The sequence below is a fragment of the Rhipicephalus sanguineus genome, chromosome 2 (genome assembly GCF_013339695.2).
Source record: "Rhipicephalus sanguineus isolate Rsan-2018 chromosome 2, BIME_Rsan_1.4, whole genome shotgun sequence".
NCBI lineage: Eukaryota > Metazoa > Arthropoda > Arachnida > Ixodida > Ixodidae > Rhipicephalus > Rhipicephalus sanguineus.
The window spans coordinates 79,485,966-79,558,054 of record NC_051177.1 but is presented as its reverse complement, the minus strand read 5'-3'; positions in this window follow the sequence as shown (position 1 = coordinate 79,558,054).

Genomic DNA, 72,089 nt, shown 5'->3' with positions numbered 1-72,089 from the left:
AAACAAAGATCATACCCGCCAATCGAAGAGAATGTGATCGGTTTGTGCGATTATGCAAACGTGCACGATCAATGAACAGTATTTTCCTTTAGTAAACAGATATGTTTCGTGGCAGTCCACTTAAGGTTTGGGCATGTGTTGCCCGGGGACACCATTTATATACCAAAGCATCGAGACGAACTTTAAATGTGGAATTATCTTAATGGATTTACATTGGTAAAGCAGGCCCACTTTTATATCATTGATTTCAATTACATATATTGCTGGCAACTGAATACATTTTTTTTTCTTCGTGAAATATTTGTCGATAGACTTTTGCTCATTAGAGCTAACTGTTCATTCATTTTACTTTTAGAGTGCAGCTCTAGGCGCCCGTTCCTGCGTTGAGTGGCGTCGCCGTCGCCGTCGGTGGCGTAACCGATTGACATGAAAAACTGAAATGAGTAAAAAAAATCCCAGCATATCCACGGAGTGAATGATGATGAGTGGGCGAAGCTGCGGAGGTTCATCGGTAAACCGTGAATCTTCCATGAATTCTGCCCCGTACATCATCACCGACGTGAGATCGGGCGCGTTTATACTAAAGGTTCGATGAGAGTTATGACGACTTGCAGCTCACTTTAATTTTACATGTACGCTGTGAATTTTCATTGTTTAATCACGCACAGGAGAAATCGCACACAAGCACTACCTTGGAGGTCAAAATCCAGTGCCTATATATACGGGGTGGTCAGTGAACGGTTGTGCAGCGCGAGCGGTCGGTTTTTTCAATCAAGACGCTGCCGCGACGCTGCCTCGCGACGCTGCCTGCGTTAGGGAGCCTACATGATCGACCCTAGCCTGCGTCGGCGCCGCTGCGCCGCGAGGCAAGATAGGGGGGGGGCGGGACCGTAGGAGAGGAGAAAGAGGGGGAAGCGTAGGAGAGGAGAGGGCGATACATATCACGTACTGTCGCAGCGCATTGTCTTTAAGGAGCCTTCATGTGTCACGCCCCCTCCGTTTCAGGGGCAGTCGTAGTGCGTAACCAGTCGTAACGCTAGTACCAGATCTTGACCTCCAAGGTGGTGCCGGTGGGAGATTTTTCCTGTGCGTTGTTGAACAATAAAAAATCACAGCATATCCACGGAGTGAATGATGATGAGTGGGCGAAGCTGCGGAGGTTCATCGGTAAACCGTGAATCTTCCGTGAATTCTGCCCAGTACATCATCACCGACGTGAGATCGGGCGCGTTTATACTAAAGGTTCGATGAGTTATGACGACTTGCAGCTCACTTTAATTTTACATGTACGCTGTGAATTTTCATTGTTTAGAAAACCATTGCTTTAGAAAACATCTGGCGTCTTTCGTTAAGCAGCTGGCGTCTTTTCGTTTTGCTTTAGAAACATCTGGCGTTCTTCCGTTTTGCTTTTACAAAACATCTGGCGTCTTTCGTTGGTTTATTTCATCAATCAACGGCGTTTTGAACAAAATTTTTATTGTTTAATCACGCACAGGAGAAATCTCACCAGGCACTACCTTGGAGGTAAGGAATGGCTGCTAATGGGAATGAGAGACAGAAGAAGTCGGCTTTTAGCTACCGCTGCGAATTTTTTATTGTTCAACAACGCACAGGAAAAATCTCCCACCGGCACCACCTTGGAGGTCAAAGCGTGAGACTGGTTACGCACTACGACTACGACTACGAGGGACGAACGGGTGCCGCCTTAAGGAGCTTCGCCCCTAAAAATTCGCAGCGTGCGCGTTAACTAAAAGCCGAATTCTTCTGTCTCTCATTCCCCATTAGCAGCCATTGGCATGTTCCAGTAGGAAACGTTAGTAGAAGTGTAAGTGTTAGCTAAAAGCCGACTTCTTCTGTCTCTCATTCCCATTAGCAGCCATTGTTTACCTCCAAGGTAGTGCCTGGTGAGATTTCCCCTGTGCGTGATTAAACAATAAAAATTTTTGTTCAAAACGCCGTTGATTGATGAAATAAACCAACGAAAGACGCCAGATGTTTTCTAAAAGCAAAACGAAAGAACGCCAGATGTTTCTAAAGCAAAACGAAAAGACGCCAGCTGCTTAACGAAAGACGCCAGATGTTTTCTAAAGCAATGGCTTTCTAAACAATGAAAATTCACAGCGTACATGTAAAATTAAAGTGAGCTGCAAGTCGTCATAACTCATCGAACCTTTAGTATAAACGCGCCAGATCTCACGTCGGTGATGATGTACTGGGCAGAATTCACGGAAGATTCACGGTTTACCGATGAACCTCCGCAGCTTCGCCCACTCATCATCATTCACTCCGTGGATGCTGTGATTTTTTTAAGACTGGTTACACACTACTACGACGGGGACGAACGGGTGCCGCTATAAGGAGCTTCGCCCCTAAAATGCCCATGATCCAATGGCATTTGAACCCTTGCCCTGTGCGTGGTAGTCGAGTATTTTACCGCAGAGCCACACTGGTGCTTCAAACTGATTTGCTAAAAAAACCTATACAGGCGTTATGTCCGCCAGAGGAGTAAATATAGCGTGGCAGAAGAGTAAAATAACAACCAGTCATCAGACAATGCTAATTGCGCAAGGAGTGTATGGTTTAATGCTTCCCATCCACTGCGAAACGCTCAGCCATAATTCTTTATAGCCATCAGCCACATGCACATAATACCTTACAGATGTGTAGCGGCGGAAATCAGCAGAAAGACGAATAATGGCGTAGTGGGTGCAGTCCTACTTCACAAAAAATCACAGCATATCCACGAAGTGAATGATGATGAAGGAGCTTGATCCAGAGGTTAAATCCGGTAAACCACGAATCCTCTGTATATCAGCTCAATCATCAGCATATAAAAAAGTGACACGAGAGTTGTTGTGGTGGGATTGTAATACGCAACGTTTATAACACAATGTTATATAACGCAATGTTATAACACAATTTTATATACACAATGTTTATAATTTCCCATCGATGCACTGTATACGTAAATTTGCATATTGATGCAGTATATTCATTTTGTTCGAGAGCTTATTTACGGATCAGATCAGCTCGGGGTAATGTTTTCCTTTTAGTATAATGGCTTCTGCTGCTTCGCGGACTCTCAGCTCAGGGTCCGCTTGTTTTTGCGGCCTCGCGGGCCCGTGCCGCCTTCGGATCCGCTTGTCGACGAGCCTGTTTAGCTACGGCATCGTGAACCCCCGCTGCTCCCGCCGGCTCGGTGCTGGTAGTGGCTTGTGCTTGTTGTCGGCGGTGGCGTCTCTCTTCGGCCTCGCGAGCTCTCACCGCAAGGTCTTGGCGGCGAGCCCGCGTTGCTGCTGCATTGCGAGCCTTCCGCATTGCTGCCTTGGGTTCTTCGGCTTCTTCTTCTCGACGTGCTCCGCCGAGAGCAGAGCACGCGCCCTTGAATTAACAGAGGGCACAGCGGCGCCTCTAGCGGGAGCAATGAGAACTAGCGTACGCGGCAGGAGGGACAAGAGTCAACCCCCCAGCAAAAATAGCAAGCTCCTAAAATTATGATCAATGGCACAGTCGATACCTTGCGGAAAGCCAAAAGTTCAAACACAATTGGCCTTGCCCCAACACGAAGCTGAGCTTAGAATTCGCATTAGGCAGTATCGTAATTGTCGGTGAATTTTTTAGAATCTTGCTCCTTATGGTCGGGGCTTGTCCATCGCCGCAGTAGCCGCTAGTTCTCATGGCTACCGCTAGCTTGGCTCAGCGCACGCTCGCGCGAAAGAGAAGTCTTCTTCCTTTTCTTCTTCGAGCGCCTTGATGATAATTTTAACACCGGCAAAACGACATATAGCATAGCCAACTGTAGCATGCGCACGCTCACGTGAAAGAGAAGTCTTCTTCCTCTTGTTCTTCGATCACCTTGATGATGATATTAACCCAGGCAAAACCACATATAGCATAGCCAACTGTAGCATGCGGCGCACGCTCCACATCCGGTGAGTGCTCTAGTGTGATAGGAGACCGCTAGAAGGCCACAACTGCGCGCTTCCTCTCTCTTTCGACAGTCGACAGTCAGCGCGCTTCGATACTAATAATATGAACGAAGACAAGGCGGCGGAGCGAAGGGCTCGCAAGGCAGCAGCAGCGAGGGCTCGCCGCAAAGACCCTGCGGTGAGAGCTCGCGAGCCCGCAGAGAGACGTCAGCGTCGTGCTGACCCCGAAATACAAGCCTGCGTAGCCGAAGCAGCGCGGAAGCGGCGGCAAGAGAACCTCAAAGATGTACGGGCGCGGGATGCAGCGGCCAAGCGCCGAAAGTGGTCGCTACCTGTAGTGGGTGGCGCCGACACGCGATTTCCTCGACCGCACGTTCGGCCACAGCTGCAAGGTCTGCGACCGCTTGTGGTTCGACAACAACCTGACCACAATCGCTACTATAACAACGTGTCTTGCCACTATATGATAGTAGAGGAATTGTACGGAGCATTCATGGTTTAACCGATTATTTCCGAGCAAGCTCCTCTAACATCATTCACTTCGTGGGTATGGTGGGGATTCTTTTTCTTTGGAATTGTATAATCATTAAAAAAATAAAAAGAAGTAATAGAACAGCCAGTGCAGATTTTTATATGATTAGTTGAAAACATCGCATGTTTGCGGAACAAGCAAACTTATCGACGGAATCCTAAACGTTAAGTATAAAAGAGATGCAGGTAATTGTTGTTAAACGTCAGTAAACTGTGCCCACGGAGGAATGACCTAACGAGAGGCGATATTTCGCAGTGGTTTTGGTTAAGCGCCACTAACGCACTTCGACTGCTCCACTTATCTATTCTGGTTACAGGCTTTGGCTATAGAGAGATGACAGCTTTTGAAGCGTGTCTTCCAATTTTCTGCTAAATTTGATCCTTGTTGCGTACATACTTCACCCAGGGCCGCGTGACACAGTTTGTGTTGTTCGTAACGTACTCATGCAGCACTTCAGCGCATTGGTGCACCTAATTGGACGAGTATTTACCTGCGAAAGTGATCACGATCAGTTCATGCATTTTGAACGTTACGTACACACTGCCGGTAACTTGCTCCAAGTTTTAAATAAAAGGAAAAGTACGTTTGACCAGACATCACATCGACACTTTCCCTCGTGTTGATTTAATAATAACTTTGTTGATTGTGCGGCTGTTTCAAGGCCCTGGATTATTGCATCAAGGAATTATACCCAGCCGAAAACAGAGCAATGCACCAACTAGCCCAACAACGAGTTCTACTAGCCCTGGATTATATTGAGCATAACTGCAGCACGGCATTCTTGTACGATTGAGTATTTTTTGCAAATTTTCTAATTAACCGTCTCAAATTAAATATCTATCGTTTTTCAGCAACAGCTAGAAAACACTCTACTTCAATGAGTGATGCGCCCATGCCACACCAGGGGAACCTCAACAAGCAGGTATAAAGCGCGGAAAATTTGGAAGCGACTAACATACAGCTATATTTATAAACCTAATAAGTAACGTACATAATAAATACTATGTGTTAGAAAAATATTGGAAGGGTTTTATAAAACAATTCTAAGGCGGCAAAGACGGTGATTCAGCAACTTTTATTTAACCCGTGTTTAGTACAAGTAAATCAAACTCAATAAGACTGCAGATCGCCCTTATTGAACCCCCCTCCCCAATTATCTGAAATACGAGCATTGGGAAATATATACCGGTCAAAGCCGACGTAAGACGTCTTTCAGTTCTTTTAGTTGCATGAATGGCTTTTTCACGAAATATACCGGTTAATCTCACGCACTAGAGCATATTTGATAAAGCAAAGATTAAAACAGAAACGTGTAATGCGTGAACTAAGATTTAAAAAGATTTTTAGGTAGTTGAGTAGCTTTCGTTATTTTCGACTACGTAGAGATAAATATAGCATAAATAGCAGTTTTACACCTTTTTTAACGGGCCTATGCGAACGCGTTTGACTATTTTATAGTGCAACCGCCACATACGCGTCAGCGCATTTACTGATCGTTTCCTCTCTCCTTTATACTCCCCTTTTCCTTCTCCCAGCGGAGGGTAGCCAACAGGGCGTGTGTCTCGTTAACATCCCTGCCTTCTCTCTCGTTTTTTTCCTACCTCCTTACAACAACAGCCGATTTTTGGGGCGTAGTTATCCACCGCTGCCAGTTTCCATCGCAGCTATTGCGCACATTAGAAATGGAACAGCAGGGTTCGAACCCAGGCTTTCTGCGTGGTAAGCAAGTGTTCAGTCACAGAGCCACGCCAGTGGTCTCAGAAAAACAGCCTATACAAACGTCATATGTGACGAGGAAACGCGTTAACAGATGTGATATATCGTGGCAGGAAAGGCACACCAGCCGGAATGCGTCAAGGGCGAGTGGTTTAATGCTTCCTATCTATTGCGAAGAGCTCGGCCATGGTTCATCCTCCTCATCATCGTCCACCACAGCAGCAACAAAGTGTGCATATACGTAAATGCGCATATTGAATTAGAAACGCCTAGTGGGTGCTTCGCTACTTCGAAAAATGTGATTATTTTTTGCGTAGTGGGTATCTCGGAACTGTACTTGCAGTAGGCGCCCTAAGAGAGTTTACGACGGCCTCATGAAGACCCCTCCTCCAGTTTACGCCGTCACTGAAGTCTTTTTTTTTTATTATGTTCTCTGACACAACATATGAACATCTTGGCCGATGTAAGGTCCATCGTCCAAGTGCAAGACCGAGTGGTTTAGCAAACGTAGATGCACTCATTATGGTTCTTGAAAAGCCCATTGTGTGGAGGAATGTCAATCAGAAAAAAAATGAATTGCGATGTCACGTGGATTACATTTTTGCTTTTATGAATCGCGGATGAAATATTTTGTTATTGTGAATAACATTATTACCGATTGATGTCCGCAGTGGTGTATCGCCTGTTTTCATGTCAGCGGTCATTTAATCGCTTGGTTATAAATAGTCAAATGGTTGTAAATGACTGTTCTTACGTAATTTCACTGTTCATTAGTGTGTTAAAGCTCGGGTGGGGTGGGTCTTTGCTTGGAATCTGTATTCAGTCAACCGTAAAACTTACGACACCACAGCAGCGCTTATCTTAGTCTTCTACCTATTTCCGTGCGGGATTTATTTCATTCAGTTTCATCAACCAACCAAACCCAGAGGTCTTTGAATTTTCAACGCATAATTTTGAAGAGCAAGGCAAGTGCCCTCCCTATGCGTCTGCAAGCTGACGCAAAGTCATCTAATGAACAAGCCAACATTCAACAACACAGAAAAAATACAATAAAAAAACAACAAAAAGACTACCCAGAGATTATTTCTCACACAAGGTTTCGTTGCCAAGATATTTAAAAAATGGGATACAGAAATATGACGACGAAGCTGTCCCTCTCGCTAAATTTCACTTTTTTTTTTAGTTTATGTGGTCACTCAATGGCATGGTTGCCCGCTACGCAGTGATAGGGAGAGGCGGCCCTTTTTTTAATAACTTTAAGACAAAGGTGTGAAGCCGTGAGGTCGAAAAGCAAAATGAGGGACGATCCCTTGCATTGAACGTGACTATGGGCTGGAAGCAAAGACAATGCCCGTCGGAGACAATGAGTGCCGGCCAAGAGCCGTGCGATGAATATTCAAGCGTGTTCCTCCTTGGGCAGCCGCCTTAACACAAAAGGTGGAAAAGGAGTCTGATCTCGCTTCATAAAGAGCTCCCAAAAATGCAGGCGAAAGATAAAACCAGAAGTGCCTCGGTCAACTTGCGTTTTAAGTGTGCTGACGCTTGAGAAGCAGAAAGTAGTAACAATAAAAATTAATGGCTAAGTCTTATTCATTTTGATGAACTCTTATGAGGAGGAAAACCTATTGTTCGTACTTTTAGGCCCCTTTATATGTCGCTTTCTTTCATTACAGGCTGAAACGTGACTGCAGTCACCGTGCATAAGTACACGATCTAAATATTTAGGAGAAGATTCTCTGATAAGACATTTCGTTTTCAAGGAGGAATCTTTGTTTGATTATTCCATAGTCAGTACCATCGTTTTAAAGTGGAGAGCTTTAACTCAAGATAAGCTAAAAATATATAGCAAGTATGAAGCTCAGGAAACGTGTACAGAGTTCGTTGGCCCACAGTTAGCAAATACGACCTCTTCCTGAAACTTCACAATGAAATGACTGATTTGAGCAATCCCTACGCCTTCGAACTCGTTTAAAAGCAGACTCATTTAAAAGCGAAACATGGCCGGCGAATGAAGTGGTGCGAAAACCCACGTGACTGACGTCACTGATGGCGTCATGGCGGAACGTCACCCTGAGAAGACATCATGACGTCACATGATGGCGTCGTCACATTGCATCATCGCTAGTTCAATGCTGGGCCGGTCCCAGAGCTAGTGCGACACAACATGAGGCGCAGAAAGCTTTACTGGGAAGGAACAATGCAATCGAATGAGAACGGCAAGGTCACTTAGTGCCTACTTTTTACACTGCGGCTCGTTATGTCACAGGAAGTGTAGTGCTCGATTGTATTACTTAAATGATTGCTAAGTCTCCTGCAGGCGTTCGCTTTCAAGTGCCACAGAGCGCCTAAGATGCTGCCGAACTTTTTCTTGCGTTAGAAGAATGCCGTGCCCTTGTATTCCCGGAGTGCATGCGGTGCTTTTCTGCAGACACTGCCAACGTCTGAGCCAGCGTGAAGCACTACGCACCGCAATGGTTGATGACTGCGAAAGCTGCACAATTGTTTTGCAGTTGTTGCGTTCAGCCCCAACCAAAACATTGATTGGTTTCCGATAAGCTCAACCTGCGGTTCTGCCTTGATATACACAGAGAGAACTCATCAAAACATAATAAGGCTGACGAAAAGCGGTTAACTTGGCAGCGATAACTCTAACAACAGCGAAACGTCATCAGTGCGAGCAAAACTATGGGCACTACCCAGTAAACCCACTTTACGATCGGTGCACTTTTGTGGCAATAAGAAATGTAGAAATTACATCTATTAATAAAAGGGTACGCAAAGAAAAAATATATAAAATTACAATGACCACTTTTTGGAGAAATTTACAAAGCAATTCATTTGTTCTAAGAAAATTCTTCATATGAATTTTGCTTTCCGAAGCTGTTGGATGTATAATATGTAACTCTGACTTCAACGTGCGCGTTATAATTACGAATCGTTCGGCCTATTTTTCTAATTTATTATCATAATGTCAAACAATTTGCTTCTTTCATCGCTCCCCCAAATCGTTTTCAAAAATGTAGCGTGTGTTCACTCTCAATATTTCTTTTCACGGCTATATGTGTTTAGGTCCTTTTGATGTTCGTTTGCTCGTCTGTTTGATTTGTCAATCACTGTGCTCTATAAGAAAATGCAAATAACGAACGAAGCACTCACTTGATGGTGGTTTCCCAGGTTTCGATCCCTGCCTAAGCTACATTTCAAGGCACCGTGGCAGCCGACGCTGTACAAACATTTACCATTATTAAAGTTATTGCGTGCATTCGCCTGATGCCGAAGCAGGAAACGGGGCTCCACTTCAATGCCGTACGGACAGCCACCGCCAACTGCAAATCTGCATCTCCATTTGCATACTTGATTATGCGCGGCCTGCGAGCCTAATGATTTCTCACATTCGCGAGAAGGACCCTTGATTGAGTTCTTTCTCTAGTTTCCACATCTCGATGAATAAAGTCTGCGTACAGGCACGAATCTACAGGACCCGCTGCGGTGAACGAAACAGCAGGGCTGAGGAGAGGCTGGCGCGGTACAAGCAAACGACACAGCAGTGCCCGGCATTCTAATGTAAAAGAACCACGAGATCGCAGCGTCACCCCTGGAAGACGCGTGTCGAGCCAAGCTTTGGTAAACGACGAGGATGTAGTCGGAAAAAACGAACAGAGTGTATAGTGTGTAATTGAATACGCCTCAGAAAAGGAAACATTGCAGTGGCGACAACTCGTGCTAAAAGAAACATTCAGACTGTAGCATTCAGGAGACACAGCGCATGCCTCGTCAGCTGCTGAATTAATCAAGGACCTCTTTATCTTCTGGAGGAAGTGGTTTGCCGGGAGGAAGCAAAAAAAAACAGCCTATTGCTCGGGGAAGACCGCACGCAGCGTTCACTTGAGGGCACATAGTGGTGCAAGGCATTTGCACTGCGAAAACGCTAAAACATTTATCGGTACGGCGTTGGGCAGGAAGCAACATTCCCTTAGTTTCCCAAGACTTTAAAAACAGTTGTTATACAATTCTGCGCATAAAACTTGCGTTTGTACACTGGGGTCGTTTTGGGCTTTACATAATTTGTAGACCTTTACAGGCCCCTCATGTATCGTGTAGGGAATATACATGTTTACTAGAATAAATATAAGCACTCTGGTTTTTAGGTGGACCGAAAGCTTTGTTGTGCTAAGGCAAGTTAACCCTTCTAGTACATGTTATATTTTAAAGTTTATTTGTGCATGCTGCCGCACAATAAGCGCTATGGCAGGAGAGTGTTCACACAGGAAAATTTGCACAGAAAAGTATTAATAATATGCGGCGTTAAAAAAGCAAGGAAAAAAAACAAGTTAATAAATACACTTGGCCACCAGAGGAAGGTGTGTTATAGATACATGTCTTAGATGGGTGATACGAAACTACGCGATTGGCACGACCTGGGAAAACCAGGTAATGAATTCCAGTCTTCAATGGCACGGGCGAAAAAGCTGAACGGGAACATGTCAGACCGTGTATAGTAAGGTATCAAGTTTAAGTTGTGATGAAGTCTCGTTGATAACTCTGGTGCGAAGATAGTATGGTTCTTATTTGAGAGTTTAACCGAAGAGCTAACGATGCAGTGCAGGAAATCTAAGAATTCAATTTGGCGACGTGCAGACCATGAAGTTAAATGTTAAATTCAATTAAGAAAGTGCAGACGGGGATGAGAAGTCGCTACAATAACGATGGAATATAAGTTCTACAGCGTGTGGCTTTAACTTGCTTTCGCCCTCTTGAAATCTACTGCACACCCTTATACGTTGAAATCACCGGTGGCTGATGCCGCAAGCATATAGTATACTAGGAAGCGGTCTCTAGCAATGCACACTCTTCGAATTGGCAGTAGGTTTCTTCCAACCGAGATTCTACCAAGCAAAGTACGCAATGCGGGCTTGGAGTCGACCTCCAAGGAACGGCAGATGAGAAATTGCTTTACAGTGAGAGCCAGACTTGCGAACGGAAGACAGATCCTGTAAAGATGGAGAGACAATTGCGCACCGACGTGGAAAAAGAATAAAGCGTTCCTTAAATTAGATCAAGTAAACTGAAAGAGAGAGAGAGGGAGATGGAGGAAAAACGGGGAGGTTAACCAAAGAGAAGTGTTCATTGGCTACCCCGTACATGGGAAGGGAAAGGGGGTGTAAAAGGATGAAAGAAAAGAATATGTGACGACACTACAAAATCATCACAATAGCACCGTCTAAGTAGGCGCCCCAACATTCTCTGTGAACAGTCACAATTTGTCTTTCAGTCCGGTTTCTAGTACAAACCGCGGCAATGCCCTCATGGCGGCTCGCGTTGCAGACCGGGTAAGCCAGTGCCCTAGAATTTTGTCTTCTGTGAGAGGGTGGTTGTATAGTTGGCCTAGTGCGGCTGAGAGGACTGCTCTTTCGGAGTGAGGGCGGGTGCACTCGCATAGAAGGTGCGTGATTGTTTCGCTGCACCCACAAAGTTCACATAATGGGCTATCAGCTATTCCAGTAATAAGCGAACAAGAATTTGAGAAGACCACATTGTGTTGCAGTAAACACTCGTGGGGTGAAGCCGTTGTTTAATTTCAGACTGTGTGATCGGGTCCTTTACCGCTGACGTTTCGCTTTTAAAAGTACCCCTGCATATGGTTTGGTGGGTGTTCTCAGAATTTGTTAATGCCACATCCTTACATTACAAATGTGCTCAGTAAACGTGGAACTGGGCAATATTTTGTCCACCGGAAACCCTGGGCTGCAGCTAACCAACAACGTACAGTCGTTGTGAAGCTCCGCTTAGTGTGGCTGTGCTTACCCTATGCTCCTTTAGGCAAATGATAACGTTAGTCTAACGCAGTGTATCTCTACCAATATTATGTAGGCGAAGCAGAATGCAAGCATATGGCGAGAGTAAAAGCGAAAAACAGTGTGCGTTTCAACAGTTTTGCCATAAATATTTAACTTCAATAAGGTACGCCAAATCTCACAGCAACCAACACTGCTCCGAATATTTTCCTCTCAACTATATCCGTATGCTTTTCTTAAAGGACGTTTGAAAACGTAACTGACATTCTAAAATTTTTACTCTTACTAATGGGTGAATAGACTGGAATGAACTTATTATAAGAATGTTCTGTTTGTTTTCGCCGGCTGAAAGAGCACTAAAAGAGCAAAGTTGAACAAAGACAAGTTCAAGGAAATCGTTCCCCGCAAATGTTTACACGCGGCGTTCTCAAAACAAACGGGGCTTTTGTTCTCAGTCTTCCGCGTGGAAGGACTAAACGAGGCAAGCTTGGGATAGGCTATGCGGGCCACAACACAGCAATACTCACATCGTTGCTCTGCTTTGCCCAACAATCGTGCAAGGAAAAAGTTGGTGTTGTACTCTTTATATACCTGCGAGCCCATAATGAAAAGACTGCTCAACGAAGGAACAGCTTGTGCAAGTCCCACGGTGAACTAAACTACGCCCACACTTGCACGGAGCGGCAGTATAGGCGTGTCCGGAGTTGTTTTGCTAACTGCTGCCTTCGCTCGTAGATCAAGAATCTCAGCGCATTCGCTTACAGAATTACGACAGCGCAGAACTCTTGCGTAGCCAAGCTGCTTCTCTCTCTTCCGGCTGTACTCCCCACACTAATGGTACTACGTAATTCTCATAATCAGGGCTGTGTGAATGAAAGCTTTTTTTCTTTCCTCAAACACAACATTGTATGAGTCCGCGGCCGCGTTCTGGGGATGTGTGGTGCCTTTACGTCGAACTCTGTTGTGTGTGTGCACGTTGATTCCGCTTAATAATGGAAGGTTCGCTAGAATAGGAGAGCGAAGGACCGGCTATCTCAAAAATATTAGAAAGTGTATATTCACCCTAGTTACAATACAGGAAAAGTATAAAATACGAAGTAACGAAAGCATACTGACCAACGTCTATGAGTAAATTATCCTATAAATATTCTTCTTGACAAAGAGTCTATTTGTTTGCTTTTCTAAGCATGCCGAGAATACATATTATATTAAAAACATGTTCAGCTTGTTCTGGCTTATGTTCTGCCTAGTTACGTTGCTTTCGGAATATAATAGGTTTTTCCAGCGTCAAGACTACCCGGGTAATACTGTAATTTTAACAGTTGAGAAGGCTCTTCGTTTCTTGAATAATAATTTCAAATGCTTTGTTCGATGCCTGGCTACACATGTGTACATACTTTTAATCTCCAACTCTCTCTTTCGGCCAATCACTTCGCGAGAACGGTAGTCGTTACCACTCCAGACAGCCATCAAATATGTTAATTTTTCGCAGTTGTACGAACGAAAGCTGTTTTATGTTGAGGATTTCCGTAATGGCGCATGTAGCAAGGGGACATAATGACCCACTTGCTGCTAAAACGCCCACACTGCAAAATGCGAACGTGAACTACATTGCAGCAGTATACTGGAGTTGCCAAAGTACACAGACCCGTACTCGCACATGCACTCGAGCATGCAACCTTGCACACATGAAAGATGTGCACGCTATTAATTTTCAGGCACGCCCCACGCTACACGCAGTGGTTCATTAACAAGTCACATTGTTGCCTTGGAAAGCATCTGTTACCGTCCACACGTTCATTACTTATGGCGTTGTGCCAAATATTACGCTGCTTTTGAAATCTGCATGTAGGAGACGTGGCGTATAAGTTACTTACTGACTCATCTATGTAGAACAGCTGAACAATTCTGCGAGCACAGCTCAACGTAGGTGCACGTTCTACGCAGGCACTTCTCTAGAGTAATCTAATAGTTCACCACCACTATTCTCTGAGATTGCGTGAAAGCGCAGCGTCTCAGATGCTCCGTTTGCAGCGGATTTCGCTAAATGTTTTTTTTTTCTACTTTCTGGACTTCGAGAACGACGTGAATGGAGAACATTTTTTTCTGGTTCATGGCACCTAATTTAGGACACGAAGCGCTTAGAGACATAGCTAATTAGTCTTAGCTCAGGACGTGCCTGTTCCCACCGTATACCGCAACTGGTGTTCTAGAACCGTCTTTCTGCGTCAACGTGCTTGCCTGTACAGTGCGAACGAAGAGCTTTTGAAAATTTTTTCAGTTAATACGGGCTACCTAAACGTATCAACGGCTCACGTATTTGGAATGCTTTTTGGTTAGTTTTGTCCGTACTGGTATAGTAGCGCTTCCGACAGCTTCATGGATTATAGCGCGAGAGAACACGGACAAAGAGGACACCAGATGGCACGTGCACTTTTGCGCTGTAAACCATGAACGTAATACAACTCGCCCAATTTTATATCCTTATTCCTTCCAACAGCGCCGCAATTCAAACATCGACAGCAGCATTGATGCCGAGCTTTTGTTTTAAGCCTTCTTTTGTCGCCCACTCCAGCTGCAGTACATTGAAATAGTTCGACGTACGAGTGAAAAAACTCGTGAGACACTTTCAGGAGATACAAGTTGTTAGCCGCTCGATACAGTTTGCGAATAAATAATGATATTTAGTGTTTTCCTGAACCAAAAAGAAGACCTTAGCCACCTGCTCCTTGTAAATGTAAGCGTTTATTTAAGTACGCTTATTTCTAGTGAAACCTACTGCGACTTTACGAAGAATGTTTCCAGTGCATTTTCAATGTCAGAAAAACCAAACTTAACAATTAGGTATTAATGTCGCGGCTTCTATCGTTCTCAACATTACAAACAAGTCACCTACCAAGTTGTCTTCACTGCTAATTTCGAGGATGCGGGCACAGTCTCGCGGTCATGGCGGCCACATTTCTGATGGGAACGAAATGCAAGAACATCCATATACTTAGACCAATGTGCAGCAGGTTAGAAAGCTCGGGTCGTCACAACATTCCTGGGCGTCCCGCTACAACGTACCTCAAGATGATGTCGTGGTTAAGGCACATAAAAATTCCAGAACTTAACGAACATGTCATTCTGCAGACCAGCGTAATCCTAGGCCTGAAGCGGCACACGGCCCCTGAGTGCTGCTCTTAGATGAAGGCTTAGGTCAAACAGTGCCACCGTATTAATGCATAAGCTAACGTGCGCAGTGCTCCATCCATTCACCAGATAACACGAACGGGGTCAATCAACTACGCATGCATTCTGGACGGCTGTTGACAGAGGTATTCTGGTGGGTAATGAGATGGTCGCGGTGCTTTGTTGTGCTCAACGCGAGCTCTCAAACTTCTCTAAACGCTACCAGTTTTTATGAATTGTACAAGTTCTCAGGCTGCGTCAACATATTTGCACTGGTTAAGTTTTAACTTTTAAGTTTAAGTTTTAAGCTTTCAGCCCGTCCTCCTTAGCAGGGCATGGTGAAACATGCTTGTTTCATAAGTGCCTGACCCTCAGTTGACGCGCACTGTTTACTAGTCTAGATGAAGGCTTCTGCGATCTCCACCCAACACAAACTAGTTTGAATATGTAAGTGACGTTTAATCCTGATGTTTCAAAAGGGTTCGTCAAATTCAAAGCAGCCGTTAGATGTGGCCTGCAGAGACTTTAACGAGATGAGCGGAGCGCCTAGTTTGTGAGCAGTCAAGCGCTACCCGATAGGTCTTCTGGTTTTACGTTAACATATAGCTAACTCTGTCCAAGTTAATCATGAATCTTCGAGACTGCTGCCTTTCGTTGAGGCTGTTTAAAAACAAGAAGCCACCCGATACCAATGGAATTAAGTGAAAGCAAACTTAGAGAAATCATATTGGTTTAGTCGATTCCGTTTTTTGCTTTTCATAGTGGCGCCATTCTTGTGTTTATAAACGTTTCTGGAGATCATGTACAGGTGGAAACGTTTGGTCAACAGGACAATATTTGCACACATTCCGCATCGACTTAGTTAGATTTGATTTATTGACTAGCTTACCGAACACACTTTATAGAGTACTCGGTTCCCTATTCTCTCGACACATGACTCGATCCCTTATATTAGCTGCATCTCGGTTGATATAGTCAAAAATGGTGTCCACGACCAAGAGCTTGTCAGTGCTGTTTAGTAAAATAATTAAATTCTACTTGCTTTTCGTTTCAGAGGTTGCCGAAATATGAAGTGAAGTTTTACCATAATTTCAAGCGGCCAAGCTGCATCTTTCGACGACAGGATAGTCTCTATTAGCAATTCTTCTCACCCTACGTTTAGGTCGCAACTATACCACTGCATATTTAAGCTAGGACCGCTTGGTCACAATCATAGTATTTTTTTTCCCGCTAGTTGAAGGCAACTTTCCCAGAAGAGCGTAGAATCGGAGACTACGTACACGCGGCTCAAGCGCGGGTCATTTTTGAACATCGAGCGACAGGTCACGAGAAAAAAAAACGCGAGAGGAGGCACCTAATAGCTGTCTGGGAAAGGCTCGAGGTAATCTCATGCATGCGAACGCACTTCCCACACCAGTCAGCACCAAATTTTCTCGTCGTCGACAAGCCTCCTCTTCGTGCGTGATGAAACACATACGCAGTTTAATTTACTTCCTCGCAACAGAGACCGCTCTTTCCAGCGGTCTTTGTTTACAGTCCTACCGTCTTTCTTGTGAGCCTGCGTAAACATGTGGAAAGCTGGTCAGTGCTGCAGAGCTGGAAACTATAAAGAATTTAACTCACCCAGCATAAAAAAAGCTGCAAGGGAATTCTGCTGAGCCGGAAGATATTGTGTGCAGTGCCACATTGTTTACATTCACCCTTCGTTTCTTTTTTTTTTCTTTTTTTAGGAACGGCTGCTGCGCAGGCTGGGATGTGGCAACATCACATCAGCTCTCAGAGCGGTAGTTGTGCAAACGGCTAGGTGACCCCATACGTGAAACTACCATGCCTTGCCGTCAAAAACAAGAATTGCGGTTTAAGCGTTTAGAAACCCCTCATATATGTAGTTGTAATCGGTATGCGATAGAAGCAGTGTAGTAGTTCTCGATCGCAAACATTCGAAGCAGGTACAGGTCCCTGACACACGTTTTGCTGCATGTATAAGGATGTTCAAGAGTTCTATGACGACGGAAGACAAGGACGAACGGTGCTGTTGTCTGTCCTAATCAATCGGCGTCTTTTTCCACTGTTCCCCTCATAAGTCTGTAAGGAAGACACGCACACAGACACACGCACGCACGCACCCACATACACACACGCACGCACTTACACACAGGAAAATCAGAGTATAAAAGCTGGAGTGTACGCGAAGTTCGTATTTCCCAATAGAAAGCAACGGTCTTGACTCTCTAGTGAAATAATTTAGTACATGGAGAACGGTTACTGTTGGGTTGTGGCAGCCCGTGCACGGTGTTCTGTGCTGTTCTTTTTAACTGGCTTCCTGTGGAGAGGTTGAGGTTTTTATTACCTCGGCCACTCCATTTCTATAGGTTCTGCAGTCATTAGCGTTCGTTAAAAAATCAAAATTGCGTTTTTATAGGTGTCTGTACGACAGGTTAGGCCATTATCTGCATTCACAAAACAAGTATGACGAACATGTGTTCTTATAAAGGTACTGCAGCAGTACGTATTCTCACGCTTCCTGTTACTTTGCTAACCTTCTTTGAAAGCAAAACGGTCTCCCAAAAAAATATAACAACAAGAAAAAAAAAGACAGTGCTCGGTAGCAAAACTTGCCGTTCTGCTCTTTATTCGTCTTATAGTGTCGAAGCGAATAAGTGAGGTCCCTGACGAGGCTGTTTTCGTTTCTTCACAAACAGGCACATGTTCCGAGAAAGCATAAATCCTTAAAACCGAGAAGGCAAAAAAACCTACAGAAAACAACAAGAAAGAGTATTTCGACAAAACTTTCGGCGGACGTGGTAAGTATATAGTTCGCACCAACGCAATATTTTTCGGTGTTCCCGGTGCCATAATGCGGAGATCACGAATGACGGCAAGGCATGGAAAATCTGGCGCTGCTTGTAGACGACGTTGACCGTCCATCATTTTGACAGGATGCGCTGCAAGGCCTCCGTGGTGTCGTGGGCGAAGCTTTATAAATGCCGCTGACATGCTTAGGCGAGTGGCGAATGAAGCGACAAAGACCGCTACAAGAAAGGTGCTTCAATATTTGTAAAAGAAACAAGGACTCATAAGTATTGTGTATATACAAAAACAGCCCGGCCATGATTCCCTACATTACGAATAATAATAAAGTCACAGTTTCGCCGCAAGGGCGAAGCAATGGATGCGATAGCAAGAAAAGCGGCCCCCCGGCAGCAACTACCGCGCGAGCAGATAGCGGAAGGGCAAGGTTCTTCCTGCGCAAATATTAAAAGAAGCGAGCGAACTGGCCGACGACTTTTAAATGCGCCCGGTGCGCTCCTCGCGCCATCTCGCTGGTAATGAAAGAACGCTTATTAGCGCCTGCCGTCTCTGAGTCCTGCCAGCGGTAAAGGGTGTGTATATAACGCTCGCCGTTAGGTACCTGGAGGATCTGTTTCTTTGTGCCGTAATGGTTAGCGCCACGCGCTGCGGAGCGAGAGGTTGCTGGTTCGATTCCGCGCTTCGGAAGAAATTTTTCTAAATTATTTTTCTATGAGATATATATATATATATATATATATATATATATATATATATATATATTCTTATATGGTGCCTCACGGCGGCGCCAGAAAGCAGCCGAGACTGTCCATATAATTACTATCGCAATAAAATCTTATTACCTCAGCGAATCTGTAACGGCTAGTTTCTGGCGGATTGCGCCCACGGACAAAACGACGAGCAGAAAACCCATTTTCATGTTCACATTTGTGGAAGGGCTCTGCATCATTTTCTGTCCTTGCTTTTGACAATATTTAGTTTCTCATGTTTATTCGCACAACGTTACCATAGGTTCACAAACGCGTAACTTAAGTGTTAGCATGGAGCCATAGCCGAACCCATAACCTTCATATTGGGTCCCGCCCGGTCCGCGTTGAACATTGTAACCGCCGAGGGAAGTGACCTATAAATAGAACGCCATTATTTCGTAAATCACGATCGATTAACGAGAAACTTCTGTCGCAAATGTTGCAGCGACGGTTATTATTAACAAAAATCACATGTATAATGTTTCTTGTACCCGAATGTCACAAAGATAACCAACGTGGCCGACGAAAGAGTAAGATCGATTAAGGGTATTTTTTTAACGAGCTGTATCCAAACCCTGAACTTGTACAAGCAAATTCAAGCGTTCAATAAATTCACATACTATACTGGTGGAACGGGAAAACTTACCTTTGGTGACCAGTTGGAAACAAGCTGCCTGCGGCTTGGCTTGCCAAGCAGACGCATTAGCAATCCCAACATATTAATCTTCCTTATCATCCGGGTCATCACAGAGAGGCTTATACAGTAGACGGTACGTTCGAAAATGTGGGAAGGGGTTTGCAAGTTACTTTGAAGTGTCAACTTTGACATTTTTCAATCAAATATCTATTGCCGTAGAAATCTCGTTCATGCAGCAAAAAGGAAAAGAAGAAACACCCAACTCAATAAATACAATTTCGGCTGCTGTCTAAAAGATGTCGGGTTCGATCCTTGCCGCGGCGATCGCATTTAGATGGAGGCGAAATGCTAGGGACCCATGTACTTAGATTAGGGCGCAGGTTGAAGATTTCCGGAGCCCTCCACTACGGTGTGCGTCGTAGTCATATCGTGGCTTTGGCACGCAAAATAATAAGCATAGCTTACAAAGTACGCGCCCTTCTTGTTCCGCTGGTTACGAAGGTTAATGCGAGGGTCAGGTTAACCTAAGTTTGGTGCGTAAACAACGCACAGCACCTTGTTCAAGAAAGCCGACGTGTGCCACGCCACAAGAAAGCGACAATTCGATTCAGTGTTTTTTTTTTTAATGCAAGCCAAGTTGTTTAGTCCTTGTGCATCGATGGTGGCAGCTGCAATTGGGTCGATAAGGCATTGTTTTCTGATCCGGAAAGCAGCCATCATGTGCGGCCGCGATAAGGTGAATTGACCTGTGAGCGTCGATTGCGTTGTCGCGCGTCGCCACCGAGCTCAGGATGTCTCTAACAGAGATGATAATGGGAGCACATTCGAGGCAAAAGCTCAGACTGCCCACGCTACGCCACGGGGCATCGTGCAGCACATCCTAATGAAGCATAAGCCAGCGGTGTACGGATTGTCGAGTCACCGAGGTTAACGCCCGTAGTTTAATCACGTTTACTATACAGGATTTGCTATACTTAGAGCAGTGGTTGGCAAACAGTTTCCAGTCTCACCGGAATCACAAAAGAGATTGTTAACTGTATCGGTTGAAGCGCGAGTTTGGCCCTATACTGCGGTATTTTTAAGTGATATTTCGCACGTAGTCAACAAATAAACACTCTAAAATTTATTTCAAACAATAATATGTAAGGATTCTCGTCAGTTATAGCTTATCTGCTAGCCAAGCTGTCGCCAAGTATTGCGCCAGTTACACAAACCCGCGTATCTGAAACGAATTAAATATTGCAACATTATTATGCGTGCGTGCCTATACCTAGTGCGCATCGACATGTTTATGACCTCTCTTGCTCCGTTATGAAACCCTCCAGCCACGCGTCGCATGATATAAAAAAAAAAGAACAGAAAAATGTTTGCAAGGTGACATATCTCAGATGGAACGACCGCCACAAAGAATGGCGGGTTCATAGTTTCTGTTCTAAGCAGCCACTTTATATGCAATGCTGTATGTAGCATTACGCGACTAATATTCCCCTTCATATCACGCAGCTCTGCAATGTCCTTTTGATGTTGCTTTTCTGAAACACGTGGGAAAGCGTATAGAAACAGAAAATTACTTTTCAGATCACAAATTTTGCCGAAGTTGAAGTGTTGTTTTTAGGTGGGTTACTGCTAAAATGCCCGTTTTTAAGCGGGGAACAGTTAGGGGTGCCATTGTAAATATTCGGTGGGTGTGATACGCGGAAAAGCAATCACAATGCTCTAGAAAAGAAATATTAGAACAGTGTTCGAGGGATCCATTTCAATCGCGCAATGTGCCTCCATAATGACGGCCTTAGCAAAGGGGCGTGCTATCGATGAACTCCCATACAATATATTGCTCCACGCTCGCCTGGCTTACGTTCCCACTGTCATGTGCTATAGTCTGTGAACAGCGCAAGTTTGCTGAAGAGCATGTTTAGGCGAACGGCTGCAATCTTTAGGTGGTGATTACGATAATCGCTGAAGGCAACACAAGACAACGTTAGCTGCCGACCAATGAGCTGTCGTTGCCTGGGAGTGACTTTCCAATCTGGCGGCTTGCCATCACTCGCATTAACAAATCTAAAGCATGGGGCATTACGCAACTTGGTTGCGAGCTAATCGCTGACTCCACGGTCACTGTTACTGGCAGCTTGCACGATCCTAAAATGATAAAATTATGGGTTTCATCACGTCATAATAACTGTGTCGATATAGCACGCCGTGTGAGCGGTATAATGACGATGTTACGTAACACATCGGCGCCGCCACCTTGGCTTGTTAAACGGGTGTTTTATTATTTGTGCATATCGCGACGTGAATTAATAAGATCATGAAACGTCGGATGCACCACCCCAACCGTTTTCACGCGCATGCGTCTACCGTAGCCTTGTTCGTCTATTGTTTAAAGTACAAAACAGCAAGGCAACAGTCCATATGCGGCACCAAAACCCGTGCGTAAAATAGTCTATATAATGTATCCGTTTACTAAAATACTTAAATTTTAAATGGTTTACTCGCAGTACTGCGAGCGGCGCTTTGATTTTGTTGTATGATCATTTTCAGCTCACACGAGCCATCGTAGTTCCGCGCAATCGTGCATTGCGTAAATGGCGTTGGAATTTAAGCAACACACGATCGCCTGAACCCTCAACTGCTCTCTTTATTGTTGCGACACCTCAACGGTGGACTGTAGTGACGCGCTTATTACTAGAAGTGGTGCCTTACGGTATAAATCATTCTCGCACAAGTTAATATATGGACAGCTGAAACAGAATATATTCAATTTTTGCTGCAGTGAAGCCCTTTTCCGCCTCTCACACCATTGTGCGTCACTGGGAATAGACCTTCTAGATGCAATAAGGTCTCCTTGGCTACCACTATAAATACTCTGATCTGGCCATGTATATCTAGTCTCGATACGTACAACGAACGCACAAAAAACAATTTTCCATTGCCCAGATTGCAGAGAACTCTGTTGTTCACTCTCGCACATGCTATGGCAATGTCCCGCGTTACCTCAGGGACATCTCACCAGTGAGTCCGACCGAGAAGAGGCACTCAGGAGCTCCGCGCTCAACCAGCAACTCAAGGCAGTCCAGAGGGCCCAAGAACTGGCGGAACGCCATCACGTTCCCGCCCCGACACGGGCGTCACCTACGGTAGCGGCTGCTAGGGTGTCCCCCCTGGATCCCCCGGCGGCCTAAACTCCTCAGGACCGATGAAGAAAAGTTGTTGACTGACTGACTGAAGAGTCATCATTTATAAGGAAGTCGAACGGGGATATCTACTCTCGGCTTCGCAGCAGTTGAGATAAGTGTCACCGAAGATGCTTGACAATAGCGTGAAGGAGTACTGCCGTCGCGAGGCTGTCACAATATTCACACCAATGCGCGACTCGCAAGTAGAGAGTCGCGCATAACACCAGCACAAGCATGGGCGGAAGCCCAAATTATGTTTTAAAAAAACCCGGTAGCAAATGTTTCCCTCTTTAAGGAGGTCCACTCCGTTTCGTTTCAAAATCGCCAGCATTACTACTCGGGCATGTTTTCCTTATCCCACCAATATGACACATTGAGAACGTGATGTATAACCAAAACGTTCGATCAACATAACACAAAGAATAAGTAATACTTACTGTGAACGTATTACAGTTATACTATTTCAAGGAATGGATATCTTGCATTACGATACAGCAGAAGTGACCTGCGCGAAAGAGAAGCACTACTAAACAATGAAAGTGTGTTGAAGGAACACAGGAAGAGGAGGAATAAACGTTTATTGCACGAAATGGCATCGCGGTGCTAGTCCCGCCTCTACCCTAGGTGGGGGGGGGGGGGGTCTCCTCATTCTAGGAACCCTCTGGCCTTCGCTGCCTCCTTGGCTCCGGCGACGAGACGTCGTTGTTGGTCCAGATCCTCTGAGACGAGCTTGGCCTCTCACGTTTCGAGAAGGTCTTTGCCTTCTTGGCTGGCGTTAAAGGCATTCGATGAAGGCGATGTGTCTGTGTGTATATTGCACGGGCACGCGATGATCAGGTGAGCCAAGGTGTCAGATACGCCGCAAATTGGTCAGAGGTATTCGTGTAACGTTGGGTATTAGTGTACTGTGGGTATTTTGGATTTTTTAAAGTACGTGACAGGGGTGATACAGTTGTTATTTAAGTTTAGTTGACGCGCTAATTAGCGTATTATGATTCATCGATTGGCTCGAATGAGCTGCGTGTTACTGCAGTAGTTGAATGATTATTTCTCGGTGGTAGAGAAACGTGGTTGTGTTTGAGAACAGGAAAATTGAGTAAAGAATTGTTATTATTATTTGGTTTGGATACACAATAAGCACGAAGACAGAAGAAATAGGTAGAGAACAGGCTAACAACTGCCACCTAAAGAGGCACAACACCTGCCTGGTCCTTCGGGAAGGTGGAAACATAGAGGAATGGCAAATAGGAGTAGAGAAAAAGGAAAGAAAAGAGGAAAGAAAAACAAATAACACAGACGCGGACTTGTAAACTTGTTGTACTAAGTTACAATCGCACATAGTTTTGGCGTTGTTTTATTGTGCCTAAAATTCAACACTTCATCCCTGTGCGGATTATAAGTATCTCAAAGCAAGTATATAAGCAATAGAGATGAAGAAAATATATAAAAAGAACCATGCAAGAATAAGAGCGACGATGTATCCGTGATTGTCCTGCAGTATGGCTTTTATTAACCCGACGTGAAACACGCCACCATGTTTGATCTCCTTTCCTGTAAGTTCTTTGAAAGACTCAAATTGAAAGTCATTGGAGTTTCGAGTGTCCGGTATGTCGAAATTGTATCCGTTGGAGAACAGATTCATGCGAATTTCTTTCGTTTTTCTTTTTTCGACGCAAATGTGGCAATGGCGTCTAGTTAGTGCCCTAATTGAGGACCACAAATTGGGGACCTTCGTAGGGTGTTATCTCGATCAACAAGCCCTAATTAGTTTGAGCTGCGCAGTGCCGTTCGTGTCTATTGCTTTCATTACACATTTTACAGCTCTTTTAACGTTTCAGCACACCCTGTCTGCTCTCATTACTTGTGACAAGAACGCCATTGCACCCATCGGCACCGGACTAATTGCTTTAGCGCAATAATGCGGAAGGACAGGCGAGACGTCTCTCCAAATTAGAACCGCCTCTAGTCTGCGGCTTAATATGTTCTCGCTTTTTAGCAGATCACTAAAAGTTTGCGAAAAGTGCAGACTTCAACCGCTCAGTAGCTGTTTCGTATATCTGGGTAATTAAGATAATTTCATTGAAGTACTGGCTTTGTTTCGTCGCCTCATTTGTTCTCCGTGAAGTGTATACAGTAAATTGTGTCGGGTGTAGGCTCAATTGCATCTTTCTAGAATGCAGCACATATCCAACATACGGCCACTCATAAATACGTTACATTTTCTACAAAAAATAATCATATAGAAATGTCGTCGATGCGAGTTCTGCTTGAAACTAACACTGGTCAGTTATTCTAATGTTTGCTCGTTTACGGAAGAAACGATTATGAATAGCTGATCGGGTTGCAGTGCTTGGTGGTGCTTGGTACAATATGAAATGTATGGCGGCGATTGAATCTAAAGAGACTGTAAATATGTGCTCTGACAATAGATCAGGCGGAAAACACATAGGCGGGATACTTTTCTGAGGGTTAATAGCGGCGAAAGGTGTCCAGAAGCAGTTTTCTTAGTAAAACTGGTAGTTATTTGGTAGTTATTTTGAATAAATCGGGCTGAGCAATTTTTTTTTTGGGACTTATCGTTCCACGCACTTCCATGATCACATAACATAACCTTCTTCGAAAAACCTGGGACTGCGCCGCTGATTGGTTCAGTAGCTTTGAGGCTGCAATCGCAAAGCCGAAGAATTGGTGAGCAAGCGCCTTCACCGAATCAGTCGTTTTTGACCAAAGGGACCATCGCATTGCGACCACATTGCTCGCGTGACCTTCCTCAGTTGCCGCCGTTAACGCCCCGTTATTAAATCTGCCAAGCGTCATTCCTGTGCGAAAGCGCAGAGTTCTCGCGTTCTGCGCCGCGCTCTGTGACATTCCCCAAGTATTCTCAGAAGAGCGTACGAGGAACACGACTTCAACGCTTAACGCTGCTACCGCTTTCGTTCATGATAATATAACTCACTGATTGACACGCAGACAACATATGCAAGCTACAGGTCCCAGAAGATAAATGTTGCGTCTTTGTAACATTGCTTATTTACCGAAGTGAACCTTGTCTTATTGCGCATATATGGCAATGGAGTATCTTGTGCTTCTGTAAAGCACCAACATCTCCTACATGCATTTAATTAAAAGAGTACGGCTCGCATGACTGCATACAAAAACCAGATTAGTAAAGCGGGAGCAAGCTCCATTGAGCATATTTTGTGGTTACGTTGGCTGAACAAAGCGTTTCTCCTTTTAATATAAGCTTCCAAAATGACAGTACCCATATGCTCTTTTGCGTGATTTCAGTATCGCTCGTTTCTTAAAAGTGTACCCGAGCATTTTAATATGTGAGTGACTTAGAAAGAATTGCCATTTTGCGACAATTACTTTGCACTTCTAGAAGTAAAGACTAAGTGTCTTTCAAGGCTTTGTAAAAAATTACGGCACTTGGCAACAGCTTCTGTGATTCTTACTGAAAAACCTGAATGGCTCAGGTTCGGGTAGTACATGCATAAATTCGGTCTCTATTTCAATATATACTACTCCTGTAGATGTGTCCTGTGATTGGCTTTGTTATGTGTGAATTTATGCAGCTAGAACACAGCCAACGTTTTCCCCAACATTCATACCAACAGGCGTTGGCATGGGCATTGGCCCGGTGGTATGTCTCAATGGCACGCTTTCGAACGCATCATTTCTTTCTTAAAGTCAAATTTTCTTTGGCTTTACTCCTGCGTATGAATCAGCTCCGCTATTCGTCACAGGTCAATTATTTTATTTTAATATTTTTGGTCGTGCATCTTAGTGAATCATGTTTCTGCAATAAAATAATTTATCATAAACATCAGCTAGTTCCCAATTATAGATAGCCCCTGTAGATAGCCTTGTAGATAGCCTTGTAGATAGCCTTGTAGATAGACCATTGAAATTCATTGCTCTTCAATTTTTCGATGTTTCTCGTCTGTGTAATGTGGCCAGGAAGCATAGAATTATCGTTTTGACAAAAATTTCTAACGCAATCTGCGTCGGACCTCCAACCCTCTGCCCTAACACCATGTGAGAATTAATGGAAAATAGAGTGACAAGAAAACAAATATACAAAAATGTTGTCGTTATCCTTTACCGCATATCTACGCCTCGGTTTTCTTGTCATCCTCTATTGCTGTTCAACGATTGTGTCACCGCAAGAAGACGCGAGAAAAGGAGCAACAGGCTAAGTCTTGTTTCGATGTCGGGGATCTCGCAAACCTTCCACTGCCGGAAGAATGGCAAGTGGTTCACCAGAGGGAAATGCTAAAGGCTCTTTGTTTTCCTAGTAGCCCTCACTGGGAAGTACGTACAGGGACAATGTGTAGCGCGCGGCAGAGTCTATTCGTGCGGTAATTGCAGGAGCTGACTGAATATTTACGCAGCAAACGTGACGTAGACCATCCACCTTTCGACAAGATGACGCGAGAATGGAGGCGCTACTTAGTTTATTCTGGTGTCCACAAAGCATTCGCTGTTCTTTCGTGTGCTGAAAACTATCTAAAGCAGCAATGGCGTTTTTTTTTATTATTGCAAGGTGGGATAAGGCTCGATAAGGCCACACAAAAAGCTGAACGTACCTTTTGTCTGTAGATCATTGCCACAGAATTTTTTCAAACAGAATCGCGTATTCCTTGAAAAGCAATCGCCGTTAGGCCACGCCAGTCGCATTTCGCCTCCAACGAAATGCGACTGGCATGGCCAGGATCAAACCCGCGCCTTTTGGGTCAGCAGCCAAGCACCGTGACCACGGCACCACTAGTGGCTAAATAGCAGAGCATTGTCATCTTTGCTGCTATATATATATATTCGTTTTTGGTCCACCTCGCCCTTGCTTCTTTTTCGCCGCACTGAAGCAGGGCTGGGCAGCATCGCGATACAAGAGTATCGCGATAGTATTTCAGAGATACTTTTGAGTATCTGTATATCTCTATCGAGATACATTTGAAAAATGTATTTGTATCTCAGTAGTGAAATACATTTACGATGTATCGCCTGTATCGCGATACTATGCAGGACACGGGTATTTTGTTACATTGTTTTTTTTGTGTGTGTCGGAAATGAGTTGAGGCGTGTTTCAAATGGGGGAATGACGTTTTTTTTTATTGTGCCAAGACAAGCAAAGGCGCGCCGCCGGTCGCCGACAGATAGGGCGGCGATGGTTTCCCCTCAAGCACAGAATGGTCCATGTGGTAAAGCGCGCGACAACGCAGACGGCAGAATCGCGGGGGCAGTGTTGTCGGCCTCTGCCGACGAAAGTCGCTGTCTCTCAAGGTCAGTGCAGCACGCCTAATTTTTTTCGTGTGGCAAGCCATTACTTCGCGACCCCCCGCACGGATACCGCCCTGGAACAGGCTTTTGCAATGCTTCGCGGGCGTTCAGTTCTCAAAGCGGCGACACTTTCGAAAGCAATTCCCGTCGTCGCGGCGGAAGTGACTAGAAGATGGCTATCTTTGACGCGCTTTCAGCTACCTCTCCAATGTCAGGGTGCGTTCCTAATTGATGACATGCGTGAAACGGTCTTTTGTGGTAGCAGGCTCCCCCACCGCCGGAGCCGACTTCGCCTGTTGCGGCTTTCTAAAATGGGTGCTGGTAGCGTCGGTGGTGGTGACAGCTTCATCGAAGCCGACAGGGTCAGACGGCTGAGGATTCCGAAGGTGGCGACCGACTTCGGATTCTGAACAGTCAGAACAACCTAAGTGAGGGCGGAAGTGTTTCGCTATCTAGATGACCCGAGAAGAGATATCGCCACGCTGCAGGGCAATCCGGCTATGAAGGCGGTATTTATTCACTATAACACGAATGTGTGCTCGCCTTCAGCGGTAGACACACTTTTTTTTTCGTGAGTCTTGTGCCGAGGCTGAACCGACGCTGTTAGAAGACAGCCTATTTGAGAAGCATACACAGCAACCTTCTTAGCAAAGCAGATCTTTAAAATAAATGTGTGCTTTTTCTCAATTCACTGAGGTTCATTAGTGCACTAGAAGAGATTCATTAGTGATTCGAGTGATTTGCTTAAAGTGAGCTATGTCTAGTATAGCTTAGTTTGTTCGCAAAGTATGTCGATTTCGGTGTCCAATCTTTGTTACTGTTGCTGTGAAATAGTGTATTTTTATTGCAATTGATACTTGTAATTATGTAATTATTGCTAATTATGTACTTTGTCCGCCCCCTTCCTCTGCAATGTCTTAGCGGCGCTGAGGGTATTGTAATAATTAAATAAATGTGCTGTAACTTTAATTACAACATCATGCTGCACTAATAAGTGTCTTTGCGTAGTATGAGCATCCTTGAAATAAAAAAAGTATGCCAGCATCTGTATCGCTGTAACTGTATTCCGGAATACTTTTTTTGTCTTATTGCAAAAGTATCTCCTCAATATCCCGCTACGTTAAAGGCAAATGTATCTCAGTATCTGTATTTTAGGCTTCCAGTTCATGTATTTCGTTATCTGTATTCCGGAATACTTTTCTGAGTATCTCTGCCCAGCCCTGCAGTGAAGAACCTTTTCGGCCATTGTTGCTTTCGTGCTGTGCGTCGAATTTACCGACTTGGTGCACTTTCCAAAGTCTCTCTGCGAAACCAGTTTTCCTCTTCGCCTCTCAGACTATAAGAAACAAAATTCATATTGACAACTTCTCTCTTTCCACTCGACTCGTATTAGCAAAAAAGTATATTCAGCTTCAATGAGACAGCTTCACTTATATAGACTACTACTTAACATACGGTAGACCGTCATACAAAAACGTTTGCTTCCTTGCTTATCTTATAAACTTCTCATCAACGCGCGCTCATACTCTCAGTAGTGGTAAACAAACGAACAAGAAAAAAATTGGCCGCGTATCTGCGTGCTTCGCTGCAAATGTCGTCTAAAGACGATAGAAGAGGCGCTGCGTGAGATATGGACGTCATCTGGCAATACGTCGGGAAACACGAGTGCTGTGTTGCGGGCTAATACTGCAGGCGCAGCGGCAGGCGTAGACCGGCGGTGACCAACGCGACCGGTGGGGACGCCGGCCAGCCCGAACACGCTGTTTGGCGCGATGCGCCGAAGGAGAAGAAACGTCCGCACTCAACGAGTACTCTCCACACACTATTTTATTTACACGTCGCCTGGGTAAAACAGCAATGCCAGAGCGGCGCCCCCTGTCATTCGTACAATGCAATACTGAACCGAAACCGAAACACAACATGAGCTTGTGCAGAGGGCACGGAGGAAGACAAGTTTCAGCGCAGTCGCATTTTCAGCGCACCTTAAGAAACTAGGGTTGTAACATTGTAGGGCGAGTAGGGCCAGAAGGACCGTCACGACGAAAACCTGCCTCCTCAGTCGTACTCGCCTGGAACGTTGGTGTGGCTTCGCGTTCCCTCCTCCACTTCTGGCCTTTCCACAAAGCTACTGCCTAAATACGAAAGCCCCTACCGCGTCCTACGTCAAGCATCCCCAGTTAACTATATGATCGAGCCTGTTCAATCATCTACGGGCCGCCGTCGTCGCGGCCGCGAGACTGTTCACGTCGATCGACTGAAGCCGCATTATGACCCACCAGCTGTACCTGTTCCTTAGGTCGCCAGGATGGCTCCTTTTCCGCGGGGGAGTGATTTGTAACATGGTACGGCGCAGACAAGAACGCCTGCGAAAGAAGAAGACGAAGACGGTGGCTGTTGGCGCTCGCGCTTGCTCGGCTTGGAGCGCTGATCGCTTCAGCTGTGGCAATCTTTTAATAAACGCGTTACTGTCTCAACGTTAAACGCATACCATCAAGGTCTTTAAAATTGCGTATCTATGTATTTTCTGTTAAAGGAACACACCGCCTAATGCTTACCTAGTGATGTTGCGCCTCAGATATGCGTAATGTTTGCTTTTTGATGAACAATGTACACAAGTATGAACCTAGTCAGCCGTTCACGATGGCTGGCCCTTGGGCAAGTGGTTCAACTTTGGCCGAGTGGTTGAATCGAGGGACGTGCCGACAAACAGAAAGACAGACAGAAGGACAGACAGAAAGACAGACCAAAATTTCTGCGTTTAAGTTCCCCAAGAAAGACTATCGTCTTTAAAAGCGCCCGTTAGCAATCCCTGAAGGTATACCTAGCAGCCAGAGTGATTATTCTAGGTTTATCCTCGTCACCGTCTTTCGTAAAAGCATCCTGCCTTCCCCATAAAAATTAGGCTTGGTATTTCTTTGCTTTTCGCGGCACTCGTTCGGACGTTACCAGCAACGCATGTACAGGAAAAGTGCTCAGCGTAACTCGTGGAAATCCTGGCGTGCTCTACTGCACATTGAGATTTACGAGCCGTCCGTCGCGGGCGTGTTGGCCCGTAAAGGAGACGCGAGCTCGCTCATCGCGTGGCGATATGAGCGTCTGGGGAACCATCACACGGACGCTATTCCAACGACAAGCTCGGAAACGCTACGTTCCGCTTCTCTGTTCCCGAAATGACTAGCGAGCGACGCACGCCGACGAAGTGGCGGTAAACCTCAGAAGTCATTGCTCCGTAGCACGTTGCGGTGTCTGCGCTTCCAAACAGTTCAACCTGCCTCCGAAGCAAGCGCTTAACGCCGCTGCGCAACAGAACTCTACGGAACATATATAAGACGATATGACTGATCCGTCTGTATGCAGCTTGGGAACAAAAAGAACAATATCTTTATGTTCGAATCAACAGCTCTTTCTTGCGTGTTTATATATCGATGGTGGTGGGCAGGCGGCTGTCGTAAGATAACTACTTGAGCTAACGAGCCAAATTATGTTGCATGACAAGAAAGAAACAACGTTGCTTTCGGGGAACTTATGAACGACCAGCCTACTGAAATGCTGCGTATGTCATTCCAATAATACCATATGTTTCCATTCGGAATCCATGTTTTCCGTATGTTTTCTGTATATTTCTATGTGAATATTGCGGAACATATGAAAACATTGGTATTATTAAAGCAGTGTTCCTTCTTATCACTTGGAGTGGCCTTCTCAAATGCCTATTCGTTTATTATTGGAATGGCTGAGAGCCCGTCATGTGAAGTCTGCGGGTTCAGCGAAACAGTCGCACACTTTCTCTGTGAGTGCACCCGCTTCAACTCCGAAAGAGCGGCCCTCTCAGCACCATTAGGCCAGCTGGACAACCGCCCTCTCACGGAGAACGAAATCGTAGTGCCCTGGCCTACCCGGTCTTCAGCACGAGCCGCTCTGAGGGCGTTGTTGCGGTTTCCGCAAGCAACCGGACTCAATGTCAAACTGTGACTGTTGGCACAAAATGTTGCTGTGTAGTACATGGAGTACGGTCATGACTTTGCTTTTAAATGCGGAGCATTTCTTAGTCGCACCTGCGGCGTCGGCGGCGCTTTCCACACCCCCATTGCGCATACTCGGCTCGTCTCGTGCCGCAGCAAGCCTCTCCTCTCCCTCCCTCCCTCTCCTCCTCCCTCCCTTCCTCCTCTCCCTCGAACGCGGGCGGTGTGTAAATAAGCGGCGGAGCGCGCGTTCCGAATTCAGTCAAGGGCGTCTTTACTTGGCTTTCGCTTGACTTGTCGCTTTGCTTGACTCGAGTAGATGCGATGGAAGCAACAGTACCTTCAATCAGCGTCCCACCACTCGTTGAAGGCAGCGTCACCCCACCCTCACCGTCGTCGGCGTCAACAACAGGAAGCAACGCAGAAGACAAGGCTGCGAAGAGACGAGCATACGACGCTGAACGCAAGCGTTTGAAGCGAGCTGCGGACCCGGAATTTCGTGCACGCTGGAGCCGTTCAAGTCGTACTTGGTGTGCGCATCGTGTAACAATTAAGCATTCCCAAACCATACCCAATTACGCAACATTCACGTGATACCCCCACCACTCTGCGACGCATTTACTCGAGGTCCCCCCGTGGGAAGATGTGGGCGACTTTTTTGTTGATGTTGTATTTTGTCGCGTGCTGTAGTCATATCTTGTGTTCTTCTTCTTCTTCTTTTTTTAACACGAAAGTGTTTTATGCTGGGGTCCACCAAGACTTCAGTGACGTAATTCCGTCACGGAAATGACGTCGAAAAATTTACACGATCCAGATGGCAAAGAAAAAAAGTTCCGCCAACGGGCATCGAACCCACGACCGCTCGGTCCGCAACAACAGATGCCGGGCACGACGCTATCCATTGCGCCACGGCCACAGACTCTAAAGGTTTTACAAAAGCGCCTTTTATATCTACCACTCTGCCGGTCGGCGGGGTGGTGTTGCCTTCTGGGAGCGGTAAAGTAATTCGTCATTACTGTGACCTCCGCGATTAGCACCTGCAAGGCGTTAGATGTCCGTCCCATTCGGCGCGTTTTCAATAGAAGTTCAATTTTGTCAATGCCTTAACACACCACGAGGTGGCGACCTTAGCCCTAGCGTCGTAAAAGCGTCGGCCTCGCTCACAGTATCACACTAATCCAAACCAAAAAATTGGCCGCGTATCTGCGTGCTCCGCTGCAAATGTCGTCTGAAGACAATAGAAGAGGCGCTGCGGGAGATATGGACACCATCTGACAATACGTCAGGAAACATAAGTGCCGTGTTGCAGGCTGGTAGTCCCGGCGCAGCAGCAGGCGAAGACCGGCGGTGACCAACACGACCGGCGGGGACGCCAGCTAGCCCGAACACGCGGTTTGGCGCGAAGCGCTGAAGCAGAAGAAACGTCCGCACTCAACGAGTACTCTCCACAGACTCTTTTATTTACACGTCGCCTGGGTAAAACAGGAATGCCAGAGCGGCGTCCCATGGCATTCGTACAGTGCAATACAGAACCGAAACCGAAACACAAGACTGAGCTCGTGCAGAGTGCACGGAGGAAGGCAAGTTTCAGCGCAGTCGCATTTTCAGCGCAGCTTAAGAAACTAGGGTCTTTAGAACTACGTATGTATGCATTTTCTATTAAAGAAACACACTACCTAATACTTACCTAGTGATGTTGCGCCTCAGATATGCGTAATGTTGGTTTTTTGATCGACAATGTACACAAGTATGAACCTAGTCAGCCGTTCATGATGGCTGGCCCTTGCGCAAGTGGTTCAACTTTGGCCGAGTAGCTGAATCGAGTGACGTGCCGACAAACAGAAAGACAGACAGACAGACCAAAATTTCTCCGTTCAAGTATCCCAAGGAAGACTATCGTCTTTAAAATAGCTCTGCGACGCGCGCCTGCCTCACCTGGCTGTAACACCGCGTTCCCCGCTCACGCGCTCGCCCCGAGAAAATTCGCGGCCGGGCTACCGGGGTGGCACGACGCGCTTTGTGTTTCCCTCTAGTCCGGCCGTAGTGTTCAATCACATTTTGACATGCCGCGGGATGGCGACCAAGTTCTGCGTCCAATATGCAACGCTCTCCTGGCTATCACCCTTCGTTCTCTGATAACGCTTTCACCGTTAACTACTACAGCTACCACAAGGGTTTGTTTAATCATTTGACATGGACGTTAGTCGTGGGGATGGAGATGTACCACCAATCATCAAAGTGGGTGCATCCACGTTAAACGGTGCTATAGATGCAAGACGTCAGTATACATTGTGCCAAACTCTCTTATATCAATACACAGTAAACACTCAGTTACTTTTGTAAGGGCACGCTTTACTTTCATGTTATTCCCATTCCTATGACGGAGTGATCAACCATCTTTTTATTCTTTTACATCCCATTTCCCCTTCCCACGTGCAGGGTAGCAAACCGGAGAATTCTTCTGGTTAACCTCCCTGTCTTTCCTTTCTCTCTCGCTCAATGTGATCTCCAAACTGTAAGCAACCTAAAATTATTTAATGTCTCTCCGCTTGAGTGTCGAACTTCGATGTGTTGTGTTGTGTGCGTTATACTTGGGCTAGTATACTTGAGAACTCAGCAAGAACAATCGGAGCCATTGCGTTTTTTCTCAGTTTTCTTTTTCGCTTTTAATTATCTTCACAACCAACGGCGCACCACTATTTGCTAGGTTCAACCCATGTATTAGGGGTGAAGCTCCTCTTAGTCTAACCTTGTCACGTCTCCGTTGTCTGGCGTAACCACCTTTGCAAACTGCCCACTACTTCGTCTTTGCAAACATCCCACTACGACCCATCACCGATCCTTTGCAAACTGCCCACTACTTCGTCTTTGGAAACATCCCACTACGATCCATCACCGATCCATTACTTCACCGACTTAAAGCCGTTATAATGAAGGGGGAACGGAAGCCACCTTTGCAAACTGCCCCCTACTTTCGTCTTCGCAAACATACCACTACGACCCATCACCTGATCCATCACTTCACCGACCATAAAGCCGTTATAATGAAAAGGGGACGGAAGCCACGTCTAGTTACCAATTACGATTAATTTCTTGTATAAATATATACAGTGTTTGTCACGTCTTTGATGATGTACTGGGCTATCGCTTTGATTACTGCTGGGCGAAACCACTGAAGATTTCACCGTGTAACCATGATTGCTTCAGGATCTTCGCCCAAGCTCTTCATCATTCACCCGTGGATATGCTGTGAATTTTTCTTTCCGACTGCTATTTTTGACTAATGACGCAACTTCGATTACCGGAACCTGTAGGCCATCAAGACGGCTTCGCCACACAAAGGCCAATTATGCAGTGAAGCGCGCTTTACAAAGCGATACAAATAAAGATTTTAAGCAAGGAGGTTATCTATCTTGCGTTTCAAATATCCAGATGTTACATATGGGTTACACTTTGGCGACATAATTTAAACTGTCGTTTGCGGTGGTGGTTAGAAGAATTCATGTGGAAGCACCCCATTCACTCGCTTCTTGATGCGACTAGCATCAAACCTACTCTCTCCTTCTATAGCTAAACAATTTCTCAGGCTCAGGTCACTAGATAGTTTATGGCCTACTTCAGGGGTCATAGGCGTACGCAGGTCTCCTCATTAGGGGGGGCGAAGGTTCATCGCAGCGCCCCCCACCCTAAAAAGTCCATCTATGGGGCAGATTTTGCGCCCCCCCCCCCTCTTAGGTGACTAGAAGGGTCAATGTACGGGGCAGATTTTGCGCCCCCCCCCCTCTTAGATGATTAGGGGGGGGGGGGCGGCCGCCCCCCTCTGCCCCCCCCCTCTGCGCACGCCTATGTCAGGGGTCTCACGCTCACCACAGCTAGCGCGCCGCAGTCACGAAATTTTGTCCCACAACGGCCGAAGAGGGGGGGGGGGGAAGAGAGAGTTTGAACAAAATGTCCCCTAACGTTGCTATTGGAAAGGAGGCCTTTTCCATATCTCATATATGGGTGACTTCAGGTTTCGAAAAACTTATCGAAACTGATCTCCACAATGACTAAAATCTGGACGCCGATTCTGCAAAATCGAGTCTTCATTCCACGCTGATGTTTCAACTCATAGTGACCCCATGAGGTGCCTCAGGGAAAAAAATGCTTGAGGCCAGTCTCATCTCTGTAGCTTACCCGAACAAAGTGCTGCTACTTGCAATAGGCGAGCAAATACTATTTAGCAAAGTCACTAAACATTATTCCTTGTGAAGCCACGGGCCGCAAGCGAAAGGTCCGCGGGCCGCGTGTTTGAGACCCTGGCCTTCTGGTTACTGCGTGGGCTGCTCTGTGGGAGGAACTAGATTCTAAATCAGCAACGGCACCAACTTGAATCACGTAACGTGTGTTACTTTCTATGTGCCGATCGTATATTAACAAACACCAGACAAATTCGAAGGTGTGTTGGCAGTTCCTTACATCTATCGTGGAGAAAATCGCAGGAGTGTACACGATCATGCAGGCCGATCTAGCGAGTAGCATTTATTTCGCACACTAGAAAATAAATAGGGAAAGAGTAACACTCAGTGCTTAGATAAGATATCAAGTCTGTATTTTATGCACAGGAACTCGGCATAATAAACATCACTCCACCTAGCGTTCCATGCAGCGTTTCCCCATTGTGAAAGGATCTGCTTCGGAAGATGTCACCGCTCTTGTCATGATACACAGAACACCTCTTGAATATCTAAGCAACCGTATGGCCTCTAGCGAGAAATGGTGATGCAAAACGACTATTGTTCTAGCTATACATGCACGTCGCCCCGACAGCCACAGATTGGAGATAGCGTCACGTAGAATATGTATCTTGTTCTGTCCCTATGAAGAAACAGGAGAGCTGTCATATACCATGTCGTTCGCTCAACATACTGCCAAGAGAATCTCGCCAGTGAATTCTTCACCTCAGACATAGGGACGGCTTGCATTTCTTCACGAAGAAACTGCATGACCCAAGTTGTTAGCTGCCTACTGTCTAGCGGGAAATGATAGAATAAGTATTTGTCAGATTCTCTGCTGCCTGTTTTATAAGCACCCGCTGCATAACGAAAGCCAAAGATCTATGCCGCACTCTTGTGGACAATACAGGTTCGAGCAGCGGAACTCAAATAACGAGGGACTCTCGTAGACCGTTGAAAAAGGACTATCAAACATGTGTTCTTAAAATGTGACCAATACATTGCCTTCGGTTCGTTCATAAGAACAACGTCTTTTATGCAAATGTTCACGTTAGTGGCACCGGCTGGGAGCGCGCGTTATACAGAAAATAAGAGCTAGTGTAAATCAACGTTGTCGGTTTTTGGCAGGTATATGACAGACATTGAAGGACTTGCTTGTATTGTGACTCTTCCTTTCGCTGGGCCAAGTTCCCCAATAATGAACTCAATTTTCACCGGCTCGACTAATTTCCTTCTTCGTCGTCACAACCACGCGACGTGCGTGACGTGAAAATATGCACAAATGATACAAGCCTGACTTTTGTTACTTAAATTCGCAGGGCAAAAATACCTGCCTATATATATCCATGAAAAAGTTGCTTTAAGCGACAGCATATCAGGATAGACATTTTTGCGTTTTATATAAAAACCACATTACGTTGTTTCCGTATCAGTGCTTGATTGTTGCTGATCCGTAAGGAAAATGCAAATCACTGTGTTATCTGTCTACACTTCCGACGTACAGTGGGGCACGCCGTAAAACATTTGAGCAAGAAGAAGCTCAACAAAAACGAGAAGAACGACAACAACAACAAAAGACCGGCATGTCTCGTATACGCGAAAGAAACATATGAACCTTGCACAAAAAGAAAGAAAGAGATGTTTTTAAAAAAATTCTTATGAAATTTCGGGGCCTATAAGCCCTTTTTCATCTCATTTTGGCGCCTGAACACGATTACACTGATTCCTTGCATGTCTAATTTATTTCGTTGATTCATTTTATTCGTGTTATACATTTATCCGTCATTTGATTGACGGGGATAAAACCGGAGAAAGACGCCGCATTGATTTTGCGGATAGAATAAAAAAAGCAAGAGATAGGGGATTGAATATGAAAGAAATTAAAAAGAAACGCGAAGAAAAAGAAAAGACGTTAGAGGAAGAAAAGTGATGGGCAAAAGTTGGAATTTAAATCCGATGGATAGTAGGAAGGACGGAGAGGGATGAAAATGAGAATTCAGAACTGAACTTCGAAATGCGGCGAGCTAAGCTGAAGTATAGGGTGGTTCCTGGCCCGATGCAAACGGAAACGAAAAATTAACACGAAGCACATGAGATCTTTGAAAAACGGAACGTCTCTTCCTGCAATGCAAGGAAAATTGTGATTGCGATTCGTCTGAAGAGAAAAAAAAGAGAGAGAAACAGAAATTAAATTGGTTGCTCGTCGACCTTCTTAAGATTTGAAGGCTCGCAGCTTTCCTTTGTTATTTTACTAGTAATATTTTTTGGTCGCGTCGCAGTTCTCCTGTTCCAACATAAGCTAATTCAAGCGATACCTCGCCGGTTTGTTTGACGATGTTTAAAAGTTACAAGACTTCTAGCCAATAATAAAAAATCATTAGCGTTGTCTATGGCGTGCAAGAAAACAAAAATATCGAAGAAGCTTTTAGTGAGAGTCTTCAGAAACGCAGCTTAGGCTTAACTTTACTATATGAAATCCTTCTTTAACATTATTCCTGTTTTATCTCTCATGTGTCTCGTGGCTTTTTCATAACGCAAAAGACATCGGGTCCACTGAGAGAGCGCGAGAGAGATAGAGAGAGCTGAAGAGAACCTGGAAGACGCAGATGGAAGAAGAGAACTCTCCTTGTAAAGTTTCAGTGGAGAACAGAGAAGCGGCAGAATATAGTGTCCGAACGAAACAGAAGTGCCGAGCAAAACCATTGACTTTCCGTGCACCTGCTCAAAATAAACATTCTCGGCGTAGCATCATAATTAATGGCAGTCAAAGATAAACGCAGTTTCGCAAAATCTTTTTCGCAGGAATAGTAATTGCCTTGAAAGTAATGCAGCATTGGTTATGACCATATCAAGTTCCAATTAATCTAGGTCGACCGGTCCGGCGGCCTTTTTCCCGTTTTATGAAATAGCGACTCTAAAAGATGAAGGGAAGCCATGACCTGAACAGCTAAGTCATTACCCTTTTGCTTATTGCATTGCTACGGCATGCCGTATGTGTGTGCATTTTGGTCGTTTTCGCAGCGTGAGATTTATAATAAAAACAGATGTTTCAGTTTTAGTCAATCTGCGAAAATTAATTATCTGTGCAGAACTCATTTCTTAAGGCAGTATTGTCTGCCCTGTATCTCTCGCACACAGCCACTATTAGCTCCGTTTTCTGTGGAATGCTCCCTAGCTGAATACTGTCTTGAATTGAGTGCTCTCTTCCACTTCAAATTTTTGCGTTATACGTACGTGCAAACGAATTGGCTTCTTCAGCACCATGAAGATTCATTCACGTAAACTTCCATATTTACAGCGCGAGACGACATCACAGAGAAAAAGGCACGCAAGCACATGTGCACAGAGCGCTGACTGAAAATTGAATTTTTTAAAGAAACCAGCAAGCGGTTTATACCCACTGGAAACCAGAAAAAACGCACAAGAAACAAGCGTCAAATTTCACAATCGAGGTACATGGTTTCTTTTTGGGACAATGCTACTGAGAGTGCCTCACTATTGGCACTGCTACTGAAGGTACCAATCAAGTACCTTGATTGTGAAATTTGACCCATGTTTGTTTTCTGTCAGCACTAATGCTCCGTCCGCGCACGTTTCTTAACATCGTGGTTTAGCGCTAAAAAAAAGACAGACAAATGTGAGAGATAGGACAGGCGCTCACATGTGTCTGTCTTTTTTTTAGCGCTAAACCACGATGTTAAGTACTCACCAACTCGCCCAACAACAAGTTCTTATTAAGCACGTTTCTTGTACGTTTTTTCTGGTCTCCAGTTGGTATAAAACGTTTGCTAGTTTCAATAAAATTTCATTTGTCAGTCAGCGCTCTATGTGTCTTGTGTGCCTTTTTTTCTATGGTGTCGTCTCGCGCTCTAAATATGGAAGCAAAAACACACTCACTAAACATACTGTTTTGTGGAACTTCACATCAACTGTGTGAAAGTTGTTTCTATTTTGCGCGTGTCGTTTAGTATGTGGCATGTGAAATACAATAAAACATAATTATGTCACTTAAAACCGCGTAGTAGTGCGCGTCCTTCTATTTCTTCCCGTTGTCATGCCTATATTTCTCAAGTTTCACACAGCATGTGTTTTTTGTTGCCTGTGAAGTCAGGTCACGGTATCGAATCCGGGCCGCGTCGGCCGCGTTTCGATGAACACAAAATGCTTCAGACCCGTGTGCTTAGATTTAGGCGCACGTTAAAGAACCCCAGGTGGCCGAAATCTCCGGAGCCTCCCACTGCGGCTTCTCGTAGAATCATAGCGTGGTTTTGGGTCGTAGAACACGCCAAATTATTATATTACTGCGCCAGTGAAGTTCTTAATTTTTTATTGTTTTCGGCGTAGGCAAACAGAGCGATAAAGTGAGCATTCAAAAAACAGGTCACACATTTTTGCTATCTTACACTGGGACAGGGGGGACGGGTTGGTGGGAGGCTGTTTATGAATGCATGGAGTGTGCAAAATGCTGACTGGTCAAAAGAAGAAGACGCCAATGAAAGAACCAGAGGTGCAGCTCTGCCACGATACTAGAATTTCAGAAGGCAGGAAACTATACAGAAGAAACCTTCGCGCAAACATTTGCAGGCGGCGAAGAACGCAAGCAACGTCAGGCTATAGTACGCCTGCACAACAACGACCAAGAGTTCTCACTCTGAGCTCACGGACATAAAAAAGAGAAGGCAATTATGGCGCCAAGAAGGAACGAAACAAGCAACAACAAGGATAGAGGTTGCCAGAAAAGCGAATCAATAAACATTTCGTCCTCAGCAACGCAAACAGAAAATGAGGCGCGAAGGAACACAGAAACAACGGACTCCATCCTCTCTGCGTACGCAGCTGTCTCAGACAGCTGGGAACTGGAAAAGATTTTCGTTTTGCTGTTGCTTCTCGGATTAGCGCTTCAGATTCGGAACTTTCCTCTGTTTTTCTTTCAGCGAGGTGAAGGAGATCGGCTCGAGCTGAACTCCTGACTTGCTCCGTATCGCTCCCATTATCTTTTGTGCGTGAACATATCTGTAAGACGACTGCACAGATGTTGCTTCTTTTCCGCGTCACGACCATAAGTTTCCCTCATAACGAGGTAGGTGGTGTGAGCTTGTTACTGTTCCGGAGCAACAAATGATACTTGGCCAGGTATGTTCTTACCTGGAGGTTCTTCCGGTATGCGGCAGGTGTTTTCGAAGGTTGACGTCCAAAGTGGGCATCATCTACTTTATAACAAACACTTCGTTCAGAGTTCCTCCAGGCTAACCTGCATTACTTGCTTCTGTCTTTCATTTGCTCATACGAAAAATGCGATTGAAAAGGTTTACTAAAGTTATGTTTGGATAAAGCTGAGGCTACTTTATGGGGAAACAATACAAGTATCCGAAATCGAGCGAAATATTAGAGAAGCAGGTCATTTCTCTCCTGAGTCATCGAATCATTGATTCATAGAGAGTATCGCTAGAGAGAAGTTCGGAAACTTATATCTTTGGTTTTATTTCATTTGTTTTCTTCATTCTTTTCGTATTGAAATAAAAGTAAATGAAGGAGTTCCCGCTATTTTGTAGCGGTGGCTATCTGTTTTCACCTAATTAATATTATAAGTAAAAATCTATTAAAGAAAAAAAGAATATTTCATGGATTTGGTGAGCTTAAAATACTTCTTTATAAAATAATCAATCTCACATTTATTTTTACAAGTAAGAAATCAGAAGACAAACAAAAACACATGTTAAAGGTGGTTTAAGCTGAAGGGCGCACGTAGGTAACTTTCTTTATCTGAAGCTATTGCACTTAATATGTGCAGCTATTATATGTGCCTCATATCTAGTTAATCCTGTATTCTGCATAATTAGTTCATCGCTTTCAAGGCACAATAAATGGCGAGTTTATTGAGTAGTTTTTAATCCTGCTAAAGGAAGAAGCCGTCTATAGATACTCAATGCTCCTGCTTGGAGAAACTACGTGGAAAATAATAGTCTCTTTGTGTGAACAGCTGTGCACTTATTTTATGAAAAAAAAACATGGCTGATCCCTCCGTCATAGGAATCGGTGTAGCACGAAAGTGAAACGTGTCTACACAGAATTAGTGCTCATTGTGTAGTGATATATGAGAGCTTGTACAATGTCTATTACTCTTTGGCAGCTATAGCGCCGTATGGCTGGATGCACCCATGCTGACGCCTAGTTCGTAGAGGTTCATAGCCTGAGCCGCAAACGCGTGCGTACCGCTGGCCTCTGTATCGCACCGCCAAGGCACGAAATTCGCCCGTCCAAATCATGTCCCTTCTGCAGCGCATGTCCTTTCTGTAACGCGTATTGCAGCAGTTTTGTTAGTCGGTGCTCTCGCAATCGAAGTAGTCGGCGGCGAAATCGCGTTGGTGCATTAGGAAGCTGCACTACTCCAACGAGCCGGCGCACGCTGACACGAAGCGAAAGGCAAAGAACGTAACTGCGTGTAGGGTGCCTCGGCGACGCCAGCTCGGCCAGTGTCTCTCGCTGACATCGAGACGCTTTAACAATGACCTCCGATATCGTGCGGAATCTCGGAGTAAGAGCTAGTAAGTGTCGATTGTGACACATTACTTCTTTTCGCCTCTCACAGACGGCGGCACCGCACCGGCCCGCCTAGAGTTACTGTATATGCTACCTTTAGGTAGCAGAGTTGCGCAGTAGGTCCGGCTAGCAACCACAGCTATACGGTGAAGTCGCACTTCGTTTTTGCAGGCGACATGCCTACCGTGTCGCCGATTAACATGTCAGGCGTGTCGAAGACCGGCGATAAACATCGGCTGTCGATGACAATTGTTAATTCAGTTCGCTGCCGCGGCGGCCTCGAGAAATACAAAAATTAGCCCGAGCGTCAGCTTCTCCGCAATGCATGGTTGCTAGCGGCGTTTGGAAGACAGATGCGCAACTCTGCTACCTAAAGGTAGCATATACAGTAACTCTAGGCCCGCCTATCTACACCGCCAACAGAGAGCACCGTGCGAGAGAGAATGTGTGAAAGATATAAGGCGCGTTCGTGAAGAGTCCAGTTCGTGAAGAGTCCAGCACCTGCAGAGATAGCTTAGTTGGTTTCGCGTCGGGCGCTTACCGTCGCGGCCGCAACATCGTGGGTTCGATTCCCAGCCGCGGGTCTTGGTTTTTTTTTTCTCACCCGTTGGCATCCATTTTATGAACGTCTTATCCAGTAACGGAAGTACTTGGTGGACCCCGGCATAAAACACTTTCGTGTTAAAAAGGCAATGTCGTGAAGGCTACATTCCAGATCGGAATGTGCCAATCAGATTACTCCTTAGCGTGTTACCTATTAGCGCGCTTCATATGTGCGTATCAAAACAAAATTATACAAAATGAATGGTCGCTCTGTGCAAACGCAGCAGGATTGAACACTTAAGCTGATTAACCGGATGCAGTCATTGTGGAATAAATAACAAATAAGAAATGTCCCAACTTAGTTATTTACTTGTTAAATAACATTTTCTGGCGCCTAAATAATATCGAGTAGCTTAAGGCCTAAGGCTTCCAGTCTTTCATGCTATCCACATTGAAGCCAAGCTTCTTATTCAGGCTATTGAGAGTTGTCACCAGCATAGGTCGGCAAACTCACTCATGAGTCGACTCACACTCAGACCATAGGGCCGTGAGTCTGAGTCTGATTTAGTCCGGGTGAGTAATATGTTGGTGAGCGAAAGTCCGAGTGAGTCCAGTTGAGGAAAATATTCGTGAGTCTGAGTCCAAGTGAGCCCTAAGCACAAAATATATTTCTGGAGTGAGTCTGAGTGAACTCCACGTTCTATTGCCGACCTATGGTCCTATCTACTAAACTTCGGCATTACTATCAGTCATGTATCGGATTACGTTTATACTCAAGTCTACTCGCACAGATCTCAACGCCCGAGCGTTAATGCGCCACTTCAATATTTATTGATCAGAGACGTGAGTTAGGGGGGTGGGGGGGGGGCGGTTGCCATGACGTCCCCCCGCAAACTCTTTCACGGGAAGTTTTAATAGGAATATCTCGTGTGAGCTGCGTATTTCATAAAATGTTCTTTCTGGATTGAAACCACTGATAACAAGTATTTGAAGGCACAAGATCAAAAGGCGTATCGTAGAGCACCGATTATGTGAGGTATTGGCATTAAATAGTATTGATACCATGATCGAAAACGCTAGTTTTACGCTAATGGACTCATGAGTCGACTCACTCAGGCTCACTCAGGCTCAGGTAAAGCCGTGTGTCTGAGTGAGTCCGACAAAGTAATACGTTGGTGAGTATGAGTCCGAGTGAGTCCGGTTGCAAAAAAGTTTACTGAATCTGAGTCCGAGTGAGTCCCGCTGAGGAAAATTTTGGTGAGTCTCAGTCTGAGTGAGTTATCAGAGCAAAATATATTTCCTGAGGGAGTCTGAGTGAGCTCCAATTTTTTTGCCGACCTATGGCCACTAGTACAAGTAGTTTACGCTGCAACTGACCTAAAGGCACGATAATGACAAAGGTTGCAGTACACAAGGTTGTCGGCATAGCAGTCTCGTTGCCTAATCGTAACGGCTCCATGCGTAGATCGTTTCAGTTCTCCAAACAATAAACAAATATATTTTGTGACTTTATTTATTTATTTATTTATTTATTTATTTATTTATTTATTTATTTATTTATGAGAAGAAAGAGTAGGGGTGTACATTGTCACGGGCGCAAGGCCTAAAGGAAAAAGCATGTCTCAGAAACGCTGCAGCTCCTGATGATAAGAAACCTTAAGGTCCGTGGCCTATTATTCTTTCATGCACTAAACTTGTTTACTAGATGCTGCTTCCGAATCTCGCTTTCTTCCTCATTATCGTTTCGCTTATGACCATTGTACAGTATCAGCCCGACATGCAGTGTCAGAGAACACGAATAAGCTGCGACACATACAGGCAGAATCCTTGAATTCCTCCCCTTGAATTAAGTTAACAAAGGTCAAAAGTGCAACTATGGTGTCTTTATGATAACGGCAGCACTTATCTAAAGATAACGATAGCGACGCTGATCTAAGACGACTGTTATTTCGCTGATATACATGACAGTGAAAGGCTCCCTTAATGGCAGGAACGGTCTGAATTTTCGCAGCACTTGATAGCATATGGCTGTAAGGGCAGAGATCACACGCATGGCGAAAAATAAGACATAACAAAGAAGAATTAAGAAGTGTCTGATTGAGAGAAGTGCCTGTAAGGAAAGTTAAAAGTGCTTTCGACGCGTAAGACGCTCAGACAGCCTCGTGGGTCAAGCACGTGTGGTGTCTGCGTGATAGCTCTTTCATGAATATGCAGCGCAGACATTAGGGCTGCGCTTTGTAATGTAAATTTTCTTCTGGAAGAGCAGGTTAGGTAATGGCTTGGGGCAATTAAGTTACAGTTTTCAGCAGCTCGGGGTATATCGCAATACCTACTGTACTGTTATAGACGCAGGAGGTGGTTGCCGTGCGTGTAATTATCAAGGGCTCGAATAAAACGCAAGGACTGCTCTGCCATGACAGGGCAGGCTTATCGCTGCATTTAGTGAGCACCGATGAAGACACGGCGTCCCTGCAGGTCTTTCTGAACGCCGATGAAAACAAGAGTCAGCAAGAAGAAAATGGGGGCAGCTGCGCACTAGTAATGCAAAGACTAAAGAAGCAGAGTAGCTGGTGGCGTTGCCCTCCTCACTTCCCGCCTCCTCAGCCTCATTTCCTTTCCACGCCCCTTGCTATGCTACACGATTTGTAGCTATGCTTGCTATCTTTTTTTATCCGTCTCTTTTTTTTCTGTATGTTTCTTTCTATCTCTTTCTCTCTTTGTCTATGTCTTTCTCTGTTTTTTAGGAGCTGGATCGACAGGTTCTTAAGCTGGGGCGAAGTCCCCCGCCGTAACCTTAGTTCCACAGGCGACCGCTACAGGCGCAGCTCGCGCGAAAGAGAAGTCTTCGAAGGAAAGAGAAACACAGAAAGAGAGAGAAAGAGGTAGAAAAAGGTAGAAACATCAAGAGAGAACTATAGAGAAATAAAGGAAAGAAAGAAAAACAAGAAAGAGAAGTGGAGATGAAAAGAGCGAGAAAGAGAAATAAATACAAAGGAAGAAATAGAAATAAAAAGATGCAAAACAGAGATACAAGGAACAAAGGGAAAAATAAAGAATGAGTAGAAAGAATGAAAAATGCCCCCACCTCCCCGAAGGGAATCGTGAGGAAATGTGAATGCATTTCTTACGCCGAGAGAGTGTACCGTTGCCGTCAGACATTCGCCTTCACCGATTTCTGCCATCGCCTTGAGAGGCGCCCAGCCAGCCAACGGTCGAGAGTGAGGCGCGAGCGGACGGGAGAGTGGGGCGCAGGGAGGAGAGAGAGCGAACGGCGAGAGAAGGAGCGGCGAAGCACTGCACCTACCCTCTCCTACACACTCTCGCACCACATGCTCCGGTTGCTAGGGGTGAGGATAAGCGCGCGCGCCCGCAGCTGTTGCTATGGGAGAGGGCGCCGCGGACAACGCCGGATGCCTCACATAGCCCGACTAAGAAATGCATTCGCATTTAAAAAAACTCCGGCAGATCCCACGCACTGTGGGAATCGATGTAATGCGAAGCAGCCACCAAAGAGCTGCATACATCGCCTTGCTTGTCTTTGAGCCAAATGAAATCATTCATGTCATGGCATCCACTCCACCATATATCACATGTTTGCCATGCACGCATGCATGCATAATCTAGTATACACCATGCCAATGAAACGCATATTCTGGTGTATACAGTACATGACCTGTCGTTTATGTTCGTCACGCACTCGTATCATGCCATACCAATTTTGGTATATATCCAGTTAACAAAACGGCCGGAAGCGCACCATGACAGTGGCATGTAAATCATGCCGTACATGACATGCATAACATGATTCGCATGTTAAGACCTCTCATTTATGTTCGTCATACAGTCACATCGCGCAATACCAATATTGGTGTATATCAAACGAGCGAAAGGGCCGCGAATGCACCATGAGCGTGGCAAGTATATCATGACACACATGACATGCATGTCGTGGTTTTCATCTTACCAACTGTTATTCATGTTATTCATAGAGTCATATCGCGCAATACCAATTTTGGTGTATATCAATCTAGCGAAACGACCACGAGTGCGCCATGAGCATGGCCTGTAAATCATGTCGTACATGACATACATATCATGATTTTCATGTTACCACCTTTCATTTACGCTCGTCGTACAGTCGCGTAGCGCAATACCAAATTTGGTGTATATAAAGCTAGCGAAACGGCTGCGAATGTACCATGAGCGTGGCATGTAAATCATGACATGCATGTCATGGTTTTCATGTTAGCAACTGTTATTCATGTTCTTCATACAGTCCCTTCGAGCAGTACTACTTTTGGTGTATATCAATCTAGCGAAATGGCCGCGAGTGCTTCATGAGCGTGGCATGTAAATCATGTCGTACATGACATGCATGTCATGATTTTCATGTTACCACGTGTCAGTTATGTTCGTCATACAGAAATGTCCCGGCATACCAGTTTTCGTATATCCTTCATTTAAACGGCCGCGAGCGCCCCGAGACCATGTCATGTAAATCATGCTGCACATGGCATGCGCGTCATAATTTTCATGTTGGGACCTGTCATTATGTTCGTCATGTACTCTTGTCACGCCGTACCAATTTTGGTATATATGAAATTAACGGAACGGCCACAAGAGCCCAAAGGCCGTGGAATGTAAATCATGCTGTTCATGACATGCATGTCATGCTTTTCATGATATGACCTGTCATTTATGTTCGCAATAAGGCCATGTTATGACACACCAATTTTGGTATACGTCCGATTAACGAAACGGCCAGGAGAGCACAAAGTCGTAGGCGGATAGATAGATAGATAGATAGATAGATAGATAGATAGATAGATAGATAGATAGATAGATAGATAGATAGATAGATAGATAGATAGATAGATAGATAGATAGATAGATAGATAGATAGATAGATAGATAGATAGATAGATAGATAGATAGATAGATAGATAGATAGATAGATAGATAGATAGATAGATAGATAGATAGATAGATAGATAGATAGATACGCTCAAAGTCGCAGAAGTTCGCTAAGAAATGCTTCGCATTTAAAATGGCGAAGCTTGCACTAAGTCGCGCAAGGTTTGAAACAGCGAAACTCGGCGATTTTGAAGTGTAATGTTGTTGCTTCTAGGTTGTTGCTAGGCTTCAGCTAGGTTAGTCACGACGCGGATGTCCAAAGTCCAAAACCGAACGTTCGCACCTCTCATAGATCTACGGGCACTTTGTCGCTCGGCGTAGGGCTTCCATCTCTCCGGGCTCTTCCCGTAGCCGCCGTTGCCTTTCCCGTTCCCTAGTAGGCCGCCCCAGCTACGCTCTTCTTTCAGGCTTGGGACGACTAGTGCGAAGCTGCCATACTAGGGAACGGGAAAGGCAACGGCGGCTGCGAGAGCACCCGTTCCTGCATTGAGCGTCGTCGCCGTTGGCGTTGTCGCCGTCCGCGTAAACGATAGAGCGAACGAGGACGAAAGAGAATGAACGCGGAGTCTGTCGATATCACGAGCCACTGACCTTTAACCTCGCTTCCTTCCTCCGTCACGCGCCCTGGCTCTTCGGTCGGAGCTCGTGAGTATGCAGGACTGTCACGTGCACGGCAGGTGGCTTCGCTTGTCCTGACGGGGCTGTCGGCGTTTCGCTTGGTTCGTGACGCCTGCAATGTACAGAGTGGTGTGCGTAGCACTCGAGCGCTGGCAGTTTCTGTGGCAATATGTAACGAATGTTATATTTCTACAACTGCGGATAGCCAAAGCGTCAAACACTGTTGCCCCAACACAAAGCTGCGCTCGGAATTCGCATTATGGATTATCATAATCGTCGGTGAAAATTTTTATTTAACTACAACAATTGCCATTCATGCCCAATGTGCGGTTTTCTCCAGTGATGCGAGAAGCTATTCAAGTTTTATTATGGTAATTGAATCCTTTTCGCGCATGTAGTCAACACAAGCAATATAACTTCCCCAAATTTGAGGCTACCTTCTTTTGCGAAATTATGCAGTGACAACAACGACGACTATATCGCAAAACAAGTCGTCAAAGTTCCTGGTTCTCGAAAAACTCTCATGGTCCCTAATGCCTTCACCTAAACTACTCGAAAGCGCAAGCAGTCTTCTTTTTATTTTTAATCGATGTACTGATCCTCCTCAGCCCCCTTCAAAAACTTTCTGCAGCTAACGTGGTTTCGCACTGACTCCAGACAGACAGACAGACAGACAGACAGACAGACAGACAGACAGACAGACAGACAGACAGACAGACAGACAGACAGACAGACAGACAGACAGACTGACTGACTGACTGACTGACTGACTGACTGACTGACTGACTGACTGACTGACTGACTGACTGACTGACTGACTGACTGACTGACTGACTGACTGACTGACTGACTGACTGACTGACTGACTGACTGACTGACTGACTGACTGACTGACTGACTGACTGACTGACTGACTGACTGACTGACTGACTGACTGACTGACTGACTGACTGGCTGACTGACTGGCTGACTGACTGGCTGACTGACTGGCTGACTGACTGGCTGACTGACTGACTGACTGACTGACTGACTGACTGACTGGCTGGCTGGCTGGCTGGCTGGCTGGCTGGCTGGCTGGCTGACTGGCTGAGAGGTATCGCAAGCTTTCAGTCGCTCACCTCGTTTTGGACTGCCTCCGTGATCGGCCGACCTTTGATCAAGCGACGATGCCATGTGGTGACGTCATCATGCGGCGTCACGTTATTTGACGTCATAGTAACGTCACGGTGACGTCATATCGTGACGTCATCAAGTGATGATTTTTTGCTACACTCGTCTTCACGACGCCTCCAACTCCAACTGTCAATCTTCGCGTTTGATGAGTCACCTAAGGCTTTTACCTTAATAACTTCGAATCTGCTTATAAGGAGGTCAGACCTTTCCACGCGGCATCGGGTATGAACCGCATGAGAGCATACAATTCAGCTTTGTTGTCTCCCCCCTTACAACGGTGGCAGTAGATCTCCGTACTCAACAATCTCGAAGTGTGCTCCGTGCTGCCCTAATGCACACGTCGCCGCTATGGAGATTTGCTTCGGCGCAATGACGCACAGCGAGCATGAGCGCTGCTACAATTGTTATTGCCAGTTTCGTGGAGGGCCGCGCTATTCTGACGGTAGCAGTACGCCGCCAGCCACGGCGTGCACTGGCCTTTCGAAAGTACGACGCTCTACGTGACCAGAGGTTCACATTACGTGCGTGACCGCTGAGATTGCTTCCAACGTTCGGGAGCGTACGGCGTGCGTGTTGGAAGACGTTGAAGCTCACGACCTATTGTGTTACTACCTCGCTGTCTTTTAATCATTGGCCACGAAGTAATTGGTTCGATGGAACTGACGGTGGAAAAATAATTCTATAGAGTAAAGAGGCCAATCTGGCTGTCGACTGATAACGCTATGTTTCTTCGCGGCCTTGCGAAAAGCAGCTGATGCGTTTTGCAAGGCTACGCACCCATTGTACAAGCGCGTAATGCATCAAAACTTAAGAAGTGTTTTTGTTTTGCTGTTTGACAAGCCCGGGACGGGCGTGCCTGATGTTGCAGTCAAGGTTTAGGCCACTGGGCTTGCGAGCAACTGCACTCGTTTTTCGAACGTAAGTGATTTTCAAATGGAAAGGTAGAGAGGTCTGTATACGTTATAGTTTGCTCTGGCCTGCTATACTTACTTTGGTGAAGAAAGATATGAAGAAAGAAAGTGAGATGAATGACGATGATAAGTTAAGGAGGTGCGTATATACAGGACCCCGGAATCACGCTGATTCCCTAGCCAGACGTGCTCAAGAAAGCCTCTTGCATATAAGGTATACACTCAGGCGATGTTCCATGACTATTTTTTCTTATTGAAGTGTAACGCTTGGGAAACTGTGACCAGCACTTCTATATTCCGCTAATAAGAAACAGTGAAGTATTTTTTCCAAGGTATTCAATAAAGCGACTAATTTCATTTGCGCTCGCCGCGCTGCGCACATCTTATGTTTCACAGAACGCAGCAGATGCAAAGCTAATGAATAATTTCATAAAGCAAAGAAGGCTGATTCGTGTGAGATTATTCTTTTTATAAGATGAATCAGCCAATGTTGCTCATCTGGAGCGCAGTTCAAAAAGCTTTGGTTCGGTTTTTATTCAATTGGCCGACTGCCTTCGTTGATAATTTCTTTAATGCATTAATAGCGTCGAAGACCTAAGGCACTGCAATTAGCGACAATCTGCAGTTGGAAGTACCTTTAGCTTAAGAATGACCTTTTTCGTTATACGGCTGCAGATTAAGAGCAAGAGCGAAGTGAGTGCATTTCACTTTGTATCGAGGCTGAACACAGCTACATTAGCGCTGACTAGACCTGGAGCAAGTCGAAGTTCGTATTACAGACAAACAAAAGCGGCGCCGTGCAAACTAAAAATTAAGTCATCACATAAGCTCAGCTCTGCCTTCATTAATAAGGCATCAGTGTGTAGGCTCTGCGAACGTATATTTTAGCTACTGCGCATAATCAGCTCCCTCAGGGCGCGTTCGTAAATTGACGAACTTGAAAAAATAAACAGAAGCGCATGTTCACAAAGTGCTCAAGATGAGGCAAGCTATGGATAAAATGGTACATTTTATAGAGATTATTCTTTCCAACAACTATCCGGCATTTGTCGACTGTGCTTTCAAAAAGTCCAGGTGTGTATTAGGATTAGAGCTACATTTTTAACAAAATGTTGGGCCGACGTATCGCTTGAAACAAATGGTGGCTTTCTGCATTCATTACAAGAACAAGTGAAAAGAGAAAGTGAAAACAAAAGGTCAGCAGAAAAATGCAGCGCTATTCATGACTCGTGTGAATTCACGCGTGCACGTTTCAACTGTCTGTAGCTACTCGCACAAAAACACAAATGTCCTAACTCGTGCGGTGTCACTCTTGGAATTGTCGTCAAGTTTCATAAAAGATCAACCCAATTGTTTTTGTGGCACAGGTTTAGAATACAGGAGATAGAAGACACTACAAGACCGAAGAAGAGCCAAAGCGAACTAGCCAACAGGTGTGTGCAGGAATACACTATTTTAAACTGTAATAAACACATACATACATACATACATACATACATACATACATACATACATACATACATACATACATACATACATACATACATACATACATACATACATACATACATACATACATACATACATACATACATACATACATACATACATACATACATACATACATACGCACCCACGGACACAAATTATGCTCATCTCAAACATATTTGAAATCACGTAGCGCTGCATTGCCTCCGAGATCGGCCCACATGTGAACGATCAACGATGTCTACTGGTGACGTCCTCGTGAACGTTAAATTGACGTCTAGATGACGTCACAATTGGTGGCAAATCTGTGGTGCCATAGTGTGACATCATCGTTCGCACGGAGAAGTTCGCGTGTCTTATTAGACGGAGCCGTGCGAGAGTGCGAGACCTTATGAGACCTTACGAGACATTCGAAAGCTCTTAAGGCCTTGTGGACGGGAATGCCAACAAAGACACTTAGGCTTTCGCCTTACAAATACATGTGCGGAACGCCTAATGCCGACAATTCGCAAATAGCCCAGTGTGAGCTCAAGCTCTGCCGCCGATTGCAAAGGCACACGGTTCTGTGATCTGTGATCTGTAAAACTAGGTGCCCACACGTAATCACGAGAAAACAGTCTTTTTGTCTTGTGTATCCTGAGGGTAGTAAACAGTAAATAACCTTGCCTATTTACTGTTACATACGACGGGAACATTATTTTCCCTCGCACGGACGTATAAATCCGGCTCTGAGTAAAGGAAAGAGCGGAGAGTGATCGTTGCCCGGCTCAAGAAGGATTACACGACGACGTCTTGCGCAAACTGTCGCACGATCCGAACCATGCAACAGCAATTTCTCGTGCCTGCTCGCGCGTGGGACGTTGAAAGGCCGGTTACACCTAAGTACTTGGGAAAGAACGCGATTCTCGCGTTGTGCTGGATGGCGAAACTGGCACGTCAAACGATCGTGTGTCCGAAAGATAGCTGATGACATCGAGCGCCGGTTGCGTAACGTGCCGGCATCAGCGTCAACGAAATATGCGCTGTACATGCAATCGCTGTACATGATAGTCGAAGGCTGTATGATCTTCCATTTATTATAATATCGTTATTTGTAGCATTGCGTAAATGTATTACTATCTGGACTGAGGTGAATTTCTTAGGATGAAAAGAAGGCACGTATAAGGCACGCTTCAACTTTCACATGGAAAGTGCGAAACACCTGCCTACCTTAGCAAGAAACCAACGGAGACCTGGAAAACAATGTTGACAAGAACTAGAAGAAAGTGGTAACAGGCAACAAGCTGACATATGGGAGAACATTAGGCGGATAAATTTCAACCACTAAGTCACGGCGGTAGCAAACGAAAGGGGCTGAAATATTTGAACACTTATTAAAAGATCTCGACGCTGACTCACCTAAACTTACTGCTAATTCGTTCTTCGAAATGTGGGACCGTTTATTGAAACTCTAACCTGTTAGCCAACCGTATTCAAATGTTTGGTGTTCGAGGCTGAGGTCGTTTTTACTTTTCTTTTATGCGTGGTAAAAAAAGTAAGAGTTTCAAAGAACACTCATTCGTCAACATCCTTTACTTATTTCAATAAATATTTGTAAAAGCAATTCACAACGTCAACTAGTTGGAGGGATGTGCAGGTGAGCTGTTTCGTGCTCTACACATCGGTATCATTTCTAATGCCTTATCCTCAGCATCAGTGATTGTGATTTTGCCCATATCCGAGAATTTTATGGTAGTAAGTCTAAGAAACTAAAATACATTTTCTAAGAAAATACTTACTAGAAATTGTATCTTATTCCTGGCGCGAAATGCTAACGATGATCTTCTTTCATGAAACCTTTCATGAGAAAAAGTAAAAATGAATATTTCGTTCCCTTTCTCCATCAGGGCCATCCGGTGCTGACGTCACAGCCGGTGCTGCATTGTACTACAGAAACCGAAATACAGCACTACTATCTATATTGCTCAATAAGGCTGCATAAGGAGAAACCCTTGCACACCGTCTTTCAGATCTTGCTCGGGCTATCCAACAAGTCAATGCTTGCTCAAAACAAGCCAACTAACAATTTGATAACTTATCTTAAGCATATACTTTGGCTCATTCCAAAAACGTGAAAAAAAGGTTCAAACGGGAAAACAGGTTTAACAGAACATACCGCTCTGTTCTACTTGTTGACCAGCTGATGTAGCCATTACTGGTAAGGCTTCAGCTATAGGTCCGTCATTGTTAATGCTGCATCAACTACAGTAGTAGCGTTCCTCATGAAGTTTACAGTCTTTCCCTCTTTCCCTGTCTCTCTCGACCTAGGGCCTGAACTCACTGGCGAACTCGGTAGGAAATAACAAAAAAAGAACATCCTGAAAAAGAAAGCATGAATCGCAATGCTACACGGAACTCAGCGAGCGTAGATCGCACAGCACGGGCGCGTCGACCGCGATTTAAACGGCGACAGAAAGAGCTCTTTTGAAAGTATAATGTAATCAAACCGAGCTTGAAGGATCCGCAGGGTCACAAAGGCGAAATGCGGTTTATAAGGGCGAGCTTCAAGATACAAGAAATATTAAGAACACCGACGACTATGCGCGGCAGGCGACTTTACAGTGGAAAGAGCAGCCCAAGAAACATACGAGAAGTAAGCGAAAAGCTAAATGAATTTATTTATACATGTAGTAGCATAGAAATAAATAAACTCGACACCCTATAATTTATTCCGCACAGATGTGAATAACGTTTCCTTTTCGGACTAACACTCTGACGATGAATGTATTCAAACGCACGCGAATGCTTTGTCTCTGAACACAATAGAAATACGGGAGTTCTGCAAATAGGATCCCTCTTAGCGGGGATATATATAACGCGGATATACTTGATCTCGGTTAATGTCATTAACTTTTTTTAGTTTTTATTTTCTTCTTACTTCTTGCTGCGAGTAGAGAAAGTTGCTTTTGGATACCGTGGGGAAATCACTCACGCATACAGGAAAATATGTCTTTACATTTATTTTTTAACTATTAGATTCATGCGGGCGCTTCTGAAGATGCTTGTTGACCATCATGATTATAAAAAAAGGTTATCAATTCAAAATTATTTGCACACGGATCTACTAGCACACAGCTGTTTCAGACGCTTTGGCATCGCTTCGAGACAAGGTCTCGGAACCACGTCCGCGGTGGGTGCCCAGGCCCACTAAAAAGACGCCGGACTCAAATCTCATTGATTTGAGAATAAAGTTTCCGTTCCTTCCATCAGCATGACTTTGTTGAGTAGCAATTAACTTGTTCATCAGTTACCTGAAAATGTTAAAACAGTGAAAGACGACTCGAAGTTGAAAGCCATCTTTTTTCTTCTTTTCAATCGATGCATTGACTCTGCCCCGCCACCCTTCGAAAGCTTTGTAGTTTTCTACTACCTGCAGGATCGGAGGCAATGGAAGCTTCTGCATCTCACCTGGTTTTGCGCTGCCTCCGTGATCGGCCAACCGATCACGGAGGCAGTGGAAAGCGACAATGTCATGTGATGACGTCATCATGTGACGTCGCGTTATGTGGCATCACAAAGTTTTGCAATCTGTGACGTCTAGATGACGTCATATGGTGACAACATCACGTGATGATGATTTTTTGCATCGCTCGTGTTGACGCCGCCGACGCGGGACGCCGATGGTCAATTTTCGAGTTTGATCAGGCATCTAAGGCTTTCGCCTTAAAAGTTCGGCAGCATGTTACACTTTCCGCAACGCTTGAAGGCGAAAGCCTTCTGCACGCTTGGTAATGCATTAAGTTACACCATCGGGGACCAGACTTCCTGCAAGACATCATGAGGCGCAGTCTGAGGGACACGCACTAACTTACTTTGCCGTTTTCTTGAAAAAATCTCTGAACAAGGTGTCTTGCGTGAGCCAACATTTCGACAAGTATTCTTGTCTTCTTCAATGCAGCAACTGCTGCCTTGATGAAGAGAAGGCCACATGCTGAAACGTTACATAAGTGACTCCAGTGACACCCTTTGTGCAATGAACGCAGGAATGGGAATTTTAAGAACTTGGTCTTTTTTTTATTAGACACAACTTTAATGAGAACTAACAGACAATCAAGCCCATAGAAAAGTGTAGGGGATGTTACTTGTAGTAATTGTGATAAAATGTGAAGAAATTAACGTAGACGAAAAGATAACTTGCCACCGGCAGGGACCGAACTTGCAACCTTCGAATAACGCGTCCGATGCTCTACCAGTTGAGCTACGGCGGCGGTCATCGTCATCCTCCCGTCAATTTTATCGGGTATATATGTACAGTGCCACCTGGGAGTGTTAATCAGCGCCGCTCCTAGCCGTGACGGTGAGTGTGGAACACTTCCTGCCTACTGGCGTCATGTGCAAGGATTTGCAAGAATTTTTAGTATCTCTTAAAGCCTCCATCTTCTCCATAAATTCTGCCTTAGTTGAATTTTTTGACGATTTCAGTAAGTTGAATTGTCACCCTCCCCACTTTTGACCAGGTGAGGATAGTAAGTGATGACGCCCTCATATGACGTCACGTTACGGTGTAACAACGACGCGTTCCCTCTCTCCACGCCTCTCACTCGCAAAATGTCACGTGGCTTCCCGTGCGACGTTTCTCGACTGTCATGTTTTTCAAAAGGTCACCAAGCAACGAGGTAGGTAAAGCTTTCGCCTTAAAATCTGGCAGGCTAGATCTTCAGATAAGATTATCGATGGGCGACGACTGCAATCACTGCTATCATTGGACAGCAAGTGCTGTTTGTCTTCTATGCTGGGCACAAGTTCACCCAATTAACTGATACATTCTTATGCGGCACCTTCGCTACATTATTCCCCGTCAAAACCTGAAAGGCACAAACAACGTTTGTGCCTTTCAGTGCTAACACCTTGCACAGAGACACAAGGAAAATAGATTAAATTGTTTGGACTATTAGCTCTAAATGCTTGTGATTACTGTCGTGTGCTGCCAGAAATTTTCGCGCTGTCTTCGCATTGGCATTGTTGTACGTCGATTCGAAACAGTGCTCCAAATCACTCATGTATGTCGTGTAAAGAAAATTCTTCAGCTATAACTGATTGTCTGCGATGAAGCGCTCATGAAAGAAGGAATTCAAGAGTCAGGGTTTGTGCAGTCGCGCTCAATATGACTTGCAACACGGGAGTGCGTTTCCTCACTACTTCAAAGATTGTGCATGGCTTCAAGGTGCCCTCATTTCCACAACTAATTGCTATTCTCTCACTTGGGGATGATTCTAAATGAGAAAATATTTGTTTAGCTGAGAAAATGAGGGCTAGTTGAAGCCATGCGCAATCTTTGAAGTAGTGAGACCACGCGCTCTCGTGTTGCAAGTCATTATGAGCGCGACTGTACATACAAAAAAAAAACAAGCAGAAAGCCAGTTAAAAATGCCTGAACGCTCTGTGGAATATCTGTCACTATGTTTAGCGTTGCATAAGGGTAAGTCGATAATTTCTATAGTGACTCCGTAAACGTATACGTTTAAGTTTGAAATAACGTTATGATTATTTCAGCCTGCGAAATCTGTTTAAATGCGAGAAGAAATCGAATATAGAAACAAAACCAGTGTTGCATGAGGACTCCTGCCCAAGAAAAATGACAACAAATCACTGTAACTACTTTTAACAAGACTCTTTGTTGGCCTTAGTTGGTACTTGCTTAGTGACATCTTTTAGCCGCGATAGAGCACATACACAAAGCAAAGAAACACACAACGACGGGACGGGCGGCGAGAGATAGCCTTTGTACTGTAAGTACAAAGGCCATCTCTCATTGAGGACTGCACATCGCGACTTCAAGCACGACAAAAAGAAAAAAAGAAAAAAGAACTAAATGAGACTGGAAAATGGATTAGTATTTAGTATTTCCTAGCCGAATGAAATGATTTACGCTGAACGCCTTCCGGCATCGCTTAAATGGACCATACGCTCTAAACACCGCGTATGCCTCGAGGCAAGCAGAGAAACGCGAATCTATGAAAGAGCAGACCGAATGGTTCATTGCGAAACTCGAAGCTTCCGGTGCGCGTAAAAATCTTTTTTTTTTTTTCCGCAAAGCGGCTCGAACTCGCCCCAAGTGTAGATCTGCTGTTGCCATGTTACGCTCATTGTATTTAGGTTTCGTAACCGACTTTTTTTTAAGCATTGGGAATGTTCCAGGATGGGAGTTGCCGAAGGAGGACCATCGGCAAAATAAATTAAAAAGAGCTATCTGAAAGCTCTTTTGTTGATAAGTTGACATTCAAAAATAAGACATTCAAGTCTTGACCAGACGAAAAGAGGCATCAATATTTAAAAAAGGACATGGAAGCATAACGTTATATGGCGAAAAATAAAACATGTGGCGCGTCGTATAGAAAAAAAGTACTTTCGTTTGCAAAACTAGCACATATAGAGAAGGGTGAAAATAAAGACGATTACTTGCTTTTAACTGCTTTTGTCGCCATCGTTATTTTGCTGTTACGGTCTGGCCGTTCGAATAAGCAGCGCAGCTAAAGGGTGAAAACAAATGCAATAAAGATACACGCCGCTTTCTTCCCTGCGTGGTACTTTATGCCTCAGGAACCTGATTTATTTTATAAAATAATAATTGAACGACGACAGTGTAGATGTGCTCGGGTTCTCCGGTGGGTAGGAAGCTGTGAAGAATTGACTTTACGCTTCTGCTCTTTTTTTTTTTTACATGGCCACTTCAAGGCAGCCAGTAAAAGAGCATTGAACGACGTGTTTTTTGCGGCACAGGATATGATAGTAAATTTCAGAAGCAGGTTTTTCTTTCTATTATTGCTACCTTGTTTCGTAAATCCCAGTAGACATCTTCTATGTCTTTCACAGTGCATTGCGTCGAGCTTATTTTTTAGAGTGGACGTTCACACTTACCTAAAACTGGACAATTAATGTAGATTAGGAGCTCGATCTGCACACGCAAGTCTTATTGCCGCGCGTTTTGCTAGGGTTTTTATTTACCAGGAACAAAAATTCTGCTGTCTGCTTACAACCCCGGTAATGGTGCTACCCATATAGCTGTCTTCACGGCTTGAAGGTATTTGTTTTTGTAACAATTCAGCAGTATATAGTATTTCAGGTGCCTGGAGAGATATAGCGGCAGCCTGAGCGCACAAGGCAGCTTAGACGGGATTATATGGCTATAATTCGATAAATCTTGGCAAACTGCCTAGTTTCCTCTCGAGGTGGGGGTATCTTGTTTTCACGAAAACTTGAGCGCGACTGCTGGAGCATTGTAAAAATGGTTTGTATTGCATTTAACGTGACTACGGGGCTCTGTTTTACGTGAGTCGTAGAATATCGTTACTATTATCGCGTTGCTGTGGGCATCAGAAGCATTTTTCAAATTAATTCATTTTTTTTTATTCACACGAAATAAAGATGAACAAGCGTTTACTTACTAACAGGTATAGTTTCCGAACATAGTGCCGCTCACGACATGTTTCCGTTGTTCTTGCCAGGCGCCCTCGAATGCCAAGCGCCTTCAAATATTCACAAGCATTTTATTGTCTTCAAAAACATTGCATTCATGCCAATATTTCAAACCGTACTAAGAGACACAATTCAGTTGTTTCACGGGGAAATGAAAAGTGTGAAAGGGCGCTGCCATGGTGAAAGTTAATGCAACCTTGCATAATTCGGCGCACTCTTCACGCGGACAATTTGGAGATGCGAGTACCAACCGCGCGCGTTACAGATGCAGTGTGTGTATGTGTGTGTGCGCGCGCGCGCGTGTGTGTGTGTGTGTGTGTGTGTGTGTGTGTGTGTGTGTGTGTGTGTGTGTGTGTGTGTGTGGTGTGTGTGTGTGTGTGTGTGTGTGTGTGTGTGTGTGTGTGTGTGTGTGTGTGTGTGTGTGTGTGTGTGTGTGTGTGTGTGTGTGTGTGTGTTTCATTCATAGCGTACAACGTCGTTGAAGCTATCGTGTACCAAAGGAGCTCGGTGATGAAAATACATAACACCACGTGTTTCGTGGTCAGCTTTCGTGGTTTCAATTGTTTGTGCGGGCAGTGCACGAGCCTGTGTGGTAGAATCCGCAAACGGAAAGCCCGAAAACAGAAAAAAAAACGCAACGAAATACGATAACATATACTGCATGGCAAAGATTTTCTTAAGGCTGCAAATCGTTTTCACTTATTACTGGACCTAAAGAAAAAAAGACAAAATTTTAGCATTTGTTGATGCCAATCCTGAAATTCCCGTTGCAAACTTGCAGCCACTACAATAAGTCTTGCTAGCCTATGCAGCGTTGTACGCTAAAAACAAAAGTTACGAGGAGGAAATGAAGACTATAGTTTTGCTGCAGATACGTACTGGGCTGCACATAGTGCTCTACGGACACTCAGTCTGACCCCAATTACGCCTTAACAAAAAGCCTGCCAAATGAAGAAAGGAACGCTTCTTTCGTGATGCACAGTCAGCTTTCCCAGATACGCAGCCTGCTCGTAACGATTGCAAGAATGCTTGCGTAGGCGCGTCACGAACGACCATTACGTAGTTTTGCTCGGAAAACTACGGAGAACTAACAAGTGAAGTACATAGATGCACTGCAGGCTGCGGCGCACTCATTATCAAGAAGCATTCGAATACTCTCAGGAAACTGCAAGCAGCAGCGTTAAGTACATTCCTCCTCTATTTTCACGAACTACACTTGATCCTATATGAGAAATTCTGGCTTCTTTGGGAACTGTAATGCGACATTATGACGTTTTTATTACCTCGAAACAAGCTTGTTGCGTTAACGCGAATGGCATATAACTCAATAGGCTACCACTTTCGGCCATTCGACAAATGCGTCTATAGCTCGCACACATTTGTGGTGGCCGCCTACGGGTGCGTTTGGTGATATCCTTAGAAATAGCCTCAGGCTGGAACGACTGCCCTTTAGTGAACGTTCATTTAGGCATCCGTATAATGTAATGGACGAATAAGAGTCATTAAAGCGCGTATGCTGCGCACTCTAGTTGCTTGGAAGCGCCTGATGTGCTGGCTGGGAACGCATTAAAACTCGGCGTAGAAATTCGGCGAAGCGGTGTGGTCAATGACCTACCCAGACATTCTGGGTTGCGGCAGCCCGACAACAAAGCTCGTTGCAAAGACGGTTCAGCCTATTCTGAAAATGGTGCCGCTTCATTCTTTATTTTAACCGAAACGGCGACGATTCTGTATGGCGTGCTCGCGAGAGGCTCTACAAAATGTGCGCGTAACATGCGCTTGGAAAAGACGTCGTGATTACCAACAAAATCGCAAAAAAATTAAAAATGCGTTAGTTGAAATGGTGTTGAATGAATATAATTTGTTATAGCTGCTGTGAACATTATTTTAGTAAAATATTTTGCTCTTCATAATGCGTAAGCTCCAAGGCGGGAGAGTATTGCGTGGTTTACGAAACCTCGAACACACTCCTAATGAAAAAATCGCTGTCTCCCTATTTCTGCCTTCCTTGATGTCTGTATATGTATAGTGAACGAGATAATCTTGAAGAACTAATCGAGGGGCCGAATAATGGTTATTCAGAGTTAAATAGCGGCGACAGATGAGAACAACGGAAAACATAGGGAAATATATCCTAAATTTAAAATTTTGAAGCTAGTTTCAGCTAAACATAAGTGAAAATAGACGAAACAACTTGCCGCCAGTCAGACTCTAATCAGGGACCCCTACGTTACGCGTACGCTTCATTGTCACTTGTGCTACGGCAGCCGTGGCTCCTCCATTCACTCATTGTATACTCATGCATTTACATAATAACGCTGAGAGTGTTAGACAACTTGACTTGCGTCGTGCAAGGCGGCAGATGAAAAATATTTTTTATCATATTTGCTTCACGGAGTGACGACGAGAGAAAGAAAGAGAGAGGGGGTTGATAAAAAGCGACAAGTTGTTCTGCGATTGAAGCGTCAGTATACAACCGGGCTTCACTAAAATATAGAGGTGCCGATGCACAAATACTTAAGCGCCATAAAGGAAATGCACTTGAGCAAACAAATAATGTTTTACTGACAGGTCCTAATGCATTAGGAGCGGAGATGCCAGTTGTGAATACCATCATCCGATTGTAGTATACTGTAGATGATGCATGGTGGACAGATAAGGTATACTTACGCCGTTGTTGATGACTCGTGGAACAAAGTTGGGGAAACAAATATGCACGTTCAGAAGTAATATATAACTATGTATACATAAAATGAAACATTTTGAGCTAAAATAAATAGTTAGCATACAGAAACTAAAAACTCACAGGGTCCTTTATGAATTTGCTTAAGACGATTCGAAGGCAAAAGCCATTTTATTCTTCTGAGTCGATGTCATGATCCTGTCCCGCCACCCATCGAAAGCTTTCTGCACCTAACATGATCTTGCACTGCCGATCGCAGGTACCTCACCTGGTTTTGCATTGACTCCGTGATCGGACCACCAATCGCGGATGCTGTGCAAAAATACGATGTCAAGAGATGAAGTCATCACATGACGTAACGTCACGTCACATCACAGTGACTTCATGATGATGCCATAATGATGTCAAAAATTGTGGCGATCTATGACGTCATCACGTGATGGTGATTTTTTGCATCCCTCGTGCCCGACGCCGCGGGACGCCGACGCCGACGGTCCAATTTCGCATTTCATGGGGCATCTAAGGTTTTTGCTTTAATAATAGTAAAGCATCAACATAGACATTAAACACAAGTCTTCGCCATCACCATCACCGTTGTAGAAAAGAGTATAAATAAACGCAGCCAGCGAGAAAAGGCAAAGAAGAAGAAGTAGCGAACACGTTCGATGATGGCGACGCGCTGGCTCCTGGCTCAGTTTTTCCGTTGCTGCTAATGTCGTAGCATCTACAACCGCGACACTCCGAATAAAGTGGAAATGCAAAAACACCGCCACGTGCTCGTTTCAGTAGGAAGAATCGTTGGGTCCAACTGAAAAGTGAATTGTAAGATCTTAAGTATAGATAGTCGCCCCATGCTGGAAAGGTTTCTTCTGTAGGTTCCTGTAAGAGATGCATACTTATAGGCTCCCCAAGCATCGCTTAGTGGCGCTGCTGCTCTTGACAGGCAGCGCCATCTCTGGCATAAAAAATACAAACTGGGTGCGTATAAAACCTGCTGCGCGAACGCGGCTAGAGAATCGCACAAAGTCAGAAGGTGGTTACTTCAAGGTTGCAATTGCAAAGCATGTATTAAGTGCCAGTTATATTTAGTGGCTTAAATATCACTCTAATGAAGTGACAAAAACGAAGCAAACCTGCAGAACGATGTCAAAGCTTGCTGAAAATGCACAGACGTCCGTTCCGGCGTGATAAAGGAGCCTTCCCGACGCGTGAATTGCAGGCGCCGAACTTCTGACAATGTGCCGAGTTCAACTGAATTCAACCAACTGCGCAACGCTTGGTATAACGCGAGTGTGAACGTTCAACAACGACGGGTAGGCCTCACGTATACGGGGAATCAAAACACAATGTTGTTTCACCTACAACCGTAACAAGACTTTCACAATGCGAGAAGACAGCGAGTGATCATTACTGTAGTCGCTGCGTGCATGCGCCGAGTTACGTACTGATTCATGTAGTCGAAACGAATGAACGCGATGAACTCAGACAGCCAAAATAGTAGGCGAGACAGCGCTATCAGCTATCCACGCTTGCCGCCTGTATTTCTCGTGCGACATGCCCGAGAACCGATACAGTTTCACACGTGAATCGCATGCCTTGGTGTTGTCTGCACTGTTGTGGCAGGCCGCGACACAGCAATACTTCGGACCTCGCTTACGCTTCCGCGGGGTCGCTTTGCCAACGTGGAAATGCAGCTTCGCATTGCAAGCTTCTCTGTTCAGCGTGCCAAGCTGTCGGGACGGCGCCCCAGTTCCCCGCACCGACTGAGAACGCGCGCGCGCGCGTGTTCCCGCTGCCGACAAACAGGCTGAGCCGGCCGCGCATGCACCCAGTTGTACCAGAGCTTCTCTCCACAGCCGCAGCGCAGCGCTGTCGTCGCGCCGGAAACTTGAGCTGGGGTTCCCTATTCAGCTCTGGCCGATTAGATACGCCGTCTGTTTGTGCCCTTTCTAACCAACAAGAAACATAGGAGAGGGAAAATTGGGGGGCGGGGGGTTGAGGAAAAGCGAGAGGAATTGGGGCAACTCAATGCTGTTCGTGTATAATAAATGTAGCAGAGTTGATCTTAGTAACACGTTGTGTGGATATGAGAAGCATTGAAACTCAGTTCTGCGGAATCCCGCAAGGTGGTGGAAGGCTTAAGAAAGGGGAAAATAGACAACCACCCATTCGTAGCAAGAAGCCACAAGAACGATGTCAATTTGTCCCGGACCAGGACGAATTTTTCGGCGACTATGAGGCTTTATTTCTGAGAAATCCGCATAGATTTCCTCGTGGCTTCGTGCCACAAACGGGTGGTTGTCTATTTTCCCCTTTCATATGAGAAGCAGCGCAAGATAAAATAAAATAGTAGAACGCAGAACTTTATCAGTTCCTGCTAAAGGAGCAGTGAAGCATGTCCGCTCGCACATTATTTACAGTATCTTGCTTTCCTCTGAGATCCTTCGAAAGTACGAAGGACTTGCCAGGCTCCAACTGAAGGCTTGGGACAACGAACCCCATCTTACACTGTTACCGGAAAAGAGGAAGTCACAGAATGGTTTCTGCTGTTTACGCCAATCCCGAGAGAGCTTCTTTTGTCAGTCGGTGTACGCGTCTTAGTGTGCTTAATCTGCCGGCTGAAATAACACGGCCCCTCTGCTGTGCCGTCTTCATGTCGTTACGTTATGCTTATCTTCGTTGTCCGATTTATCTGAATGGTTTGTGTCTTTCCGGTCTCTTGATCCCGAACTTTGGTTTGGTTGGGGCTTCACTTCTAGCGAACACTAGATGTGGCTTCATCTCGCAGTATTGTACTGGAACTCTTTTGTCTTCAAAGAAAATATACCTGTCGTTAATACTTAGAGCACTTGAGTAACCCCAACAGTATCTTCTTCCTGTGTTATCTTATCTTCCATACGCCCTCCCCCTCCCCTCTTTTCTTTCTGTTTCATAATGTATATGGTTGCGGATCATGAGTGTAAGTTTTATGTTTTTTAGTTAACCCACTTGCAGTTCTTTTATCCTTCTCGTCTTTTTTTAATATTTTCTTTCTCGCACTGTCCCGCCCGTTTTCCAATGCAATAGTGCGGTTTTTCTCGGCCTTTACAATATGCCATGGTAGCTTTTCACATATAGTCCAATAAGATTTCATTCTGCACAGAGAGAGAGAAAGGTTAAGTGAAAGGCAGGGACGTTAACCAGAAGAAAGTTTTCGGTTTTCTACGCTGCACTGGGGAAGGGGCAAGGGGATAGAAAGGTAAGGAAGGAAAAGAAAGTGTAGAAAATAACGAAAAGAAAACAAGAAAAACGCACACACACTCAAGCACGGGAGCATCATAGTCGTTTAGCGAGGTACGTTGAGCGGAGAAACTTAAGCAGCGCCTTCTTCGCTTTCTGGTTGGAAGCTAGAACGTTCCGGCATTCCAAAATTGATTGTTCAGAAAGCGGCTGGTCATCGAGGCATGCTGGCGTTGCTGAGAGCTGTTCTCTCTGGGAGCTATAGTGAGGACAATGACACAGGACGTGCGCAATGGTTTCCTCGCTGCCACAGTGAGCGTAATAGTTGAACGATGTCTAAGACCCGCAACGCCGCAGTTTTTCTCGTTTCTTTCTCTCGCTATAGCATAAAATTTTTCTTCGTGCATGAACAAGCTGGTTAACAGAGCATACTGTAATTATTGAGATGCCATGAAATTGACACCTAAAAATGTCGCACTGAAGCTTCATTCACACCAGCATGTCTCCGAGGTCGCGCGGTCAAGTTCATCGCAAAGCGAGTGGCGGCGTATAGTTCTCAATGCTTCCTTGGAGGAAAAGTGACTGTTTTTGGTCAGTGACTCGATGGTCCAATTATCAGTCAGCTGGCTGCCGTCGCCTGTGGACCATGTATATGCGCAGAACAAGACGACCTTTCGTTTTACGAGATTACGACCATAGGGTTGCGTGTTCCATTAGATCTAGGGGCGACAGTTTTACCACAGCCGAAAAAAAAGTCCTTAAGAAAACAAGCTTCGCAATAGATGCAAAAATCAAAACGAAACGATGACATGCTTCGCACAGCGACCTGTCTTTGGATCCCGGCTTTCCCTGCGGAGAGGTGGGAAGTAAACAGTTCTTGGAAGAAAACATTAGGGCTCTCGGTCGCCGCTATCGTTGAAAACCTGTAAAGCCGTAACCCTGTAGTGTATGCAATGACGAGACAGGGGCGACTAAGTCTTGATGAGGCAGATTTGGCGCCCTCCTTAGATGATAGAGAGAAAGCGGGGAGGGGAGGCAGCCGCCCCTCACCCTCTCCCTCCTTGTGCGCATGCGTGTGGTCATGCCATTGCGATCAGAATATGGCCAGCCGCGAGGCGTATCAGTGGTGTGACGGAATGGTTAGGCTAACGTACGTGAACTCGTAGTCGTCTCAAGTCACTTCTTTGTCGTCAGCAACAATCCGTTGCGCAGCCTGTGCCCGTCACCAGCGTGATTTTTTTTCGAATTTGGTTGCCGTGAAGGCCTTAAAAGTTAACTTGCAAAAATAAGCCGCTACATCTTTTTGGCGTGGGATGATGCCAAAAATTCTGTCCTCCTAGAGTGAAGTCCCGACGTGCTTGAAATTTGGCCGCATACTTTGTAATTATTTGTTTCTTACAATGTTTAATTATATACAGTTTCCACAACAAAGCACTTTTCACAAATGCTGCGCTCAAGCTTGTTATAATTTCAACCTGCAGTCTCCACTTGCCAGTTAACGTGGTTCTTTTATAGCCTCCTTGCAAAGCGAACACCTCAAGTACGGAGTACGGATGCAACAGAATGCACGTGAGTTCCATTTTAAAATTTCAATACTTGATTTGTTTGCATTTGCGAGGCTCCTTCTATTTATATTATGCATTAAAAGGAATTATCTGTAACCCCAAGAACAATGCTCCTGTCAGTAATCTATTTACATAGTAGCTAGGGGATATTTCAGCACCGCTAAGGTCACTCTTTCGAGCGTTTCCGCTACAACGTTCCACAATTCTATATAAGGGCGCAGTCGTATATGGAAAACGGAATACGTTGCATCGAAGCTACATGTATATTCAAGCAATCAAACACACTCCTTTGCAGGGCACGTGGCTTAAGGCTAGGGCAGTTCGTCAACGCATGCTGTGGTCGTTTCGACATGGCAGAATTCAGGTTTAACGTATGGTTGATGCTATGCCAGCGATACCCGAAATCAGGCATTTCGCACTCAGGCCTGGGAGATCGTCCCTGAAGCCTAGATCACCTCGTCACCGTTTCGGCAGAACGCGCACACACCAACTCCCGTATCTCGTGATAGGGCACTGTGGTAGCACCTATGTGACTTTCGACTCATCCATCAAGTTCGAGAAGCTTGTACACGAAGGATTCAGAGGCGCCAGTTTAGTTATCAAACTTGAATTTGTCTCAGTGGGTACTGTGGTGTTTAATCGAGGATAATTTATTTATTTGGTTTCAATACATAGAAAACACGAAGACACAGAGGAAACAGGGAGGGAACAGGCTGACAACTGCCACCTAATGGGGCACAAGGCTTACCTGCTCATTTGGGAAATGGGAAACATAGAGGAAAGGAAGATAGGTAGGAAAGAAAAAACAAATAACACAGACGTAAACACAAATAACTGGTCACATGGAAAAATGTCTATAAGAGCGTGGCCAAATCGGTATTTTTTAAGAAAGTAACTAGGTTTAATGGGCCTGGTCACGCCGAGCGGCACAACCTCCTGGGAACAGGCAGTCATCAAGGTTTGTACACTTAAGACCAATAAGTCCATATTCTTTGATGAGGATAACAAACAAAGGTGATTGACCCACATGGCGTAATGTTCACTCTAAGAGCCTCGGATGTGCTTATTGCTCTTATTCATTCGGCTATATATCGCTTCATTAGTATGTTTGGCGTTATGCGGCGTGTTTAAATGGGTAATCGAATAGAGTGACTGATTAATTTGTCTCCCCTCAGATGACAGAATGAACAAATAGTTACTAGAATTCAATACCTTTTTAAAGAAACCTGGAGCGTAACTAGCAAGAGTTGCCCCTAGAAAGTTTCTGACAGCCAAACTGGTCATTTTATTAATTTTGAAAGTCTGAAGTAAATCAGTGTTTGTTCAAGTTTCGGGGGGCCTGCATTACGACGCACCGTTTCTTCAACAGTTCGCGTAGGAATTAATATCCCATACTGGCATGTTTTATACGATCATTTATTTATGCTATAGGTAGCTTATCAGCTTGACTTATTGCAGGAAATCGTGCAGAGAGTTAGCCAAAAAAAGTTGGTTCAGCGTGGGATGCAATACCCCTGATGGGCGAGAGAACGAGTACAGAGAGAGAGAAGGAAACAGAGAAAGAGGGAGAGACAGAAAGAAAGAGAACGACAGAAATTCGTGGCGAAAAATATTTCTTGGCGAGGCGAGATTCGAACCCGCGTACCCACCATCCGAAGGCGAGCGTCGCAACCACTCGGTTATCCGGGCACGCGAGCAGAGCATAGCATAGGCCTGTATTGTATGGTATAGCAAGGCGGAGGGAAAGGGAATTGAGGGTAGGAGGAGAGATGTGAAGGTGAGGAGGAGGGAAAGGAGGAGGCTAGAGAGTGAAGCACAGCATAGGAAGATAGAGAAAGAGAGAAATCGAGAGAAAGAAGGAAGAGAGGCAAGAAAGACACAAGGACAAAGGAAGAGAAAAAGAGAAAGAATAAAAAAGAGAAAGAAAGAAATATAGAGAAAGATAACGAGAAAGAATGATACAGGAAGCGAGAAATATAGATAGAGGAAAAAGAAAAAAGAGAGCAAGCAAAGCCATGTATAGCATATTATAGCAAGGGGCGGGAAAGAGAGAGATGAGAGGGTAAAAGACTAGCCAAGCCAGGACCAGCTAGGTGCCCAGCAGCTCTCCTTTGACCCTGCCTTGCGCGACGTACTGTCAGCTGCGCTAATTTCTTGTGACAAAGATACATTTAGTGCTTTCGGCACAACGGCAATAGAGTCGTGTTTTCTCTTGCGGTATCCGGATTGCGGTGAAGCCAAAAAAGGATCATGCGAAAATTTTGATTCTTCATTTGTATTCAAGCTTGTTAAACACGTTGTGAGCACGCGAAAAGGTCATAATCTTTTTACCGCGTTAGCTGCAAGACATAAATTACATTCGATGCTCGAGGGCTGTTGCTGTATCCAATATTGCTGCGTCAACTACAACCCTTTTCGTATCTCGCTTATGCACGAGCCTAATGAAGGAGCCTGTACACAAGGTGTATCATTATTTGCCGCGTACACACTGACGCCGGGCTGGATATCATCGAGAACAGCAGCATGCAAAAGCTGGGAATAAAGTTGCTACCACGACAAATTTAGAAGCTCATGGAATGAGGAATGCGCGAAGTGTGGTGCTTTGTTAGGTTTCGTATAATGAATTTCCATTCATATGTTTCTCTTGGACAAGGTGCTTACGCAGGACCCCGTAATAACACTGGCCTTTTTTTTAGTGCTAGTAGATATCCAGTACAGTGTACTCTCATTCAGAAAACAGTTTGCACACTTCGGGGAGTCTGTTTGCCTCACAACTATAATTGCCAGTGTTTCGTACTTGCGTTTAGTCTTCTTTAAAAATCAGCGCTCGCCACTTTTTCATCAAAAACGTTATGTGACACGTTGAGAGCGTGCACGCCATACGTCACACGGGCGCGCGGCTTCTAAGTAAAAAAAGGCACGCTATATATATATATATATATATATATATATATATATATATATATATATATATATATATATATATATATATATATATATATATATATATATATATATATATATATATATATATATATATATATATATATATATATATATATATATATAAGAAAAAAAAACATATGTCCGGTCCCGCGGTAGTAACGTCTGTCCTTTCTGCGCGATTTTTTTTATGTGCATGGTTTTTTTTCCCTGTACCCACTTTTTGAAAGTGGGCAGAGTTCATTACTATTGCAAAAATAGTGCAAATGTCACGTCTTTAAGTTCGGCAGTGTAGCCGCTATCAAATAAATATACGAACTCACAGAAACGAAAGATAAATTCTGCGAAGGAGAGAAAGAGAAAAAGAATGAATAAAATAGAAAAGAAAGGCGGGTTGATTTACCAGGTTGCACTTGGTTTACTACTCCACATTATAAACACTATGTTGGCCTTAAAGCCATGGCTCGCTGAAGAACACGAGATGCGGAATGGCAGTTGCGGAAATTTCAGTAATAGTAGCATAACATTTTTTATCTCCATATAGCGGAACGGTTGTTGTAGCGCTCTTAATTTCACTTTACATTGGCGCGGACATTATGTAAGGTTCTTTCAAATAAAAAACAAATGCAGGGAGATACTAAGATGAAGAAATACATTTTTCAGGACCCCTGGTGCAGATAATTACAGCAGTATCGTATAATTTTGATTTAATTTGTTATTGTATAGCGTACGTGTCAGAGAATGTAAGTTGTGCGAAAGACATAGAGAGCGAGGGAGAGACAGAAAAGGAGAGAGAGAGAGACAGAAAAATGTTAGTTGCAACGAAACGAAACACACAGATTCCACTTGAGCACAGCTGCCCAAAGCGTTTATATAGGCGTTCCTTACCGGACTGCAACTAATTACGGCATTCCTTATCACGTCCTGCATACGGCCGTGCAGCTTTCTATGCGAAACACGCTGATGCTATGCAGGCTTAGAATTCCTGATGGTCGCCTATCTTTAATGTGCAGCGTAGCACAAAGCAATTAGCCCGGATAGTGAAAAGAGGCGTCGCACGAATGGCGAGCACCCGTGGTGGTTTCAAGTTGTACACATTAAGCGCCCGTTGATCACAACTAGCAGGAATATATTTCAGTTGTAAAATCTGTGCTAGAGTATGGAGCTGTTACCACCTAACACCCCTGCCCCCCCCCACCCCCGCACTCCCCTCCTCATCAGCTCTCGTTGGTTTTTGTGGTCACATTTCAGACCTCTGCGATTAGAAGGTGCCATGATTAAGTCGTTAGCAATGTTCCACGAACGTTGGGAAGACGATAATGAACATGTTAGTCTGATTGAGTCGTACGCGTTTTAAAACACCGCACTGCGCTTGCAGAGAGCGCTAAGACGCACTGAAAACTAATATCTGCATAATGGCTCAAATTTCTGCATATTGGCTTTCTGCTTAACATCCAGTCTCTCACGGAAGTATATCACTCCTGTATACTATAGCATCACGACGAAAAAAGTAACAAGTAAATTTTTGGTAGTTATAAAATATGTAATACAGCAGTACTAATTAGAAAAAGCGTGATTATGTCCCGTTTCAAGTTGGCATCCAGTCTCTCACGGAAGTATATCACTCCTGTATACTATAGCATCACGACGAAAAAAGTAACAAGTAAATTTTTGGTAGTTATAAAATATGTAATACAGCAGTACTAATTAGAAAAAGCGTGATTATGTCCCGTTTCAAGTTGGCAGCGCTTATTTTCAACATGCGTGTAACGCTTCTCTGAGTTCTCGAAGTACTTGTTATGTGTGAGAGAATTGCCATTGAAAGCCACAAGAGAACCTGACGTGCGTGAAGGCTCTGCCCAGTATAAGGACGGATAGGAATACACCGATGCAATGTACCTTCAAAGACTACGGAGCCATGTGGACGGCTGGACGAAGCGACAGAATCAATTGGCCGAGTAATTTACGTCCGCACGAGCTCCCTGGCCATTGTGTCCGAGTTCAATCTCTCACTGACGTTCACTTGCACAGAAGTGTCGTATACGGTAGCTGTAACAAGATTCTT